Genomic DNA, 72,089 nt, shown 5'->3' with positions numbered 1-72,089 from the left:
ACCAGGCTACCATTAGTGGAAGGAAGACAACTATGCAAGAAGACAAATATTAACTACATAATGATGCAAAATTAAAGCAGTTCCTGAGAAAGCTATCAACAGTTGTTTCTTTCAAGTGAAGCTCTTGCTAAACAATCCTATCTTATAAGAGGATTGACTGACTAATGCTTCCCAAACTATCAGGGTCTCACAACAGAAGTCCCCCCTCCCATCTTTACATTAACTGATCTGAAAGGCACAGGAACTGTTGCATATTCATTCCTTTCCTTGTGATCAGAATATTGTGAGCAGCACAGTCAATGATTTGTCTTTTACAGATCTTACATTTATCTCTGTGGAAGAGAAGACTGGCATACTGTATTCCACTCCTCTGAAATGATTAATTTTCATATATACTTGCTTCAAAATATTTCAAACTAATAATAATAGAGCTGTCTGAATCCCAGGATGAACTATTATATGTTCCAGTTCTTTCACTGCTTAGCAAAGTCAATCCAGGAGGGAAACAATAGTTTAGCGAAATAACTAAAACCAGCTGCAGAGAATAGCATGCATGCATCACCCCTCAAATAAGGCCTCTTAAAATGAAATACAATGAAGGGTAGCCTGGAGCAATATTGTTGCTCTGAGTTGGAATGGAACTGGAAAGAAACATCTTGTAAATATTGTTTAGTCAAAAACTGAAGGTAAATGATTAGCCAACAACCATGATGGTACAGCAAACAAAAACTCAGGATGTTGAATAATAGGAAACATCTTTTAAAATCTTCTGCAAACTTCATCATTCCTCACAATTACCTGAAATTCTCACCTTGTTTGCAAAAAAAAAAAAACGTAAGAGAAGGAAGAATTGTTCAACATATGTATAATAAATAGAAACTATGCAATAAAATCTTTATGCAAGTGCGTCTTTATAAGAAATATAACGCTGAGTAATAATGCAACAAAACGTGGATTTTGAATACTCCTTTGAATCCTTTTAAATTAACAATCTCTTTGTTATAATTTATTGGATTACTTGCATCACCTTTTCCAAATATTAATTTGTGTATGGTGCAGAATTTCAACAAGCTGGCTTGGCCAGGCTTGATATCCAGTCAAGATATCGAACTGAAATAATCTAATATTGAAACATAAACTACTAACCAAACTCTAGAAATTCATGTCCAATATTTTATCAGAAGTCTTTCTTTAAAAATGCAAATCTAAATTAGTAGTTAACAGAGCTGATAACTAGTGCATTCTAGAATGGCATTTTGATTCAATTATTGCAAGATATTTGTCCATATTATTGTGATGGTAACAGTGGTGGGTTCCGGATCCCAGTACAACCAGTATGGGGCAACAGGGCCCAGTCTCCACCACATGAACATGCGCAGCATGCGTGCATGCGTCCTTACCTCCTGTGATGCTCCGCAACGCTCCAGCTGCTTGGTGGAGCATCGCCCAGGCATTGTTAATGACATGCACATGTGCGGAAGCGCCAAAGAGCTCAAATACAGGTAAGGAGCGTGGGTGGGCAGGTGGGGCCTCCGGAACACCATAGTGGAACCGTACCCGGTGCTCCCGGAATGCACCGGTACACCCGTACCGGGGCGTACTGGTTGCAACCCACCACTGGATGGTACATACTTTTTACAACATAACAATTTTTAAAATCACGAGTTTTAGAAACTTGCTTTTTAAAAAACCAATAGTGACAGCAGATTTAATGCATCCAACCCTCTACGCCACATGCCTAGATTAATGGAATTGTAATTAATGTAGAATACTGAATTCCTAGAGGCTTACTAACATTATAGTCTGTTACAGCAGAAACAGCATGGTCTTGTGGCACCTTAAATACTAACATATTTATTATAGCATAAGCTTCAGTCTATGAAAGCTTCTTTATAATAAATGTGTTAGTCTTTAAGATGCCACAAATTCAATTATTATTGAATTTCTAAGCTCCATCATCAAGCATTCTACTAAAATTTAAAACTGTCTGCGCCTTGATGGAGTTGCATCATATTTCCAGCCTACTCCAGCTGCCTGCAACAAATGCAGCTTAACATCTACAAAATAAATGTTCAAATATCAATAGTTTCCCTAGAAGACTGGCAATGCTGCATTTAATTAAACGTGAAAAAGGTCAGCCAGAAGAAAAAGGTGTGCACCTCTAGGAATGCATATTGTGGATTAGTTACCCTAACAGCTACTCAATCTAGTTTCAACCTGTTCCCTTAAGAGCCAGATCTATATTGTTCCCAACTTAAGATAATAATAGGTGATGCCCATGTTATTCATCACTTGGCAAAGCCATGTTCATACTCAAAGAGAGATTGTTCTGTTAACTTTACTGCTGCAAGATAAGCAGGCTTTAGTTGCTTTAGTTATGGGAGAACAAGGGAAAATACCCAAACAATGGAAAAGGATTTGGAGAGAATGTAACCTAGAGGTGTGTGAGTAACACAATATTTCCATACTGCCAAACACCTGGGCTCCTAAACACCATAAACTAGCCCTTCATCAGAAACTACTGCTGTTTCCCCCCCCCTCAGAAACAGACCCTAAAGGAGGATTTTTCTGTTAAGCTCTTCAGCCAACAAAGGCACTTTTACCTGACAGTGATCATATCACTGAATTTCTGGATTTCTTTTCAAAAGTCACGAAGTCATATATCTGCCAGGTTTGTAAATGATCCCTTGTCAAATGATGGATAAAAAGGTTTTTTTTTAATGTATTTATTTTTTTGCTTTTAGGAAAGGACTAGGAAAACTTGTTCAACTAAAATTATCTCTTCATTGAGTCTCAATAAAGTGCCTTACGTCCCTCCAAATCCTTCCCAGAAATAATAAAAGTCCATTAGTAAGCTATTTTTCCTAGCCCTTCTTCTACTTTCAATTACCCATCGTTTTTTTTACTGGACAAATACTGTACAATCAATTCAAGAGTCCTTCCAATGCCTTAAAACTGTACCTGTCTGTAATTGTGGTCTATATTAACTTCTCCCAGAATTTACTGTTACAATCATAATAATTATTAAAAATGTGAAAATTCATATTTATCAAAAGTAAACATTTTGATAGTAGATCAACACTTATCAAAATAAGAAATAGATGGCAATTTTGCTCCCTACCCAAATCAGATTCAATTCTAATTTCTTAGGCCTATAGGCCAGTGAAGACGCAAGGATTTTGAATATTGCCGAGAGCAGTTTTAAAATAATGACAAATAATCCTAGAACTTTTTCACATATATTTTAAATATTTGTAGAATTCTTTTTTTGCAAAGTTTTACTGTTAAAAGCAGTAAAATCCCTAGGCCAAAACTGTGAATTAATTTTAGCTAGTAGATTGAGATTCCACAATACCCTTTGAAATACACTGCAATTCCCAGACCCAAGTTTGGGAACTGCAGGAATATACTAAAACAAAAACAACAACACACAAAAAAATCCCCAGTTTCAAACATGCTATAGAAAAGGCTATGTCTGGCTATGTTTTCATGAAGCAACATTTCACCAGCCATCCTGAGCACTGAAAAGGGTTCACATAAAAAGGCTTTCTGATATATAGTTGGACATTAAATGATTAGGTCCTGTAAAAATAAGAACAATTTATGACTCGGAGATAAATTAGCAGGAAAATAGATATTAATAAGTAGATACCCTAATTTTGTCTTAGCTAGTTTCCAAGTCATTTTCAAATGCATCCCTATGTAGAATATGCAAGCAACAGACTAATATAGAAATCATCAGTATAATAGAAGAACAGTAGAATGCTATCATTTAGGACCCCAGAAGTAAACTTGAGTCCAGTAGGTCCCACAAGTAATGACTGGGGAGCACAAGCCAATCCAAACAGACTTTTCTAGTAAGCCTCCTATTTTTTCAACAATCTAGGCTGATTTTAAAGGTATCCCCCTTCATTCAATTATTGACTATAAAAAAGCATTCCAGGATTACATCACTGAGTTCACTGGCATAGTAGTTTACAGTAAGCTATGTTTCCCTGCCATTCTCGTCCAGTGATTTCATATAGATGAACCTTTCTTGGTCTGATGTCTTCAGTCTGATGGGTTGTAATTCCCATGATACTCCAGCTAGCTCAGCCCCTCTGTCTAGAAGACAAGGAACAGGACTATGTAAATTCTTTGGAAGAAGTGGTTTGGAACATGCTGCAGCATGTATGAAACACTTCTTCTGCAACTGTTATCAGAGTTACATCTTTTTCTAGGATCACATGGCCATCTTGGAAGCTGCTCACAGCTGTCTATGCATGAATGTGCATGCACAGCCACTTTTGTGATGGGGAAATAAAAAAACAAAGGAAGTGGCTGTGCATGCACATACATGCAAAGACAGCAGGGAGCTCTTTAAGGTATTTGTACATCCCTAATTAGCAATTCAAAAAAAGACCAAGTCAGCATTATTCCCTTTTACAATAAAAAAAATATATGTGTAACATATGAAAAGAATATGAATCACGTTGACTTTGTTCACTAACCAATTATCAGGAACATCAAATGATCAAAATCCGAACCAACCAAATCAAAAATACCCTCCACCATCATGAACAAAAGATAACAGTGGCGATAATAGAACAGCAGAGGACATGCAAATGAAAAGACTGTTAATTGCAACTAAAAATACCTGTTGTTGGGCTCAAGTAACATTTTTCAATAATCCTGGAGGTAAATTATCTCCTTTTACATAAAGACAAATGTGCGCGTGTGTGTGTGTGTGTATGTATGCATATATGTATATGTAGACAGATGCACATTTTTACAATGCATTGTAGCAATAGAAGTTTAAATGGGGCAGTTAGTTAGATTACTGTGGGCAGAGTTACCTTCTTTTAATCCCATAAAGTTATCCTTTTTGCCAGAAATATTAGGAACTTCACTCACTTCCCAGATCTGCAATTTTTCCCATTCAGATACTGCTAAGGTCACATCTTTTCCCGGCATCCATTTCTATTATCTCTCCAGTAAAGACTGTGCCAAATGATTTAATTGCACTGACTTCCAGCTATTCTATCAACTTCCTACTGAACGTAACCCATTTTCTGCTTCCTTGCATAGTGGCTGCTCTTGGACCAAGCCTCTTTTTCCCTGTTATTTATTCACCTCCTCCTACCTATTAGTAAAATCTTTGATCTCAGAAAGATTATCACGTCTTTCTCTCTAGTAGCAGAAAGTAAAGCACATAGTCTGCAAAACACAGAAGGAAAAATAAAATACTGCAATCCTGTTTACCTATAGCATTTATTTCAAGTATTGGAACTGTGACAGTGATAGATATCATAGAAGTTAACTTATTCTATTAATAGAAGTTACCTTGTTGTCTACATATAGTGAGATCCAGAGGGAGGGAGGGAGGGAGGGAGGGAGGGAGGGAAGGAAGGAAGGAAGGAAGGAAGGAAGGAAGGAAGGAAGGAAGGAAGGAAGGAAGGCCTGGGCACTATCATTCTGCATTTATTAGGTGAGAAAGCAGCTGCAACTCATCTCAGGAGTTTTTTTCTCCCCATGCAACATAGAACTTGGGGTTTATCTCATGCCTGAAGCAGTTACAGCAAGGTTAAGAATGTAACAAAACAATAACTCTAAATAAGAAACAGACTTTTCATCAAGAGGGGGGGGAAAGTGTCCCCAGAGACAAAGCAGTCAGGCTTTCTATCTAACCTTTTAAAATTGTTCCCACAAGTTAACTAAAAAGATCTGAATGTATTAAAACAAAGCAGAAAGATAGCAGCTCCTTAAGTAACTTAAAATATGTAACTTGTTTTTATATGATATATACTGTTAAATGATCGTTAGGAGGGAAAATGGCTGATGTGGCTTGGTTAGGGTAACTTTGGAGTAGCAATATACACTGGTATTAACTGATCTTTTATATAGAAGATTAAATGTTAATTATTGTACTGAAGTGGGTTGGGGGAAGTGTAGTATAAAAACTGGAGAATGTTCCCTAAAGTGAAATTTACCTGACTCAGAATTACTAACAGATTGCAGCACAAGAGGGGTGACAATTCTAAAATGCTGAGATTAGAGAGAAATCCTAAAGAATAGGAACCATTCTTCTGGCATTATGGAAGCAGCAAAATCATAACTAAAGCAGTTATTGTTCAACAATGCTATTTAAACCCCACTGAAGACTAAATTGAACAGTTTAACGATGAGCACAAATACAGCCTAAGGAAAAAGAAACCTGGAAAACTGCAGATTTTCTCCAACAATATCTTACCACAATTTTGCCAACTGAATTTATTTTGCATGCCACACATTCTCTTGAGAACACCATCGTTTTCTTGTAAATACAAGAGGATTCCATCAATTCAATTCTTTGAAGTAACTATATTTTCAGTATTAGAAAACTGCCAGAAATATTTTGTTTCCTAGCAATAAAAATGAATGATAATTTTCCAGTGTAAGAAATGTATGTGGCTTTCAATAAAGTTTATTTTCTGCTGCTTCAGGGGGGGTAGGACCTAAAAGAAATTTCATTAAAATATTAGAATGTTTTGAAAGTACAAATTCTTCAGCTGAGGAACAGACTGTGTCATTTATGCACTAAATCATAAAGTTTGACTTACAATGTTAAGTTAAAAACAAAATGATCGACTGGTTTAACATGAACACTAACCCAGGCTATATATATCCTATAGCATCACAAATTCAACTTCAGGAGCTTGGGAGTTAAAATCCGTCATAAACACTTACCTAGAAAAAAGTCTCTGAATTCATTCTTAACATTTTAAGAGCAAACATTCATTTTACGAACACATACTCTACACAGATTTTAAAACATTTACAATATAAAAACATTAATTTTCACCCACTCCAGCATGATTCAATGTAACATGACACAATTTTGGCTACATCATTTTTAATAACCATGGGGGGAACAGTACATCTTCATCTTAATACCTTATCAGTTAAGATTTACAATGATAAACCATATTATAGGAAACACTATAAGAATTACTTGGAATTTCACTTTTAAAAAAGAAGAAGAAAGGAAAATGTTCTTACGCGCCCAAGCCTACAGCAAGAAATTCTGTGGAACACAATTTTAGAACAATTAGATAATATATTGCATATACCAAATTCAAGAATTTAGAAAACAGTCCATATGCACTGTGGCACATTAGGACTTGTGGTCCTCTGGCTATCCACTTTATCTCTAAAAGGGACATCTTCAATCAAAAGAAATGATAAAGACAGATTCAGACAAAACAAGCCTGCTCCCACATAATTAACAATAATCCAGGTGTAAGACAATTTGAATAAAATGACTTCTAATGATCTCCATGTAAAAATAGCACAACTGCTATCAATTTATTGTAACAACCCCGCAGATGGTCTTCAAGAATCCATTCATCACTAATGCTACAAAGTTCAATCAGTTTAAATTGTTTTCATAAGCAAAAGAGTTCTTAATTTAACTAGGCAAATTTTTAGAATATGGTTAATCTTCTTATACAAACACTCAGGTAATGTTTGTTTTAAGATTATACCTGCTATGAAATGTCTGTGTATAATTAAATTTCCAAGTAGGGGACTTATGGCTTTCCAAGAAAACATTTCCTATCATTCGTAATCTGGCATGGGCTATGAAGTCCTACAAATCTAAAAGGCCCAGGATCACCATCAATCTAAATTTGAGGAAAAAGTATTTTCCTTTAAATAGCACAAGGAAAATGCACGTTTACTTCTTCTGAAAGTAGAATAAAACTTTATGCCATTACATCTATCTTTCAAATTTATGGATTAATCCAAAGGCAGTAAAGCCAAAAGACTGGTGATACTTGCTGAGGAAATTGATAAGATGTTCATGGACAACTCAAAGGAGAATAATAGATTCACATGATAAGGAAGCAGGCAGGGAATCCCTAATGGCCACAAAACACAATGAACTCCTGAGGGTTATGGCATCTGTAGAATTTGGAATTGGAGTTGGAACACTGGGGGGGCTGGCCTCTAGAGAATTCAATTTACTGTCTAACGCTTGGTCAATTTGCTTAATCACTTTTTAAAATGTCTGTGGGGACACACAATGTCAGCCCATTAACAGCTTTTAAATGGCTTAAGTCTCCTCTTAAATGAGAAAAGCAGAACAAACAAGAGATGGTTGCAGGATCTGTCTATGTCATAATTCTTTTATGTGTTTATTTTGCCAGTCAAAATTTAGAGTGATGCATTAAGTCACTGCTAAACTGTGCTCTCAATTACTCTCTCCCAAAGAAAAAGGAAAAACAAAAATACAATGATTAATTTCTCTTTGAACTATTAATATTACATTTTCCAGATGTTTACTGAGGATATCTTTGGCTTTATTTTGTCATTTGTATTAACAAAAAATGCTATAACCTGTAAGATCAGTAAACTATTATTTTTCTATTTTTAACATTTCCTTATGTAAATCAAAACAAATAAACCAAATGGTATTCAGAAATGTTATACAACCAAAATGTAGGCAAATATAAAGAAAAAGTCTGAACTCTTACATGCACTTAAAGGAGAAAAAACTGAACAACCTTTAACTTCTATGTAAAGGAAATTTCTTTGAAATTGTTAATCAATTTAGTTACCAGTTAAAAGCTTCTAAGGAAACTGCTATTCTCTATAACAAACTTGTGCTTCAGGCAGCAACTTAGACATCTGGATATTATATTCATTTTTAAATTAAAAATATTGAGACCAAGAATATGTTTTTTTAATTTATCAGTTGTTCACTTTAACCCCTATGTAAAATCTTTAACCACAGTTCAGATGGGCTAAAAGCTCATATAATTTGTATTTTCCCTTTCCACCATGAATTTTTCCTTCTATTCTGAGCGAAATTAATGGCATAGGATTAAATCTACACTACTATAGCTTTATTAGAAGCTAGTTTTAATCAGACATTATAAATCTGCTTAAAGAGTAGAGTTCATATTTTGATTAAAAAACAATGTTAGCTGCATTAACTCAGATAAAACAAGTGTTTCTCAATCTCAAGAGTAACATGTGCTGAAGTTGAGAAGCACTGGAATTATATTCTATGACCACAGCTATTAAAAAGAAAGAGGAAAGCCCATGCTGCACAGCTTCATATAATCCTAGACTGGAAGGTAAGTAAAAGGCCACCAAGTCCAATTCTCTGAACATTTCAGGATTCACTGTACCTTCTTCTTTACTTCCTCTTTTACCACTTTCAGTGTCAAGGGATTCACTGTACCATCCCTGATCAATGACTGCCCTTTTTTGAAAATCTCCAGGAAAGGGGAAACCCCTCCACATTTGGTAGCTCATTCTGTGATTAGCAGCTCTTGCCATCAAAAATCTTCCTAAAGTATAATCTATATCTATATCCTTGAAATTTCATCCTATTCCTTCTAGTCTCAACCACTGGATATTTAAAGACAGAGATCATGTCCCTACTCAACTTTATTTTTGCAACTTAAACATATCTAGTTCTTTTAACCATTCCACATAGGACTTATTGTGCCTAAGGAGCATATTTTATACTAGAACTGTAGTATAATAGCTTATCTTAGTTAAAGTCAACATATCTAAATCTCTATTAAAAGCAACTGCATGATAATATAGCCATTAATTCTGGAGAAAATTAGGATGGTATAGGAATGCCTGCAAAGTACAGCATAGTCATATTGTTTATTAGTCCCCAAGGACACATGGAAGCTCTTTTGAAAGAGCCTGGTAGAAAGTTTCGAGGTCACTATCTTGCCTATAGTGTCCGGATAAACCTTGGTATGCTTAACAAAAATCAAGGTTTTGAAGGATACACTTGACCTTAGGAAAACATCCAGACCATGACAAGTCAAACTATGATTAAAAGAGTAGGACAGGACAATGTATGTAACTACCCCAAGTTATTTGAGTGTCTTGTAAACATACTGTGTCCATATGTAACACTAAGTCATAATGGGATTTGTTTGCTTTGGCTTTAGCACAGGGCTACAAAACTCTGAACCAAGAAATGGCAACAAAAAAACATTTCAGTCATCTAGCCATTTTTATGGCCCTGATCTAGTAGTTTACTTTAAAGCCAGCAAAGTTGGCGTCTTTTTATAGTTTTCCCACATTTGCCATGGCTTAGTAAGTGATCAGTAAATCAGGGGGGTAATATCTTAGAATGATCTGGGAATGCTTCAAAATGTATAACAATGGTTATCAATAAACATTTATATTTAACATTTTTGGGGATGCTAATATCATTACTGATCTTATTGCCACCAAAATAGGATGATAATACAGTGTTTCCCATCTTAATTAATTGCCAGGTAATAAAAATGTCAGATAATAGTATATTGATATTTATTATGATTACATCGATTACCCAGACAGACTTTCCCAGATTCTTAGGAATCTACATATTTACTAAGCATTAAAGTCTGATGTAAGTTCTGCTGGGCAACTTTCACAATATACCTAATACAAAATGATACTTCTGGAAACCTGGAAGCAAAATATTATTACAACTAACTAGTATAGGCCCAGCAGCTAGTAGTCAAGGACATGCTGGCTCTGATACTAGAAATAAAATACAACTATCATGAATTGTAACTGCTAATACATTTTTTTCTCCATGACTGTTAATTTCAACAATTTAGGATCACTATCCTAGCCAATCGCTTGCCATAAACCGCTCTTAAGCAGACTTTCTCAATCCTGGCTTCCAAGTATTATTACATTATATTACAGTTCCATCAAGCACAGCCAGCAGAGTCAATAGACTGGACTTCATATACTGCAGATAATTCAGAGGTTTGTTGTAAGTAGTATACAAGTTTTATAAGGCTAGCAAACATTTAGGAGGTGAAACTACATCTCCAAATACACTCAACCAAAGTCTTATGTTAAAGGACAGTGTGAATAAGCAAAAGTATTCAGTAGGCTGCCCTTGAGGGTAAATTGAGCAGGCAGGACTTCAGAGCTAGGCTACCCAAACCTAGTAAAGAATCCTCTGTGCCACTACCTAATGGATATCTAGATTTTTTTGCAATCCTGATAGTTCTAACTAAGGTTCCAAGGAAAACAAGAATTATTTATTTGGTGGATTTACATGAGGGCCTATCTCACGTGCATGGCTCTGGATTGCTCACAATACTAAAAATATCTACAAAAATATAAAACCCATAGCAGTCAGGAAAAAAAAAATTGCAAAGCCACAATCCAACATTCAACGTAATTAAGAAACAGGCTCCTCCGCACTCTTGGGAATCCCAGACTCAAGCACAGAGCCTCCCCTCAGAGCCTTATGGAAGGCCAACAGGGACAGGAGCAATCTGATCTCTAGAGGGATTGTATTCCATAGGGCAGATGCCAGGACATAACAGACTTTCCCCCAAGCCAGAATTCTATTCAGAATATTTTTGTTCATTAAATATATTTTATTCCACTTTGCATTATAGAAAAACCTGGAGCATCTTTTCCAAAATAAACAGTTCACTGAAAATGCAAATAAACATGAGATAAACCTTAAATTTACTGAACAATTTTCAGTAGATCTGGACAACTTTTTGTTCTGAACCCTGGGGTATAGGCGGACCAAAAGGAGACAAAATTCTATGAAAACATTTATCTTCAATATATCCAATGTGGTGAAATATTTTCAGTGTTATAAATTATTACGCTGTAAATCTGGCAGAGAAGTGTAAAAGAGATTGCCTAATTTCAGACTCCTTATCTGAAAGGGTTCTATTTCTAACATTTCCAGCTTTAAAAGATTGACAGCTTATTATACTCAGATACTAAATGTAAAGCAACACCTTTCCAGTGGGGCTAAAGGGCATATAAAACCATTCCATCTAACTCGAATTCCCCTTCATAGAAGAAGAAAAAATTAATTATACATATTGCAAAACAAAGTACTTACTGTTCGAGCACCACTTGGAGACAAGGCTCCACTAGGAAGGTAAGGGTTTCCCAGCTCTGGGATCATCAAGAAAGGATAACTTGGATAAGGAGTCCCTTTAAAAAAACCTCCATCTTGCTGTCTTCTAATTACTATGGAAGAAGGAAGATATTAGCTATAAACATTCAGAGAGTAAAACCCCCTGATGAATGGCAAAACAACCAACTTAAGTTTGTATGAATTACAAAAGTTAGAATTCTAACTCCACAAATTATACAAGATCAGACTCAAGAAAAACTAGCTAGGATCACAAAGCAGAGAAAAATTAGCATTGAAGCAAAAAGTACTAAACAAGATGAAATTGTATTTATTCCATTTTGTTATCTAGTACTCATGCCTTGAAACAAATTTGAAACAACATAAATTATTGTACTTCTAATTAAAGCAATCAACCAATAAAAATCCATTTTTATCTAATAATTCAGTTATATTTATCCACAAAAAAATATCTATAACACCACAAGTTTCATTCAAATGCTTTAAGTCAAAATGTGACACCTGTTGTCCTTTTTCCTCCCATGCAAAACATCAAACTATAATTTGCTCAGATATAATTTACTCAATAAATCACATGAAAAGATTCACAAGTCAAAAATTTAAAAAATGGCTCATGATGTGGACCTTTCAGCAATGTAATACTTAATGTCCAGGATATCTTGGCCAATCTTCAGAGTTATGCAAATAACACTTAGAAAATGACAGATCTTCATTCTTTTAGGTCATAATGTTAACATAACATAATGTTATGTTAGATAAATGCAGGCTTGCTATGATAAATATGTATTGCAAAGTAATGACCTTTTATAAAAAGCTATTTTTTCCTCCCTGTGAGCCATTCATTAATACAAACTGCAGAGTTGCAAGCTTCCCAAAGTCTGTCTTTGGGACAAAAGTTGAGGAAACATATGCAGGTCTGTCACCTTTCATTCAGTGAGCTAGAGATTTATGCAATCATGTTTTAATGTCTGCACCCCCACCAAAGTACCACTGGATCATTTATCAAGATTAACTGCAGTCCAAAATTCTACACAAATAACAACAATAATTATAACTTTTACTTCACCTACTGTACTGTTAAGATGAAGAATAAGAGTTGTTACCCCCTCCCCCAAATGTGCAAAAAAGAAACTTAGGGAGGAATCCACCTAATATTAGGTTAATTTTACACTTAGCCCCACCAAGCAATTCTCCCTGAAGCAAGCAAGGCTTATTTCTGAGTAAACACTTTACATGTTTTAAACTTCACACAGCAATTCCTATATTTAGAAATAAACTGTATTAATTTGAATGTTTTAAATAAATTTATTCATAAAATTGATCCTTTGGAATGGATCATTAAGGAATTAGTATACTTTACTTTTTAAGTTATTTAAAAACTCACAAGTGGGTGAATTCTGACTTCTCCATTCAAAATTCTGTTGTGCATTTAAAAAAAAAATCGGGCTAAAGCCTACTACTGACTGAAATAATTCCCATCCAGGACAAGGGAAAATTCCCTTGTCAAGCAGCAATTCTATACATTCCTATGAACTTAAGGGAACAATTCTGCATAAACATGCACAGCATTAAACGATTCCTTCTCAGTGATCCTAAACGTCTTCATTCAGAAGTAAAATGGTGCCTCTTGTTCGAGAACACTGATAAATTTACATCCAAAAAGTATTACTTCTTAAAAGAGCCATAGGTCACCATAGGCTTTGTTTACTCAAAGTAAAAAGTAAATCTTGTAACTTCAACGAGCCATGGGGGGGTATCCTCAGCCCTACCAATTTTAACACTAAAGTCTAAGCACAATTGCTGCTAATATAAGAGCATATTTGTAGTTTGAAATGGGAACTCCTTGGTGCTCTCTGATCTTGCCTGTTTTTTTTTTTTTTGGAGACGTTTCATTACCCAAACTAGCTAACACCATCAGTGTTACTGATGTTGCCTAGTTTGAGTTATTGGCACTGATGACGGTCACTAGAACTCATGATGTCACCTAGTTTGGATAATGAAAGGGGTGCAAGAAAACAAGCAAGCTCAAGAGAGCCACTTCGCAGCATAGCTGCACCTCCATCTCCAAAGGCATCTGACTAAGGAGCAGAATCGCGCGCAGTCAAGAGCCCGTCAATCTGCGCGTTTCACTGCCACTCGGCTGCCACTTATACCCACATACCCAGGGGCAATTCCCATTCCAAAAAGGGTCTCTGTTCCGCAGCAAAAAAACCATTATCAGCCAGTCTTTTAGCCGGCTGGGATTACTTGGGGGGGAGAGTGGGGTTTCTACCGTGTGCGGAAGCAAGCAAGCCAAAGGGCAGGAGAGCCCCCCGCGCTCCAGCCAAAGCAGCGCCTTTTGCAAAGGCGGCCAACTTCACTGGGGAACCAGCCTCCCCCCCCCCCGCTTTCACTGCGCGGGGATTCCAAATCCGGATTAGGATTCCGCGCTGGGACCGACGGCCGAGGAAACCCGCACGGGGAGGGCAGAGGAAACCCTTTTCGGAAAAGGAAAATTTCCAGAGCTCCGACCGGCTCGGGATCAGGGCCCAAATTCGGGGAAGGCAATCCGGAGGGGAAGCAAGCTCCTCCTCGTCCCAGAAAACGACGGGAAGAGCACGGAGGAGAGAAGCGCAAGTCGTCGTCGTCGCCAGGCAGCCCGCCCCACTTCCACCGCCCGTCCCCCGTCCCCCCCCACCGCACTTCGCAGGACGGCTCCATGGCTCGCTACTACCTTCGGCTGCTGCAGAGTCCCGCGGCTTCTGGAAACTTTCCCGCGGCGGCTGAGGCGGCCTCTCCGACTGGGGGTGGTGGTGGGGGAGAAAGAGTAGGGTGAGGGGGGGGGGAGACACAAAGAAAGGGGGTTGAGACGACGCGGCCAAAAGCGCCCCCGGCGAATCTCGCCCCCCCCCATTTCCGCCCCCTCCCCGGCCGCCCCGCGCGGGCCTCTCGCCGCCGCCGCCCTCGCGCTTTTACCTCAGAGTCGGACCCGGAGGCGCTGCCGCCGCCGCCGCCGCGGTTCTCGGACTCGTGGACGAGCGAGGACTTGAGCTCGTCCAGGTCGCCATGAGCCGAGCCGCGCCCCCCGGCGCCCTTATCCTGCTCGTCGCCCTCGTCCTGGAAGGCGATGAGCTCGTCCGGGGCGCCCAGGTCGTCGCTGCTGCTGCCGCCGCCGGCTCCGCTGCTGCTACTGCCGCCACCGCCGCCCGCTCCTCCTCCTCCACCGGCGGCGGCGGCGGCGGCGGGCTGTAGCTGAGGCATGGTGCGGCGGGGTCCCGGTGCGGCGGGCGGCCGCTCCGCGCACCCCGCCTGCCTCAGCCCGGCCTCCCGCCTCAGCCCCGTCCCGCCGCCGCCGCTGCCGCCGCCCCGACAAAGTTTTGACACTCGCGGGAAGGGAGGCGGAGGCGCCGCGGAGCTTCCCCTCCTGCGGGCGTCGAGGGAGCGCGGAGAGGCGGGAAAAGGCCAGGCGGCGCCGGACCGGGGGAAAGGCTGGGCGGCGGCGGCGGAGGGAGCCCGGGTGGAAGTCGCTCGCTCCGGCGGCCGGAGGGGTCCCTTGCTCAGCCCACCCGGGGAGGGTCGAGAATGCGAGCGAGGGGCCGGGAAGGAGGAGGAGGCGGAGGAGGAGCTCCCGCTGCAAATTGACACCCCGGGCGAGCAGGAGGAGGGGAGGAGGAGGAACGCCCCCCCCGCCAGACCCCCCCCTTCCGCTCCTCATCCCCCTCCGCCCCCACCTTTTTCTCCCGGGACCCCCCAGCGCCGCGCCCCCTCCCCGCGCAGGGCGTCCCCTCCCGCTCCCCCCCCCGATGCGCGCACTTTTCCTTCTCTCTTCCCACTTTTTATTGTGATTTAAAAGCGGGGGCGGGGCGGGGTGGGAGGCCGTTCTGGAGCGGGTCTCACTCCCGGGCTCTGCCTTCCCTTTTTCTCTCCCCCCCCCCCTTTCCCTGGAAAGGAGAGGTGCAGAAACAAGGGATCGCTGGAAGCAAACAAGGGTGGGAGTGTGTGGGGCGGGGGGGGGGGAGAGGAAGAGAGGCGGACCTCGTTGCGAAGGCTCTCCTGGCCAAATAAAAAGCAAGGAATCCCGAAGGAGCCGCCTCTCGGCTTCCCCCCACCCGGATCCCTGATTGCTAAATCTTGGCGGGCGGGTTTGCATTTCAATAGATGGAATAAAGAGGGGATCTTTGCAGCCCGATCCTGTTGCAAGGTAACTTTGAGAAGTCAAGTGGGGCGGGGCGGCGTGGGGAGGTTGCAACCTAAGCGTGTTTCCTTCCGATCTGGAGAGTTTAAGTCCCGAGGAATTTGGAAAGGATTTGCTTTGGCGAGTGAGCGCGCTGAAGTTTGCATGGCGTGCCTGGTCTGAAAGGTCTTCTCCAGATACTCAGCGCCGCGTATGGAATAAGCTGCTTGACAGCCATGATGATAGGAGCGTTCAAAGCAAAATCCAGTTCAATTCAGCGGGAGCATAATTTGCCAAGCGCTGGGAATTGCAGCCATTACCCCGCTTTTTCTTTCTTCTTTTCTTTTGCAAAGCAGCTAAAACTCCCAAACACTTTGTTCAACAAGTTGCTAATGAGGCAACACAAGAGCAACGAGTGAAACGCGCACACAGGCACTCACCCTCTCACTTATACGTGGTATTTACATGCATGTTTCTGTTACAAATTTAATTTTAATGCCCTCAACAGATTTTTAAAACAATGCCCCGAACAATGTCTTGAAAGGCAAAGGAGGCCAGAGTTTGGCCAAGGGACACTGGTATGAGAATAGGAGTGACACTAATAAAGAATTGCATTTGAGGCTTGTGGTTTGTTTTGCTGCTTTCCATCTCAAACACTTTGGTGCCAGCTATTTTTCATTTATGGCATTTATTATCCAAATCTGACATATATCCCATATTCTGCGGATTACAAGAGCTGAAGACCTGTGTATATGGATGGCACTAAATTGGATGAGGCTTTGGTCTATGTGATGGAATGAAGCCATATAAAATAAATAAATTTGGCATCTTTCAAGGCCTGGCTATTACTATGGTATGTTAGCCTCTGGTTCCAGTTATTTCAGCCTGACATTTGCTTCCTCTGGTTATATTATCACAAAGTGTTGAGGGGAAAACACTTAAACACCACATGCAATGAAATTACCTACCTACAAACCTCTATAACCCAGCAACTGTTCCTTATCAGAGGATAACTATTATCAGATGACTAATTTTTATTATCACCTTTGATAAGGTGATAAGATAAAGATGGTTATTGTACAATAGAAATGAAAAGGAGATTAATTTTAAGCAGAAAAGCTATGACAAATGTAGACAAGATCAGGAAAGATAAGGGCATTATAATGATAAGGGAGAAATTCTGAAAAGCAATGGTCTTTCTAGTGTTGATGCACTCTATTTTTGGAAAAAATAAAAGAGAAAAAAAGTAAGATTCTTTTAGGATATAGATTGGGATGCAATTAGTCCTAAAGCAAAGAAAAGCTGACTGTTCTTCCTTGAAGTGCGGTTCAGTAAACAGATTTTGAGCATGTGGAATATACATAAGAAAAAAAAGATTATGTTTGGCAAGATTGAGAGAAGTAGAAAAGGGGGAAGAATACTGATAAGGTGGAAGAACAAGATCAAAAAGATTACTAGAGTACTTTGGGAATGATGTGAGTTGTTATTTATTTTTATTTTATTTAGGAGGTTTATATTGCTGCCTATTCACACATTATTAGTGTACAGCCTGGGCAAAATGTCAATACAGGAGTACAGGAGTAATTTCAAACGAATTTAGTAGCACCTGTCACTAACATCTGGATGAATGGCATCCACTCTTAAGTTTGCCCTAAGTTTGCACAATGGGATAAGTCTGAAATCTTGAAAAAAATGTGATATGCAGGGCACCAAAAATGGCTCTACAGTATGTGTACTCTCAGTATTTTACTTTGTTTTTGAGTGACATTTCAAAGTGAGGATGGCCAGCATAAAGAAAGCCAAAACAGAAATGAAAAATTGATTTAATTTAAAATATTGGTATTTTAAATTAAATATTAGTGGGTTGCATCCAATAGTGCAGGGCAATTCCAAATTGAGCTGGGTGGAGGTTGTGAACTGCATTCTTTAACATTTTCAGAACTCCTGGTATGTCAGACAGCATAAAGTTTCAAGTTTATTAGGATTTGTATGCCGCCCACTCCCATAGGGACTCTGGGCGGCTCACAACAGACAAGAAACATTTAAAATTTAAAAAATAGAAATAAAAAATAAAAATACAGTATTAAAATTCACATCACCCATTCCATCTAAGCGGGGCTGGATATCACTCAACAGCCCCAGGCCTGCCGGAACAGTCAAGTCTTGACAGCTTTACGGAAGGCCGGGAGAGTGGTAAGGGTCCGGATCTCTGCAGGTGGGTCGTTCCACAGGGCCGGCGCAGCAACAGAGAAGGCCCTTCCCCAGGGAGTCGCCAGCCGGCGTTGTCTGGTTGACGGCACCTGGAGGAGGCCCAACCTGTGCAATCTAGTTGGTCATTGGGAGGTAAGTGGCAGGAGGTGGTCTCTCAGATAAAATGCAAAGGGACCTTAAAATTAGTTATAACTTGAAGTTGTATAATTTTAGAGTCTGGTCCTTTATTCTCTGTACCAACCGCCCCCCAGTTTCACTAAACGTTTGTGTACATGGACTGTGGTTAATGGAAATTTCAGCCCAAATACATCAAGCAAATAACAGACACAGGGAAAGCCGTTGCACTCACTGCTCATTTCACAGGGATTCCCTGAGCGACTTCATAGAAAAAGGAGCCTCTTTTATGATCAGTGTTGTGTTAAATGAAATGTGTATATACTTAGTTCACCCAGATTGCCTTAGCAATATTTTAATACTTTGTCACAGGTTTACCTTGGTGTGTCAACAGGATGTTACATATTTACCTTCTTTTTGTTTTTAAACTTTTCACAGTCAGAATAGACTGAGGTACAGTACACCAATAAGATTTATTGGCATGTTTGCCAAGAATAAATTTCCAGCACAGTGTCCCAAGGAAAACTGTGAAACAGCCTTCTAACTGAAACAAATGAGAAGTTGCATGATATTCCCAACTACAGGTAGTCCTCGACTTATGACCACAATAAGGAACAGCATTTCGGTTGCTAAGCAAGCAGTTTTTAATTGAGCCGCCTCCAATTTTATGACCTTTTTTTGCCACAGTTGTTAGGTGAATCCAGCTTCCACCATTGACTTTGCTTGTTGGAAATTGGCCTGGAAAGTCGCACATAGCAATCACATCACCCTGGGGCTCTGCAGCAGGGCTGGTCTTAAGTCAGTTTTTTCAGTACCATTGTAACTTAAAACAGTTTCTAAATGAGAGTAGAGGATTACTTATATTTCATGCTGCAAAATAAAAGCTCTGGTGCCTGCAAAATCAAGCTGACTTGTTCTTACATGATGCCTTAATTAATCTCTTAAAATACTCTTAATTGAGCTGGAAAAAATTACTACCAAGTGTGATATATTGTGGCTTGTATGTACAAGATGTGACATGTTTTATCTTTGTTTTATCTTTTGGTAGGAGTCAGAGTGTGCAAACATCTACCCTGTATTTTTGCTCACCTAGTGGAAAGCCTTCGTGTTATGGATTCTTATTATTAACACAGGTGGGTCAAAAAAGTCAACACAATGAAAGAATAAAAGCAGGAGCTAACATAACATTATTAAGGAATAGGATTAACAATAGTAAAAAATCAGCAACTCACTCTTGTAAGAATTCAGAGGAAGATAGCTACTGATACAATCAAAGAGAGAGGGGCAGTTGAGAAATATGAAGAAAAATTAATTGCCATTACTATGGTTTATACTTTGTAAGATATAAGTTAAATATCAGTACTTATTTTGTACTGTTCAGCCTATGAGAGACAATACGGAAGAAAATTGAGAAAAATTAAGGCAGGGCAAATGAGAAGAATTTTTATTCTCATTTTAGAATTTGCACTGTAATGGTTAGCTTCATTCACACTGAGTTAAGCTCAGATTGAGCTTAACTCAATCTGATTGAATAAACCACAGATATCTAGGTTCAAGGGCACACTAAGCCATACACCACTGTTTGCAAACTATGAACAGGGTTCAGTTCAGGATTAGTTAGCCAATCCTGAATGAGCTCTTCGGTGATGTAACATAATACGTAAACTCAGGCTTTGCTACAATTCGATAACTGAGAGATCAGTGAATGTTACTTCTAAATAATTATATGTGGAATTAAGTATGTTTGGTTTAGCAGTGTATGAAGATGAGATGGTTTTTCATGAATATTTTTACTGTTTTTTATATGACATTGGAAACGCTATTCTAACCCAGGCAATTTTAGTGCTTTATAGATTTTAACATCATTATTGAATAAATAGGAGTGTAATTTTCCATCAGTAATAATAAGAGTATTTCAAAAGGCCTGCTCCCCGCTCCCTATCTCATTTGAGCCACATAGGCTACACCTATGTTCATTCAATCACCACAACACCCTAATGGAAAGATTCTGCTCTTGCGTGATGCCCTTTTAGCTTACAGATGTTCATACAACCCACAAAGCCATATTTTGCTTAACTGTAAAGGAATTGCAGACTATGAGAGTAATAAAGCATACTGACTGGGTTTGTGCCCTAAAATTCAAAGGGAACAAAACCTGGGTGGGATATGTGAATTCTACTGCACAATTCCCAGCCAGCCTGGCTAAATTCTTGTCTTTCTATGCCATCAATCAAGCAAAGCCTTGTAAATGGAATGTCATCCTTCTGAGGCACTCTAGAAGAGCTGGATGGGAATTTGAAGAATTTGTAGGCAGCAGACTCTGGAAGTTGAAGTCCAAGGTATAGAGAGGGGACTTGATTGAGTAAGCTTGCCATGTCTGTCTGTCTGTCTGTCCATCCATGCCTACAATGACTACCTAGTCATTCAGTTGCTAAGAGCTCAGCATGGATAGTAAGGCAAATATTTACTCTAGCTGTAAGCAGCTATCCCTGGATCAGGCTAGGAACAAAAGAGTTAACCACATCTGGAATATTGGTGTGGGATTAACTTCCCCCTGACACTTGCTTCTTGCAAACAAATGGTGCTGTGATTGTGCAGACCTTCATTAGAGGAACTTGATGTAATTACTCTCTTTTCTTTACTGGCCTTGCAGCTATCTCGGTTCTGTTTATGAACATTATCAGCATGCATGAATTTCTCTGTGATCTTTTCCATGAGCTTCATTTGCATATTGGGCAAATTGCAAAGGCATAATTTCTTAATCTGTCACTCCTGTATTGAGCTCGTTCCTACTTATTCAACTGTTTTGGAATGGGTATACGCTACCCATATTTAAAGAAGTGAGTTGTATCATTCCAACTCACTCTTTGCTTAAACATAGTTTATTCAATTTTTTATTCACTTTTGATGGGTTTCTACATCCCCTTAAACTAGCTAGGCTACTAGATCTGGGCTACAAAATAGGAACCACCATTGGATGGTGGAAAAGGGTTAAAGAGTTTTCTGTATCTCTTTGCTGCCATCTGGTGATTTAGATTTTTGTGCCCCATTTATTTATGGAAAGAGATATGGTGGGCAAGCTGTGATACCAGTTCTTTGGACATGGGGAGAAGAGCTCAATATTCATTCCATTTCCTGATTTTTCCCCCCTCCCAGTTATCCTTGCTGCACCTCAGGCCAGAGCACCGTTTCCAACTTGGCACTTTCCAAATGGATTGGCATTCCTAACTCCAGGGAATTCTGGGAGTATAATTGCCAGAGCGGAAGAGGATATCCAAGAGAAAGGGCCGTAGCAAGGTGAAGTGCACTGCATGTAACAAAGTGCAATACAAAAAGGAGGGTTCAGATCCAAATATACTTGTATTAGGATTCTAGACAAATTACAGTGACATAAATTAGTTCTCAACAACTTACTGACTTGAATGAGGTTTAGATAATAGTTTTGGAACTATGACCCTTTTTATTTGATATATAACAGTTACAGAAAACATGGGCCACATTTAATTAAGCTGTGCTGCAATTACATACCGTATATATGGCCTGGGGTTGTTGTTTTTTTAAAGCTTGAAAATAGGAAATCAAAGGAGAAATGAATATTGAACACCCTAGAGTAACCTTCCAACACTTGTACCCAGTGTGGTCAATGGCCTCACATGTTTGAAAAATGTAAAACTGATCTGTAGATTTTTTTTTTTAGCCACATATGTTTTTTAAAAACCTTGAACTAAATGCAATTCAGAATCATGAATAGGATCTTCATTTACCTCTACCAACATTACACCTCTGCAGAAAATATATATACCGTATTTTTCGGAGTATAAGACGCACCTGAGTATAAGACGCAGCAAAGTTTTGAAGGGGGGGGGGAGTTTTTGCATTCTGCAAACCCTCCCAAAATGGCCCATTTTCTGGTAAAATGGGCCCATTTCCCCCCCCAAAAAAAGGCATGAATAGCCTTTAGGGAGCTTGCAGAGTGCTCCTGGGGGGTGGGGGGACCAAAAATGAGCAAAAAACCGGCCCGTTTGTTGCTTTAAAAATGGAATGGATAGCCCTTAGGAAGCTTATAGAGTGTTCCTGCGGGTTGGGGGGGTAAAATTGAGCAGAAAATGAGCTGTTTTTTGCTCATTTCTGCCCTCCTCAGCCCCCAAGAGTACTCTATAAGCCTTCACAGGCTCTCCACGGCCATTTTGGTGAAGGAGCGGGGTTTCGGGAGCCAAAAAATGCTGTCTTCAGTGTATAAGACGCACCCAGATTTTCAGCCTCTTTTTGGAAGTGAAAAGGTACGTCTAATATGCCAAAAAATACGGTACGTACATACATACAACAATGTCACAGAACACATTTAACTGCTTACCCAGGTCATGGGATAGCATATTTTGGGGGGAAAGGAAATTCAGTTAAACGACTCAATTAATTCCATAATGGTTATTTTTAGTTCCAGTCTGAATACATTGGTTTGGAATTAATTCTCCCCTCATGCCCCTCCTTCCTGCACCTTCACCTTTTGACAAAATTCTGGAGAAGCTGCACAGAGGCTGCAGTACAATGATTTTTGTGTTCTATTTATAGTGCGCATGATTTGGGCCCAGCCTGATGAATACTGGGCAACTAGACAGTCCTCCACATAACAGGTTTCAACCCAAAGCATTATATCATAACATACATATAAATACTCCTCAATTTACAAGTTTATTCAGTGACCGTTCAAAGTTACAATGGCACTAAAAAAGTGACCTGACTGTTTTTCACACTTACGACCATTACAACATCCCATGGTCAGAGATTCAGATGCTTGGCAACTGGTTCATATATATGACGGTTGCAGTGTCCTGGAGTTATGTGATCTCCTTTTGCGACCTTCTGACAAGCAAAGTCAATGGGGAAGCCAGATTCAATACAATATAATACAATACGATACAATAGCAGAGCTGGAAGGGACCTTGGAGGTCTTCTAGTCCAACCACTGCCTAGGCAGGAAACCCTATACCCTTCCAGAGAAATGGCTATCCAACATCTTCTTAAAGACTTCCAGTGTTGGGGCATTCACAACTTCTGGAGGCAAGCTGTTCCACTGATTAATTGTTCTAACTTTCAGGAAATTTCTCCTCAGTTCTAAGTTGCATATCTCCTTGATTAGTTTCCACCCATTGCTTCTTGTTCTACCCTCAGGTGCCTTGGAGAATAGTTTGACTCCCTCTTCTTTGGGGCAACCCCTATTGGAACACTGCTATCATGTCTCCCCTAGTCCTTTCTATTAAACTAGACATGCCCAGTTCCTGCAACTGTTCTTCATATGGTTTAATCTCCAGTCCCCTAATCATCTTTATTCACTTAATAACCATGTTAACAAATGCAGTGATTCACTTAACCACTGTGGCAAGAAAAGTTGTAAAATGGGGCAAAATTCACTTAACAAATGTTTCAATTAGCAACAAAAATTTTGGTCTAAATTTTGGTCGTAACTTGAGGACTACCTGTACATGGTTGGGAACACCCCCCTCCCCCCAATAGTTATATTTTTCTCCATAACAACCTGTCCCTATCTCAAGGATCATTCAGATGAGAAATATAAGCTGGAATGGAGAAGATGGATTGATTATATTCAAAATAAATATGGGACTAAGAAACTCCAGCTAGCTTACGAGTGAATGAATACAAGTGAGGGATGATGCTAAAGTCTGTTAGTTTATTTTAGAACATGGTTGTTAAATGTTTATACCCTGTATTTGCTCTGGGAGGTTGGGGGGGGAGTGGGTTCGGGGGGGAGGTATATATTTGTAAACTTTTTTAAAACTTTTAATAAAAAAAAAACCCATCCCTAACCTGGCTTTCCAGCAGTGTACCCATCACTACTGCGTCCATTCACCTTGATGTCAGTTGTCTTCTTCTCTTTCCTTCCACCTTTCCCAGCATTAGATCCTTCTCCAGAGAGCTAGGTCATTACATAATGTGCCCAAAATAGGATAGGTTGAGTCTAGTCATTGGTGTGTTGAATGAGAACTCAGCTCATTTGTTTAGTGATCCATTTGCTTATTTTCCTGGACAGCCAGCCATCGAATTCTCAGGCGTTGTCTCCAACACTAAATTTAGTTGTCCTCCTTAAGGGTCATTTAAGTTTGAACCTGATTTAGGCTCAACATCCTTCAAACAGGATGATCTCCACTTCAAAACAGACCCAGCCATCTTTATATTTCTCAGCTTGCCACGTAGTGTGTGTGGGGGGAGGCTTGGAATGTCACATCCGACAATAACAGCAGATTGTCCTGTGGGAACCAAGGTCATCCCAACAGATGCTGGCCAGAGACTGGGAGGAGTTACCCCCGGAGATCCCAGAAAACCTAATTGGACAGTGTGACCTGTGACAAGGTGGGAGGGGCATATCTATTCTTTAATTATATGAATTTGCCTCCCTCCTCAGTAAGCTTTAACGGAGTGGATGGGTTCTTGGCAAAACATATGGGGGAATGTAAAGCGAGCATTGGCTAAAGCAACAGAGATTCAGAAAATACAGACAGACGAGGTGAGCGCCTCAGAAACCGCTCCACATTGGAGAGGAAGTGTATATGTCTACGAAGTATCTGAAATTAAAGTTGCCCAGCTGAAAGCTGGGTCCAAAGTTTATGGGTCCGTTCCTCATAAAAATGAAAATTATAAATCCAGCCACAGTAGAATTAAAACTGCCACGTCTCCTGGGGAAAGTGCATTTGGTGTTTCAATGTTGTCTGCTTAAGCCAGGCCAGAGCTGAGGCCAGTAGCAAGAATAGCTCCAATAGCTCCAAGTCCAATTGTAACGAAGAGGGGGAAACACTACAAGGTTAAGAGGGTTCTGGATTCTAGGCTGTACAAGGGGAAACTCCAGCACAGAGGTGGGTTCCTACCAGTTTGCACCAGTTCGGTTGAACCGGTTCGTCAAATCTACTGAACCTGTTAGAAGAGGTTCCACCAGTGGACCCGGAAAGCAGGCCATACCTACAGAAGAGGTTCCAATAATTTTTGAAACGCACCACTGACACACACACACACACACACACACACACAGAGAGAGAGAAAGAGAAAGAGAAAGAAAGGAAGAAGGAAAGAAATAAAAAAGAAAAAAGGAAAGAAAAAGTGAGAGAGATGAAAGAAAAAAAGGAAAAAGGGACAGAGAGACAAAAGGAAGGAAAGAGAGAGAGAGAACACATGGCCGGCAAGCCACTCCCACCAGGTCACATGGCCAGCAAGCCACTCCCACAAAGGAGGCCACACCCACAGAGTAGGTTCGACAAAATTTTGAAACTCACCACTGCTCCAGCACTAGTCCAGTGGAAGGGATACCTGATGTCAGAAGCTAGATGGGTAAAGCCAGAGGTTGTATTCTGGCAATTGTTACCGGTTCAGGAGAACTGTTAGCAGCGGCTGCAGGAGGCTCTGCCCATCCGCCCCAATGTAATGTGCAACCTTCTACGCGATGTGCATGCTTAACACACTCACATTTGCAAACCAGTAGCAAAGGTAAGTGAATCCCACCACTGGTAAAAGCACAGAATATGAAGGCAAACAGATTGATAAAGAAATTTCACAAGAAATACCCCCAGAAAACCGAAAGGCTCTCCCTAGGGAACCCGAGTTCCATTAATATGTGTATGTGCTTAATGTCTTCCAAGTGCTTTTCTCTTTCAGGGGGATCCGACTGTCAACTTTGAAAGTGACCCCTGTTGCCGCAGCCATCTTTATATTTCTCTGGGGAAGAGGCTTGGGATGTCACACCAGACAAATAACAGATCATCCCGTGGGAACCAAGGTCATCCCAGTTGGTGCTGGCCAAAGACTGGAAGGAGTTATCCAAGAGATGCCAGAACCCCTAATTGGATAGTGTGACCTGGGACAAGGAGGGAGGGGAATATCTATTCTTTAATTATACGAAAACCACAGGAATTATTTAGAGTTGGTTTTGCTTTCATAACTGCCAAAATGATGTACTCAATAAAACAATTCTTAAAGAGAGCTAACCTAATAGAAAAAGTGCAGAGAAGAGAAACCAGGATGATGATGGGACTGGAGGCTAAAACATACAATGAACAATTGCAGGAACTGGGCATGGCTAGTCTAGTGAAAAGAAGGACCAGGGGAAACATGATAGCAGTGTCCCAATATTTGAAGGGCTACACAGAGAGGAGGGGGTTAAGCTATTTTCCAAAAGCCCCTGAAGGCCAGAAAAGGAATAATGGAGAGAAATTGAGAACTAAGGAGAAATTTTCTAACAGTGAGAGCAATCAACCCATGGAACAGAAGTTGCCTTCAGAAGTTGTGGGAGCTTCATCACTGGAAGCTTTCAAGAAGACACTGGACTGCCATCTGTTAGAAATGGCGAAGGACCTATGGCATGTATTACTCCTCCGGCGCAAATGTGGTCTTTGCGTGCACGGGAGCGCCAGAAACTGAAAGCAGTTCCCTGGCGTGCAGGCGCGCACCGGGAAGCTGAGCTTCTGGTTTCTGGTGCGCGCATGTGCTTCGGCCAGCTGCTCTTCAGTTCGCCAACATGAGTGTAGGGTCTCCTGCTTGGGTGGTGGGTTGGACTAGATGACTTACAAATTCCCTTCCAACTCTTAATCTGTTAATCTGTCTGGCTTGGTTGAGTTTCTCAGTCAGAACCTTGACAGATGTCTTCTGTCCCCTGTAAAGCAGAACATGTCGCCTTCCTACTTGATAAACTTCATGTGGAAAAGAGAGTCCCTTCCAGTTGCTTGATAGAGTTCATATGGGAAGAGAGTCCTTTCTTGTTGTTAAGGAGATTTATGTGTTCTCTTCTTCCAACAAGTGCCGATTCCTGCACTGTCCTTGAACTCAGGAGAATGAGGCAGACAAGAATGCTAAATCCTAACTGTACAGAGCAAGGATTATAGGTCTAATAATTCCACGATTGCGACAGACATGGGAGTTTCCTTTGGGCCTGGAAGAATTCCTCAGAGAAAACAGCCTCAGAATCCCACTCCCAGTGTATCTGACTAGCTAAAAAAGAAGCTGTTTCATATCAGACCACAAACTCTCTTTGTTTTTCTAATTTAAGAACTGTGGGGAGGGAAGAACATTTTAGCACCTTTTTATCTCCCCGTTTTTTCATCTCCAAAAGCTGAATCCATGAAAGGAAGAAACAATAAAAGTTGTTGGAAGTGAATATCAGGAGCTATTCTTGATTGACAAATTGGGGGCTCAATGGAACTCATTAAATCTGACCTTGGGCCTGTTTTAGAAAATAGGAATATTAGAGCCTTGTTCTCATGCTGTTAAAATACTTTTGATTCCTCCATTGATCAACTGAATGTGCTTTTCTTCTCTTTTTCAGGCAGTAATGATTCAGTTTGGAGTCACAGATATTTTTCTAATGAACTTTAGCAGGAGGTCATCAGGAAAGGTAAGGAGCAATTCCTGTTAAGAGAGGACTGCAGAATCCAGTGGTAACTAGAGATGAAAATTTGTTCGTCTGCAAATACTATTTTTATACTTTATATTTCTTATACTTTTGTTCATTCATCTAGAATTGTGTGATCTTGAAAATGAGCAAGAAAAAAAATCAAGTATGATTTCAACATAATTTCAAATATCATTGTCTGGATAATGTCGTCATTGTCGTCACTTATAAAGCCCTTCATGGTATTGGACCTGGGTACTTGAGAGACCGCCTGCTGCCAATTACCTCCCAAAGACCCATTAGATCACACAGAGCAGGCCTCCTCCAGGTTCCGTCTACCAACCAATGTCATTTGGCTACTACCCGGGGGAGGGCCTTCTCTGTGGCGGCTCTGGCCCTTTGGAACGAACTCCCCGCAGAGATTCGGACCCTCACCTCTCTCCAGGCCTTCCAAAAAGCCGTTAAAACTTGGCTGTGTCGGCAGGCCTGGGGTCGATGAGTTCCCTTCCCCTCTCGAATCATGTGGCTGTTGGTTGTTTTTAAATGCCCTGTATTTTTGTAGTTTTTGTGTTTTTCCCTTCCCCTCCTTGGGTTTGTGCGCCGCCCTGAGTCCCGCAGGGAATAGGGCGGCATATAAATAAAATGAAACTCAAACTCAAAACTCTAAAGGGATGGTGATGATATCAGTTGCTCAAACATTTAATAGTTGGTAAAGTTATTCAGGCACAATTCTTAACAGAATTCCTAAACCCTTCTCTTCAATGTTACATATATACAAACACAAAGTGGGTTCAGAGTCTGCACTAAGAATATGATGGGGGGCCATCGTTGTAGCATAAATCACAAGTAGTTTACATATCATGCTAAGCAATAACAATTTATTTAATATTTATTTACACATAAAGATTGGGTTAATGCCACATGCAAAGCTGCAAACACTGTAAGTCCCATAATGACTTGATGTGTCAAGATCAACACACCATCAGAATTTGTTGAAGCTCATCTGTCATGTCAGTGGCCACTAATGAGGAATCATCAGAATAGTCATATAAGGTTTGTAGAGCCATACATTTTCCTTGCTTTATATTATCTAAGTTCCGATGAACTATATAACATAGGCACATTACAAAAAAGCCTTTGGTTATGTCAGTTTCTTATTCCCTGATGGGATTACAGCTCTCAGAATTCCAGGAATTGTTGGCTCAAAATATCTGGACGGCATCAGGTTGCAGGAACCTGTAATATTCTAAAGATTCCAGGGATATAAAATGAACTCAATATGTGCTGCTGTTTTCCACCATGCCCTAATGAGGAGGCCAGTGGCAAATTGCGTATCTTTCAAAGGTCTCAAAGTCAATACTTGGCATCTCTGTTTAAGGCATCCCAAATAATATGGCTGGCATGATCTGTCTGATAGCATATGAGGCTCTTGAAGCACTACCTATTAAGAAAGTATTGAATTGCTAACAAGTATCTCAAATCAAAAGACACAAGTCCTTAATAAAGTTAACTGGGTTATGGTGTAGTGATGAGGCTCTCCTGTTTTTGTTATTTCCATCTGGATCTTGCCTTTCTACCAAAAGACCGCCCCAGATGACTAACACCTTGCTCTTCTCCTTTCCCTGGTGCCAAGCTCCAGCATATATAGCACCATACAGGTTGTGTTCAGACATTGTACTAAGCTACACTTTTAATAAAGCCAAAGCCAAAACCTAACAAATCATTGTTTGGTATAACACAACCTCTGAGGCATCTTTTTATAGATGTTTTATAGATGCAACTGTTTGCAAAGTTGCTAAAACTATAATGCCTTCTAGAATAGGGTGGACATGTGATACCAAAACAAGACATTTGAATAAACTACACAAGCTAATGTATATGCCTAAAGGCAAAGCAAAAAACAAAGAGAAAATGTATAGAGTGAAGTATAGTAATATGGCAGTTTTTGATAATGGGGAAGATGAGCTGTGAGCCCACTGATATTTATTACTTGGTTCAGTTGATCCAATTTTCTGATCTTGCACATAGATTGAACCATTAAATAACAATTTAGGTTAGGGTGAGTATAGCATGTTAAATTAAAGTTCGGTTGGCTACTTTGTGGTTCAGACCGTTGTGTAAACATAGCCACCATAGCTTGGCTTGTTGTGCAGACAACACAACTGAGATACATAGTGGTCCACCTTCTGAAGTCATATCACACCATAGTCACGTGTGATATAGCTCCAAGGACTTGATTTAAAGTGAATTTCAAGGGCTCCCTTGGTCAACCTTCCTGCAAGTAACTTCTCAGGAATTCCACATTATGAGGCAGCAGAAAGCAGAGGTGCAAATCATGCCCTGGGCTGGACATATAACATGGTTACAGATGTTTACTTTATTTCTTAAAATATCCATATTCTTTTCTGGAACAAAACTGTGTTTATTTTTTAGTTTATAAAGCAGCAGAAACTATTCATGTAGTCACAATAGCAGTCTGACTTGATTTGAAATATAAAACAGGCTATAGAATAATATGACTAATAAACTATATCTTGTTTGTACTTTGATTTTATCAGGAAAGCCAAGAGAATTCTAAAAATGGACTGGTAACTGAGAAGGGGAAAATAAATTTTATTGTGGTTTTGGCTTAACGTGAATGAATCCAGCCATTGTGGCTTGTAAATTATTTTTAAGACCTAATGTAAACAGGCAAACCACAGTTAAGCAAACCATGGCTTAGCACATGTGAATTGTACCCTTGAAGACCTGATTAATGCGTCGTAAGTAATATAAATTAACAAATGTTCTTACAAAAGCTGGTGACACAAAAAGCATCAGCTAACCACTCTTATGGGAGAGTTTAATTGTTCCCCAGTCCTATAAAAAGGCAAAGCATTAGGAATGTGAATCTTTTCAAAACTCTTTTGTCAGCCAGAAGAATGTGTTTTAACAGCCTTTGGAGCAAATTTGTCTGCCATTTATGAGAAGCTGGAGACTTTCCCAAACAACAACCAAAAAACCCTTGGCCATTTGCAAACTTAAGACCAGATGGGCTCTCTCACTATCACACCATCTTAGCATCTCAAGTGAGCAAGGTGTAAATGATGCCTTGTATGGCAGGCATTGTGTTGGTCAGGAGGTCTATAATTACCCAGATAAGAAGTGGGGGTGGGTGGGATAGAAGCAAGTATCTTAGAGTTCTTGAAAATTACATCCATATTTCCATTCTTTCCAAGAGTGGGTTCAATGAACTGATGGAATTACAGAATCTTGAATTTGCCATCCCCTTTGCAGGTGGGCTTTGCATTCTGGGCATATAAATTCTAAGATCTAACCAAGGATGTTGGGTGTAGAATGCAACCTGTCTTCTCAGAATGCTTCTTACAAATATAACTGTAGGGTTATTTCAGATCTGGCATCTATAGTTGGAGAAAGATCCACATTATGTAATTTTAAAAATCATTGAGAACTAATAGAATTTTTTTTTAAAGTTCCTTATTTCCACAACTTTTCCAGCATGCCTAGGAAGCTGCCTAATACTACCAAGACCATTCTTTTAACCTGGGACATTACAAACCAGAATAAAATCCCAATTCCTTGGATGGAATTCCCAAGGAAACTTCTAAAACCTGCCTCTGTATTGTAATATGTAATGCAACAGATGGAATGCCAGGAGAATAAATATACGGTAACTACGTTCAGCTGATTCAATTTTAATTTGATTTAAATTAAAGTAATTTTACTTATTTTTTCCTGATTCCATCTTCTTCTTGAATCTGATCATGCCTATTTTGGAGAAATACATACCTCAGTGTACCATTCAAATACTGGCCTCAATTACCAGCAACAATTCTCCAACCTCTGATATAGATCTCTTAGGTTTCTCTTTCCCATTATTAACAGAAAAGGATAAGTGTTAGAGCAAAGTACATATTTGACATACAGAAAGTCCAGGTTCAATCTTCAGCTTAACAGCTTCAGGCATGGTTTGGAAAGATTCCAGACAATCATTTCTAATGGATATTTTTACATAATAAAATTAAGTCACATATCACATATTGTATGATGTAATATGGTTTGTTCATGAACCCTGCCAATGGTGATTTATTCACTACATCATAGTTAACCAAAACATAGTTTTAATGTGATATATGAGCCTAGCTAAATATCTCCTGCTTTCTTGCTCATTTCATACATTTGAAAGTTCCTATCTAGTCCTTCCAATTCTGAGCACTTGGCCCTTGTAATCAGTATAAACATGTACCATTTATACCAATACAATGAAAACTGCAGTTCACATTCTCAATCTTTTTTTGTCTTCTACTCTCTCTCTTTGCTCTTTTATGCTAGTGAACTGGTGGCTTTGGATCCGACTCCTGTTTTGTGAACTCTGTCCAGAGACCAACTAATTGCATTTCTAAATCAAGTGAACCGCTTTGGGCTAGAAATACTGTTGATCTATTTTCCTTAGTGGGTATTTCTCAAAGGGGAATTTATCTTTCTGCAGAGAGGATTCTCACAGCTGGACAACCTATTAGGAAGCTTGCAAGGCCTCTGCTAGCCCTGGAGAACTTTAAGAATTTGTTGCTTAGGAATAACAACATTGTCATGCATGTTCCCCAGTTGAATATGCAAGAATTTTTTCAAAGCCTATGACTACTCAAAATAGAGTCACTTAGAGATAGCTACGTACTGAAGGGTCTGTAAGAAAACGCCCAGTTTAATTTGTACCACAGACCCATTTCTAATAGAGGTAGTCCTTGAGTGTCTACCATAATGGAGCCTGCCCCTCGTGGTCGTAACTCATGATGGTCATAAGACACGCCCTCCATATGACTGGCCTGATTATATGACTTTTTGCAGTGCTTGTTAAATGAATGCTGTGGTCGTTAAATGAACTAATGGTTGGCTCTGGGCCGGTTTTGCCGAAAACCGGAAGGAAATGCCAGCCTTCAGCAAAAACATTATAAAATGTGGTCACATGACCACAGGATGCTGCAAACGGGGGGGGGGGCAGTTTGTCAGTTGTTGGAACTTTGAATCTGCATCCTGTCCTCGGGGGTTCCACCACAAAACTGCGGTAGACAAAAGCGCGGTCAACGAAAGCGCGTATGTGACGTCATCACAGCGCGACGAAAAAGATCAAAAAATGTAAAAATAAAGCGAAAACCTTACCCTAACCCCCCCAAACCTAACCCTAAACCTAACCCTAACCCTAACCCTAACCCTAAACCTAACCCTTAACCTAACGAAAAACCTAACGCTAACCCTTAACCTAACGCTAAACGTAACGCTAACGCTCTAAACCTAACCCTAACCCTAACCCTTAACCTAACCCTAACCCTTAACCTAACCCTTACCTTTATGTGAATCGGCTTGCTGTAATTTAATTTTTATTTCAATTTTTCGATCTTTTTCGTCGCGCTGCGATGACGTCACATACGCACTTTCGTTGACCGCGCTTTTGTGGAACGCGGTTTTGACGGGTCACGGTCCTCGGGAAGATCTGTTTTCACTTCAAATGGACACTAAGTGACCAGTCACATTTTGACTCCTATACTCCACATTATCTTCTCTTGTTTTCTCCGTTTAAGACGTATTCACACAGTACTGGAAACCTACCAGTTTATCAAGTAATTCTTCCCCCACTGAAGAACTCCAGGGATGATTCTGTAGGAGGAGGTAGTCATTTTATTATCTCCCTTTTATTGAAAAGCGATTGATCAAATCTCTTTTCAATAATAATGAGATTGTGAAATGATTTAGAGAGATTTAAATTTAAAGATTTAGAGGGAAACATACTATCCACCCACAATGAATGACCGTTCTCAGATTTATGTTTCATTAATTTATGTGTAAAGCAGAATTATCTGGATGGGAATTATTTTTATCTGCTTTTAACCCAACACCTTTTTTTTAATGAATTAAGTATTGTTTTGCCCACTATTGGTAAAGCTAAAACACTGTTGTGGGAATTATAGCATTGCAGTTAATCCAGGAAAAGTTAGGTAGATTTTCCGAAATGCAGAAGCTGATAGTGTTAAGAATGAGAGGATTAAATGAATGTTTACAGTCAAGGTTATTCCCTCTAGCCTATGGAAATGCTTGTGTTTTGGTTCAAAATTGAATGCAAAGGTGAAATTACAAGGATAAGGTATTGTTAGCCTGCTGATATTTGAAAGTTTTTAGTACTAATACCCACCTTCGGTTCCTGGTGCCAGAGAATACCATCTCAAAATGCAAACCTTTTAAATGGAGACTCCAGGATGTGCTGTTGTCAGGATCTGAAGTAGCAAAGTAATGTGCAGTTCAAAATTTAATTCTTCAACCAGCTGTGCTTTCAGATCATGCTAATTTCTGGAACTAGAAATTTACTACTGTTTATCATTTTGCAGTGGCAGTAGAAAGCGGGTCAGGCTGCAGTCCATTTTACACTTTGCACTATGATTTGCTTAACAGCAGTTTATTAAATAAACCACAGTGGGATCCACTGAGGAACAAATTGTGGTTTGCAGACCACAATGGCTGGGTTCACAAGTCCTAACCCCAAGCCAAGCCAAGCCAAGCACGTGACTGCTTAGCATGTTACCAAGAGCGCAATTTTTCCTGTAGTTGAGAAGGAAAGAACAGGACGAATGCATCAGCAAGGCAACACAACAAAATATTTCATACCACTAACATAGCACTCACCAAAGGTAAGAACATCACGTTAAGCCACAAATTTGAAATCCAGTTGGTGAGGTTCATGCATTGCTCCAACACATAAATCAGCCTTTACAAACAGCAAGTGTCTTAACCTAAGCACCACTCAGTGGCTTAACACAATGTAAACTATGGTCCCAAATCATTCTTCCCATGCTCCATTCTTTCCTTAAGAGGCCATCCTTTTACTTAGAATAGGCTCTGGAGGGGGAGTGTGTGTGTGTGTGTGTTTGTGTGTTGATTTCTTGCAAGAGGGTTGCATCTTTGCAGCTGTGGCTTATGGGAGGCCAGTGCATCTGGCTCAGCCCATCACTATGATGGAAATCGTGTCGAAGTCAGAGGATTCTGCCTTCTGTGACCCTGGTCCAAACAATTTGGCTGGCCCCTCTCTGTCTGAGTTGGACTTTGTCCTTTTTCCTCCCACTTATAATTTGCTGGCTGAAAGAATCTTTTTTTAAACTAGAAAACATGGTAGGTAACCTCAATTCTGACAGTGGTCACTCCAAGGTTCTTGGCTTCACCACAATGACTAAAGTAAATACTGTCTTGCTACTCTTAAATCTGTGCTATTTTCACTTTGGCGGGGGAAAAGCAAGAGGAGCAATTGTGCCACCTTGTGGAGACTCAGACACCTGAAGTTGCTAGTGAATGCAGAGAGGAGCATAGAGCATCTTCCCTATTATCTACTGCAACAGGCATCCCCAAATCTCGGTCCATGGACCGGCACCGGGCCACAGCATGCCAGCAATTGGGCCAGGCAAACAAGAGAAGCCCCATCCACAGGATGCAGGCAGCGTGCACCCCCTCCAGACTGGAAAAATCTATCGGGTCCCTGGTGCCCAAAACGTTGAGTGCCACTATATTAGAGGCACAACCAGAGCCATTTTAGTACTAATAATAATGTCTCCTAAATAAGGAAACAACATTCTGTTTAACCAAAAATAGTTAGAAAAGCTCTGTTAATTCTTAAGAGTTTGCGTGTGCTGTTTTCTCCTCTATGTAGGAAGATGGGAGATAGGCCACTGAAATAGAAACAAAAGCATGTCCTGCTTGATTGGGTGACGATAATTAATGCTTATAACCCTAATGCTAGATTTGCCCATTGGGGGAGTGTTTCTCAACCGCAGCAACTTGCATGGATTTCAACTCCCAGAATTTCCAGGCCAATATGCATTTGGATCCCTTACTCTTTTTACCTAGGAAAGGCATTTGGGATTTTCAGGCATCATATGTGATTTAGCCACACATCACAATGCAGGCCACAATGCAGGGTAATTTGACAAAATGTTTCTACAGATAGTCCTCAACTTGCAACCACAAATGGGGCCAGAATTTCCATTGCGAAATAGGACAGCTGTTAAGTGAGTTGCCTCTGTGTTTACAACCTTCTTTATCATAGCAATCAAGTGACTTACTGCAGTGAATCCAGTGTTAAGTGAATTGACTTTGCTTGTTGGAAACCAGATGGGGGTCACAAATAGCGACTATGGGATGTAGCCACTGTTGTAAATACACGTCTGTTGCCAAGTGCCTGAATTTTGATCATGTGACCTTGGGGGGGAGGGGTGCTGCAACAGTCATAAATGTGAGGACTAATTGTAAGTAACTTTTTTCAGTGCCTTAGAGTGGTCATTAAATGAAAGGTTGTAAATTGAGGATTACTCGTATAGTTGGGCACCAGAAACTCCCAAGTTGAGTGCCTTAACATCTCTTTGCTCCCATCTAAACATAGTTTTGAGGCCTGGAAGCTACTGTATAGCCATAGACTCAAATTAAAGCAGCAAACAAGAATATGTACTTTTTTAAAAAAAATCATTACAATTATTCCACAAAGCAGAAATGACTTTTCCCCATTTATTTATTTATTATCTGAGCAGCACATATAATCATTCAGTTAGTACAGGGAACAAAAACCAGCAGCAGTTTTGACAGCTTACACAGTCTATTATGGCATTAACAAATTGTTTACCTAAAATGTCTCAAGACTTTATCCTGCTGGAGAGAAAATGCTGGATCCAGTTCTTCCTTGCCTTGCAAGCTTTGAAATATTATTTTCGAAGGAGTATTTTAAAAATAAAGTATTTGAAAAGCACAAAAAAATGGCATGAATGTGGTTTTGCACTTAAATCAGCCCATCCAAGGTTATTAGATAAATATTATTTACCAGCTCGCACTTTGGTTTAAGTCTTGACTCACTTGACCAAGATTTATTAAGCAACCTCAATATTCACAGGCGTAAAATAAAATCTTTGTACTGCAAATAATCGGAGGATCCACGAATTGAAAGCAAAGATGTTTACTGTCCCTTTGCTGCCATCACTCGGTGCTCAGTTTTTTCTGATGCCCAGATATGGGAAATAAACCCATGTTTACCCACTGCAATGTTTTGGTTTATGTGCAGGCAAAGCCCAATCAGAGTGTACAGGTAGTCCTGGAGCCCAACATTTCTGAGACAGCTAAGTGAGTTTTGTCTCATTCTATGGCCTTTCCACGGTTGTTAAGTGATTCACTGCAATTATTAAATTAGTAACACGGTTGTTAAGTGAATCTGGCTTCCCAGTTGATTTTACTGGTCAGAAAGGGACAAAGGGTAAATCACACGGCCCTGGGACCCTGCAACCGACATCATGAATATGAGTCAGTTGCCAAGTACGTGAATTTGGATCCCGTGGCCATAGGGACGCTGGTGAAAAACGGTCATGTCACCCTGTTTTATTTTTTTTCACCGCAGTTGCAACTTTGGACGATCGCTAAATGAATCGTGGCAAGCCGAGCATTAGCGAGATCGCATTCCGCCGCCGTCTATGAATGAACCCAACCTTACCTGCCCGCGAAAGCAACCGGCGCGCTCCCCTTCCCTCCCAAGCTTCGGCCCCAGGCAGCCACGCGCGCTCTCGTGGCCGGGCCCGGGTGGCTGCGCGCGAGCCCTCCCCGGCGAAGGCGCAGCCACGAGGGTCCGCGGCGTCTCGGGCGCGCCCCCCGCCCTCCTAGCTGCAGCGTAGTCGCAGCAGGAGCGCCAGGCCGGGCGGAGCCGGAAGCCGCCGGCCGAGCCTGCCCCACTGCGCGGCGGTGCGCAAAGGAGGGCGCGACGGCGGTGTGGCTCCTTCATGGCGCTCAACCTGAGCCGGAATGGGCCGGCGCTGCAGGAGGCCTATGGCCGGGTGGTGGCCTCCGGGAGCCGCACGGACTGGTGAGGGGCTGCGGGGCTGGCGGGCTCCGAGCGCAACTTGGGGTGGCGATGCAGGGCTCGCTTGGAAAGGTCCGGCGGCGGGCTTGGCGCGGGGGAGAGTGCGGGGCAGAGAAAGGGGCGGCTGGGGAAGGGGGAGAAGCGGGGATGCCGCGAGGTCTTAAGCTCCCCTGGAGGGAGAGCGGGGCGACGGCCGGGGAGTGGGGAGGCTCCCCGGGAAAAAGCCGCCCCCCGCGCGCGCCCTGGGGGAGTCGGGTGCGCCCTGCTGTCTCCAGGCTCCCTCCCTTTCCTTCCCCCCGCGAAAGCTGAGCATGGACTGGGGTTGGAGTAATGAGGAAGCGGCCGAGCCGTGGTGGCGCAACGAGAGCGGGAGAAGTTGGTGGGGCAGGAAGGTTGGGCATGGGGCAACTCGGGGGAGTGGTGGCAGGCGACGTTTGGGAAATGACGCTTGGCATCCCTCACTTGGACAGGAGTTTGCCCCAACGTTGCCCCCTTTTTCAGCTGTTCTCAATAAGAAACCCCAACGCTCTCTTGGCTTCAATAGAACTGAGCCGTGTGAGATTTAGTCGGCCGGGAGCCAGGCCGGTTGACTTGCACATTGGGTAAACCAGCTATCCTGGTTCAATCATTACATGGTTTGCTTGAGAGGCAAAGCACCTTGTGGGAGGAATAACAATGTTAATCTGCGTTCAGTTTATTATGTGAACTCAGTCGCCTTGTGTAAGGAGGGGGGGGGCATTACTTGCACTTTTAAGGAGTGCCATAGATTGGTTGGAGGTACCAAGATCAAGCCAGCAGGCCATTATGATAATGGAAACACTGGCATAGCTGGCCTTACTGACTTTTGCACACACACGCAAAAAAACAATTTATGACTTGACTGTTTTGATGATGAGACAGGTTAAATTGTAAAAAAGACGAGAAATGTGTTGTAGAGAAAAAAATTATAATTGTACTTACATACAGTAATTGCTGCAAAAATCGGAAGCCACTTGTTTGTATCTATTTCCTTTCTGTTTTCCTTCCTCCTTCCTCCTTGCTTGCTTCCGCTTTTAGCTTTCTCTGCTATTTCTCCCCCCCCCCCTTACCTTAACACTAGTTATTATCTTCCTTTTAAAAATGCTTAATAAAGTTATATATAGAAAGGATAGGCCCAGCAATCTGATTGGGGAAAAAAGTGAAGATTTAGGAGTTGTATTCAGTGGAAAGAGGCTGGATGGAGCTTACAACTGTAGTAAAATTGGTAATTAAATGTATAGAGAGGTAATCCCATTAGATCATTTTAAGAATAACTGTTAATCTCTGTAAGACTGTAAACACACCCCTGTCATTGTTTTAAAGATAGAAGCCCGGCATTAAAAAGAAAGAAAGAAAGTTTAAAAAATTAGAGAAAAACCACAGCAGTTTGAATAAACCACAATCAAACCTAGGTTTCATGTGATGTAAGAATCCAATCAATGAAGCATCAGGTCAATAATGTTCTGAATCTGGAAGGTTATCCTCAGTCTCCAGTGAGTAAAAAATAACAATCATTTTGCTTTGTTGCTTCCAGGGCTCTGTTTACATATGAGGGTAACAGCAATGACCTCAGGGTGGCAGGGACTGGAGGTGAGTGAATTTTGCAAGCAAGCATTCTTTAATAGAAGCAAACTTTTTTTGTGGCCTGAAAAGTTTGCTTCTGGGTTTTGGTTGAATGTCTCTCAAGAAGTCTGTATTCTAGATTTTGTCTGTCCTTAGGTTCCAAAGCAGAGACTGCTTGATTATGGCTTTTTTCATCCAAATGCAACTGATTCCATGGCTTTTGCAGGCCATGACTTCTGTAGCATTTCCCTAGAGAGCCTGGTTCTTTGGTGTCACACATTCATTTGTCTATGGAGATTCTCAGCCATCCAGGTCATGGTTGTCCCATCCAGAGGCAACTGGACTGTCTGGTTGTTTTTTCTTTGAAGATGTTTCTCTTCTCATCCAAAAAGCTTCTTCAGCTCTCGAGACACATTCATTTATTTCTGCAGTGGAAAGGAAGCAATATGTTATTGGATTTGGATTTATTACATTTATATGCTGCCCTTTTCCTCGAAGGGGACTCAGGGAAGGGGGTACAGACAGGGGGATAAAAAGACGAACATAACAATACGAAATTTAAAAAACACACAACAACCATACCATTCGAGGAGGGGGGCAAAAGCTCTTTAGCCCCAGGCCTGTCGGAACAGCCAGGTTTTAAGGGCTTTGCGGAAGGCCTGGAGGGTGGTGAGGGTTCGAATCTCCACGGGGAGCTCGTTCCAGAGGGTCGGAGCAGCCACAGAGAAGGCCCTCCTCCGAGTAGTCGCCATTCGGCATTGGACGGCGGATGGAATTCAGAGGAGGCCTAATCTGTGGGATCTAATTGGTCTATTGGATGTTATACTTTAAACATGCTACAAATCTGTGTGGAAGTTCATAGGTGACCTGAACATTTTTTTAATGGGATTTACTTTAAAAAAAATATTTTTTTTAAAAAAAAAACTGCAAGGGAAAATGTTAATTAGCAGCCCAAATGTCAGTTTGTACGTTAAAGAGCTGCTTATGGCAGTTTTAGCAACCTGAACTGCTTATTAAATGTACTTGTTTTGGCATGCCGCCGTTAAGACATTTTTAGTGGATGGAATGACTGTAGCCTGTTCCCTTTACAAAAATATATTCTTGCCTTTGATTAGTCATTGTGCTCTTGTCACCATAATTGCAAGGAATGGGAAAATCTGAAAATGTGCAAAGCCTACGTTTTTCTGATTGGTTTTTTTTTTTTTATGTTCCTCAATATATGCCAATAAGCATAAGTGTGGAGTCTTACACTTTGGCATAAATTGCACACAAGGAAGTGCAACAGGTTAGTTATGATGTCTGAATTGGCTACCGAACTAGAATCAGAAACCATGAATTTGCACATTTATGGCCTGTCACTTAGCAACAATATGAAGTTAACACCGGATCTCCTGGAGATACTTACAACATAGTTCCTAAGTTCTGATGGCTGCCCACCTCCCACCCAGTGCACATGACTGCATTTAAGGTGCTCAGCCTCTGGCCTGCATTTATGGACATTTGCAACATCACCGCTTCACATGACCGTGCTTTACATCATTTTTTTTGTTGAAAAACTGCATTTATTTCCTGTTTTTAGCAAAAACCATCCCATAACAAACAATTGGTTCACTTATAAGTATAATCTTTATTGTCATTGTACCTAAATACAACGAAATTGGTTGAATGACCCTGCATTCGCTTATCAGTTGCTGCAAAAACAGCAATAAAATCGGATCGGTACCCTGGACGACCCGTTTTGTGACTGACATGCTGGGCAAGCTCAATTACAGACGTAAACTGAGGCCTGGCTCTGTCAGGGCTTCAAAGTGATTTGATGGATTGTCTGAACTGGGGGGAAAAAAACGTATGACTTGCTAAAGAAACCTCCAGGTGTTTCATGGTGGCAGGTGGAATGCAGGGTAGAAAGATTACAAGTTAGGAGGTGTTTTGTTTTGTTTTTTGATTGCCTTCTAATTTGCAGAACTCACCATTTTGTATCGCCAAAGGTCAAATCTGGAGGAAGTTCAAATTCAGTTTTTAAAATGGTTACCTTTGAGCCAGCTAAGCAACATCCCTTTTAGTCTCCGTTTTTTTTAAAAAAAGAAAACACTGTATGAAGCCACAAGGACAGAAATTATACCCTATAAGCTACATAGTACCATAAAGATCCTTTTTACGGGATTTTTATTTGTAAAAATGCAATAAGAAAGGAGAACTCCTGCAAATAAGATCTCATCTAGAAACTCCTTCAGCAAATTTTTTTTTTTTGTAAAAAAGGGAAGTAGCTGACATAGCTCAGTATTTGGTGGTTTTTCAGTGGAAAAATTTAACACTGAAGAAGAATTAAAAACTCCACAGTTGCCTTTTTTTTTGGTTTCACATTAGGGATGGCTACTTTTTGAGAGAACTAAAATAGGTGACTGAATGATGATGGCAATAAAGAAAAAGAGAAGTGGTAATTGTAACGTGGAGGCAGAATAGGATGGTTTAAGGGAAGGAACATCAAAGATGAAGAGGCTGTGTGGGCAGGGAGTGAGCCTTCAAATGAGGAAGTGATTCACTGCCTGCTGTTTTAAGATTGCGGCTCAGTAGAAACATCCTTATATATATTCTGAATCTTCAAATTTATTGATCTCAGAACTATAATGACGAAGTTCTATTACTTAATGGGTTTCCAAAGTATTTTTGGCACAGTAAATGTTGTCTTATGCCTTACTAAGTAGAATTTTTAGATGGATATTGAGCATCACAGTTTATCAGCCCAGCGGAAACTCAAGGCAGACAGTATTTGTCCTCTATAACAGTCTAGCCTAGAGGTAGTCTAGGCTTATCACCATTGGTTTAACAGCCATTAAAGTTACGACAGCACTTGTAACTTTAAAAAAAGTAACATAGGATCAATTCAGAAGGTCCAGCTCTTCCCAACCCCATGGACCACAGTACGCCAGACTTAGCTGTCCTCCACTGTCTCCCGGAGTTTACCCAAATTCCTGTTCATTGCGTCGATGATGCCATCTAGCCATCTCATCCTTTGATGCCCCCTTCTCCTTTTGCCTTCAAGGTTTCCCAACAGCAAGGTATTTTCCAATAAGTCCTCTCTTCTCATTAGGTGGCCAAAGTTATTTGAGCTTCAGCTGCAGGATCTGTCCTTCCAATGAACAGTCAGGGTTGATTTCCTTTAGGATAGTATCACTTAGGATAACATATGAACCAGGCCAGAGTGTTTTTATCTGTAAGCAAGATTGAACATCTATCCCTTCTGATATTGGCTGACTGGTGTTTAAGTATCACCTAGAATTTCTGGAGTTCTTTGCTGGAAATCTAGATCAACATATTCTGTACATTGTTTATAGGTGATTCTTAATGTGAATTTGCTTTAACAAGCTCCCATTTCTCTTCTCAAATAATGATACATAGATGGTGGTCTGGAGGAGATGGTGGAGGAACTCAATAGTGGAAAAGTAATGTATGCATTCTGCCGAGTGAAAGACCCCAATTCTGGTTTGCCGAAATATGTGCTCATTAACTGGGTATGTACAATGTAATTCCATTCAATCATAAAAGTTAGAAATTATTTCTAAAAATGTTGGCCGCCTTGTTATATAAAAAGTAAACAAATTTCAAAGTAAACTGACAGTGTCTGAACATTCAGGATATAAAAACAGGTTGGAAACACATATAAGCCATGATTAATAAACAGTACTTTGGTTCACATATCATGGTAAGCCAAAACCATGGAAATCGCATTATGGCTTAGTGTAATGTTGGGCTTAAGATGAAGCAAATTATATTTTAGGCTGCACTGAACATAATGCCTAGAATGTTTATGCCATTTAACCGCCCCCCCCCCTCCCCAGAACTTAATTCTCTCAGGAAAGCTGCATCAAATCAAGTATTTTAATGTTTGCACTCATTGCACACATTCCTAAATATCTTTTAAAAGATAAACATGCATTTCACACTGCCAAGTAAAAGCTCTAAAGCTTCCCTAAATCCGGGACTGGATTATTTGGGGAAAAATAAACATTTGATAAACTGGCCAAAAAGAAAATGTGCTACTAAAATATAGGGCAGAAGTTGTCAGACTCTGGATCAGTCTCAGCAGGGGAAACGTTCAGCATCATTAACCTCAAAGTTTCCTTGGAGACGGATAGCATCAAAATCCCAGGAAATAAACGGAGCAGGCAATAATTAAGAATGAAATACTTAAGGCAGTCCTTGACTTACAACAGACAGTTTAGTGACCATTTGAACTTCCAACAGCCCTAAAAAAAAGTGAATTATGACCGTTTTTCACACTTACGATCATTGTGGCAACCCCACGGCCAGGTGAACAAAATTCAGATGCTTGGCAACTGACTCATATTTATGACGGTTACAGTGTCCCGGGGTCATGTGATCACCTTTTGCAACCTTCTGACAAGCAATGGGGAAGCCAGATTCACTTAAGAACCGGGCTACTTATTAAAACAACTGCAGTGATTCACTTAACAACTGTGGCAAGAAAAGCCGTAAACTGGAGCAAAATTCACTTAATTGTCTCGCTAAGCAACAGACGTTTTGAACTCAATTGTGCTTGTAAGTCAAGGACTATCTGTAGCAAAGGTGACTTACACTTAAGATATCTTTTGTCCTCCTTAAATGACAGAATCTGTAAGCCTGTGGCACATGAATCATTAATAGTCATACAAACCTTCACACATCACAAGATAGGTTATCCAGTGTGCAAAGTGAAGCCTGAGAAAGCGAATGTTGCAATAAATGAGTTGATCTCTGTAATATGGCAGAAGCATTGATTCGGTTTTGCAGCAAGAGATTCAGTACATGAAGACAAAGTTAAAGCAATGTGGGTGTTTAGTTGAAGGCTGAAATGAGTAGGCCTCTTTTGGAACAGACTTCTCAATATATTGAGTATACTTTAGTTGTGTGGAATGACAACTGTCCTTCCTTCCTAGCCATTGACTGGAAATTTGAGGAGTTGTAAACCAACCTTTCCGAAGAGCAAAAAGTTGGGAAAGGTTTCTGCAATATGAGTTGAATCAGACCAAACCAGCCTTTATTGCAGTCATTAACCAGTATGTCCAACTCGAAGGCATTTTAGTTTTCTCCCGGAATAGCAATAGCAATTGCACTTAGGCTTGTATACTGCTTCACTCTACTTTACAGGCCTCCTTAAGCAATTTACAGAGTCATCATATTGCCCCTAACACTCTCAGTCCTCATTTTACCCACTTCGGAAGGATGGAAGGATGAGTCAACCTTGAGCTGGTCAGGATCGAACTCCTGGCAGTTGGCAGAATTGGCCTGCAAATGCTGCATTCTAGCCACTCTGTCCCATGGCTCGTGGGAATGGATTAATGAAAGTTATGTTTCTCAATCTTGGCAATTTGAAGATGTGGGGGACTTCAGCTCCCAGAATTCTCCCACCAGTCAGGCTGACTGGGGAATTCTGGGAGTTTGTGTCTCTCCCCGCCCCCCAATCTTCAAGATGTCACAGTTGAGAAACACATGCGTTAAAAATATTCCAGGGGTGATTTGTGCGTTTCACAATTTATGCAATATGGAACAAGGAGTACTTTCTTCCAGAGCTAGGCCTAGGTGGCGCAGTGGTTAAATGCAGCAATGCAGGCTACTTCAGCTGACTGCAGTTCGGCTGCAGTTCGGCTGTTCAAATCTCACCGGCTCAGGGTTGACTCAGCCTTCCATCCTTCCGAGGTGGGGTAAAATGAGGACCCGGATTGTTGTTGGGGGCAATATGCTGACTCTGTAAACTGCTTAGAGAGGGCTGAAAGCCCTATGAAGCGGTATATAAGTCTAACTGCTATTGCTATTGCTATATTTGTAATATTACACACCATCTTCTGATTCAAACAGTAGATTTTGAAAATGTACAAAGTACGCAGCAAAAATTGTGTGTTCTGGAGGGGGGAAAGGAGTATTTTGTTCATGGGAGTGTCGTTTTCATGATCTTTCATGTTCTGTTTTTAAAAGCAGCAATCTTTTTATAGAATCTGGAATACTGTTTTCCTCCCATTTTTCCCTAACCTAAATTTAGAAAGCAAAACTTGGCTGTGTCTTACAAGCGCTTAGCTGAATAAACTCTTACTACGAGAGTTGTGGAATGGTAATCCTTCAGGAATGGCCTTTCCTTCTCTGTCACCACTTGTATGAAGGATGATATGAGTCTCCTGGTTTAAATTCTGTCCCTGTTTTCTTTTGGCAGTTTGGTGAAGGCGTAAATGACGTAAGAAAAGGAGCCTGCGCCAACCACGTCAGTTCAGTGGTCAACTTTTTGAAGGTATTATCTGAGTTTTATTCTCTCTTAGCCTTTTGCAGTGGAGTATCCTCCCATATACACAGCTCTGCAGGTTTTTTGTGAGTAAAAAAAGACGGCATTGAAAGTACACGCGCCCAAACACTCCTTCGATAATATAGGTAGTCCTTGACTTACGACCACGCTTGAGCCCAAAACTTCTGTTGTTAAGTGCGATATTTGTGCAGCGATTTTTGCATCATTTTACGGCTTTTCTTGCCACAGCTGTTAAGTGAATAACTGCAGTTGATAGCTTAGTAACACAGTTATTAAGTGAATCTGGCTTCCCCATTGCTTGTCAGAAGGTCGCAAAAGGTGATCACATGACCCCGGGACCCTGCAACCGTCATAAATATGAACCAGTTTCCAAGCATCTGAATTTTGATCACATGATCATGGGGATACTACAAAAGCCGTAAATATGAAAAATTATTTATTTATTTATTTATTAAACACATTTATATGCCACCCAATCCCAAAGGACTCCGGGCGGCTCACAAAAAGAAAGAGAAAAAACACATAACGAAAAAAGAAACAGTTTAAAAACAGCAACACCTCATATATTCATTCTAATCGGGGCTGGACCTCAACAGTGAGGTCAACAGCCCCAGGCCTGCCGGAACAGCCAAGTTTTTACACCTTTCCTGAAGGCCATGAGAGTGGGTATGGTCCGGATCTCCGGGGGTAGCTGGTTCCAGAGAGTCAGAGCAGCTACAGAGAAGGCTCTCCTCCAAGGGCCAGCCAGCCAACACTGTCTGGCTGACGGCATCTGAAGGAGGCCCAATCTATGGGATCTTACTGGCCGCTGGGAGGTATGTGGCAGCAGGCGGTCTCGAAGGTACTCTGGCCCTAAGTCATGTAGGGCTTTAAAAGTGATAACCAACACCTTGAATTGTGTCCGGAGACCAATTGGTAGCAAGTGCAGCTCACGGAGGACAGGTGTAACGTGGGTGTACCTCGGTACACCCAATATCGCTCGCGCAGCCGCATTCTGAACTAAAAAATAAAAAAACTGAAAAATAGTCATGTTGCTTTGTTCAATGCCGTTGTAACTTTGAACAGTCACTAAATGAATTGTTCTAAGTCAAGGACGATCTGTAGTACCCTGATAAACAGAAAGTTTTAAGACAACTAGTTAAAAGTTTGGGGTTTTTTTGATACCCTGGGATGGAGGGCAAAAAGTTGTGTAATTGTAGACTCCTAGTTCTATGCTATCCTTTTATTTAAAATAAGATCCTTGGAAGAAACGTTTCGTCCACCAAACATTACTACTTTTGAAATTATACCTGTACATCATGTCTCCCCTGCATTTCTCAGCCAATATTCCCCAATATTTCTGCAAAATAAGATTTCTGCCTCAGGACAGATTCCAGGTGACAGATCTGTTTCCATCACATAGATAGATAGACAGATGTTGACTAGCTACCCATGAAACTATATAGATAGTCCTCAACTTAACTTCCATTCGTTTAGCGTCTGCTTGAAGTTGCAATGATGCTGGAAAAAGGGACTTAAAACTGGTTCCTGCATTTACGACTGTCTCAATGTCCCTGAGGTCTGGTGGTTATGATTCAGGTGCTGGGAACTCTTAATTATTTACGACAATTGCAATCGTAAAATATAAATACGGTCCTATGATGCCTCACTTAATGACCACACTACTTAGTGATCAATTTTTGGGGGCCCGTTGTGGTCATAAGCCAGGAATAGTTATACTTGCACATCATATCAAGACCTAGTTTGTTTGCCTATTGCTTAATGAAGAAACAAAAGGGTCTGGCTTGGGCCTAGTGTGCCCCATGATTATATCAGGCAATCAGAAGCAGGAAATCATGCACTTCCTTTCTTCCAGGGTGCTCATGTGACAATAAATGCTCGGGCTGATGAAGATGTGGAGCCAGAGACCATTATAGAGAAGGTGGCCAAAGCTTCGGGGGCAAACTATAACTTCCATAAAGAAGGAAGCAAGTTCCAGGATGCCGGACCACAAGCTCCTGTGGTAAGAACTTCTATGGCCAATTATCCCCGTTTTGACCTCCTTTGGAATTCATTAGACTTCTTCCCCATCCAGCTTCCGTTTCTGTAGACCAGCCGTGTATAGCCTTGTCTTTATAGGTCATCAAAAGCTTTTGTATGATAGAATAGCACCTCAGGGCAGTGGTGGGCTTCAAAAATTGTTCGAACCTACTCTGTGGGTGTGGCCTCCTTTGTGGGAGTGGCTTGCTGCCCATGTGACCGGATGGGAGTGGCTTGCCGCCCATGTGACCGGATATGAAGATGCCGATGACACTTGTCAGAACCACCTTAAATTACTTCACACACAGCGCTGGCATGCAGAAGAATATGATGTAAACTTGTTTTTTAAAAGGCATCTTTGGTTTGCGTTAAAACAACTTCAACACACGCAATGTTCTGATTGCACCACAAACGCAGTAGTCATCCTCACCTTTCACAGAGGCACTGAGTTTTATAAATATGAGCATGATAGTGTAGAATAATCATATCCAAGGACCAGTGGTGGGTTTCAAAAATTTTGGAACCTCTTCTGTAGGTGTGGCCTGCTTTCTGGGTCCACTGGTGGAACCTCTTCTAACCGGTTCAGTAGATTTGATGAACTGGTTCTACCGAATAGGTGCGAACTGTTAGGAACCCACCTCTGCCTCAGGGTCTCCAGATTCCATGGCACATGTGACCCAGAGGATCACAGGCCATAACAAGGGTGAAATGCCACAACTTCAATGTTATAACCTGGTTGAGGTTTTAGGAGATTATCCAATCTGAATGACATGCGGGATTTTGAGCTGGAACACCTGTAATATTGCAGTTTGGGGATCCTGATCATTCAAAAAAAAAATGTCTTGTTTTCTTTGGATGCCTGCATAAAACACTGCATCTACAGTAATTTTGTGGATACAAGTGGTCTCCAACCACTGGTTGGAGTTGTTGTTTTAGATTATTTTAACCAATAAATGGGATGCTGAATTGCACCAGCCTCTAACCTTAGCTTTCTTTTCAGGATGCCCCTGAGTTGCCCAAAGTCCCCATTGGCATTTTAGGAAAATGTGGGTGGCATTGCAGCCTGATTACGGGGAGGGGGGGGGAGGAAGACTATACTTGATTACATTGCTTCCTGGTAAAAAGATTCTTTAAAAATTCCCATGGCTGACATTTTGGGAATAATCACCAACACGGCCGCCTCCGGTGGCAGTCGTTTTCCGAGACCACAGATTGAATTTTATCAACCCCAGTAGTTTTCTGCCGCTGCATCATAAGTAGTGAAAATAATAGGCTTGCCAAACTTCCATTGAAGTTCCATTGCAATTCAGGTTCTTAATCCACAAGGCGAAGTAAGGTTGTGGAAGTGGCTTAATGCTCTCCAAGCCGGTTCCACCACAAAACCGCATTCGACTAAACCGCGCTCGACTAAACCGCGTAGCTGACGTCATCAACAGGGTGACAATAGCGCGGAGACAGAAGCACGCTGTAAACACTAAACCTAAAATTAACCCCTAAACCTAACCCCCCTAAACCTAATCCTAAACCTAACCCTAAACCTAACCGTTAACGTAACCCTAACCCTAAACCTAACCCTTACCTTAAGTTGAATCGGCTTGCTTTCAAAGCGCTATTTAAAGCGCCCTTCTTTCTCCGCTCTGGCTGTTGTCGCCCTGTTGATGACGTCAGCGACGCGCTTTAATCGGGTGCGGCTTAGTCGAGCGCGGTTTTGACAGGTCACGCTCCAAGCCTTCAATGGGTTGAGAAGAAGAAATACGTTGTTAACATTTACCTAATTCAATGTCTGAGGGTTCCAAAAGGTGAAGTCTATTAACAGCTTGCTGTCACCTTAACTAATAATTAAGCACAGTTAGGACATGAATGAATTTAATTCTGTACATTGAATTAAGCAGTGACATAATGAATTTTAAATTTCATATTAACTAAACCCTTTTTAATATACTGGCATTTTAGTCTTTAGCTCCTGTGTCGCTTTTTGTCTTATTGCCTTTTACGGAGCTTTGTGCTTTTATTTCCTTTGTTAAAACGTTTTAACAAATAAATTAATAATGAAGTATAGTTAAGCCCAGGAATTTCTGAAGCAGTGTGATTCTTTTTTTGCAATAGGGCTCCGTTTACCAGAAAACAAATGCTATGTCTGAGATTAAAAGGGTCGGCAAAGATAACTTTTGGGCCAAAGCAGAGGTATGTATTTCACTCAATCCATTTCATGTTGTGGCTGAAATATCAGTTGGGGGTTTGAGTTAGCTGGTGGGAGATTTACAACCGCCTTAACATTTATAGGACTACGTTTTAGGTCAGTGAAAGCAATTGGTGGATGTTCATCTTGGATTAAGGCAGGATTTTTAAAAGGTGGATTAAGTGGCTGGAAGTGGCATTGTGCACACATTGTAGCAGAGATGGGCAACTTTGACAACTTTACAATCTGTGGACTTCAAATCCCAGAATGCTGGTCTTGAGCAGAAAAATTTCAAGGCTTAGAGCTATTTGAAAGTTCCATTTTAATAGGAAGGATAAACTGTCTTCCAATAGATGTATCAAGTTCTCCATTTGTTTATTTAGTATATGGCATATCATGCATGCTCTCTCTCTCTCTCTCTCTCTCTCTCTCTCTCTCTCTCTCTCTCTCTCCCTCCCTCCCTCCCTCCCTCCCTCCCTCCCTCCCTCCCTATCTATCTGTCTGTGTGTCTGTGTCTGTGTGTTTTCTTGATTTTCACGGGTGTAGATATGTGTAGGTATTCATGTTGTGGGGGTGTTTCTCTATTTCGATAGCTTCCATAACAGTTCCACAATATGAATAAATGTGACGATACCTCCCGCCTACCAGACATCTGGAAACCATCCCTAGTCAACAAAGGAGCCCCACCCACCACCCAGGCCGTTACAAAACAACAACGGACACACAGCCAGCACCAATCTACCAATCATAATACAGCCGCACAACCAATCATTCCACTTACTGAAACAAAGCCAGCACTCCACACACACCCCACCAAGATTTATAGAAAGTCGGCAGCTCCGATTACACTTTAAGCCCAAAACCCAGCCTGAAGATGGCGAGCAAGACCTCGCTGAAACGTTGCCAAGACAATCTGAATCTTACACAGGAAAAGACCTAAATACAACAAGACCAGCATGTGTGCGTATACGCGCGCGCGCACACACACACACACATATATACATATATACATACATATATTAACATTCCACATAGATTAATCAAACACAATTTAATGTAAGTGTTTAAAAGAGCTACATTCAAAAACCAGTGTCTATGCCATCTAACCATTGAAGCACAGCATCGTTTATAATTTTAAAAAATAGATAGTGGACCAGTATATGCCCTCAGCTTATGGCTGGTCACAATGTGATCTAGATTTTGATGTGGCGCCCCGCAGTCACTAAGGGGAGGATGCCAGACACTGTTTATACAGGGAGATCTGACGTGTGAGGTGCAAATCCTATTCATTGGGATTGTCCATTGTCCTATTGTCCATTGCTGGCATGGCACCTTTTTTGTGGGGTCAGTTATATGTCTTCTCATGTTCTCTAGTTCTCTCCATAAGTTCCTGTTTTGAAATACGTTTGTTCTTTCAGAAAGATGAGGAAAATCGCCGGCTTGAAGAAAAGAGGAAAGCAGAGGAAGCGCGTCAACATTTGGAAAAGGAGAGTCGGGATCGGGACTTGAAAGAAGCATCTTTACGGGAGCGAAAATATAAGGAGCGCGCCCAGGAAATTGATGCTCAGAGGTAAGTAGAACTGGTTTTCCTGATGGTCTTAATTCTTAATTTAATTTTTTATTTAAATTTCATATTTATCCCAGAGAAATAAAGTTGCCTTTGGACCTTGGTATATAGGCACTGTGTTTTCCCTAAAATAAGACCCGGTCTTATTTTCTTTTGACACACGCACACACATCCAAATGGCTAGGGCTTATTTTTAGGGGTGTCTTAATTTTTTTAGGTACAGGAGGAGGCGAGCACAGTTACCGCATGGCTGCTCGGCCCCTTAATCGCGGCCCACGGATCAGCAGGGCCAGGATTTCTGTGTCTCCAAGCATCTAGAGATGTTTCCGGTGCAATCTTGCTCTGCCCCATGGCGCCTCACAGCCGAGGGCCCCACTGTTCCGCAGCTCACCTTGTGGCTCTGAAGCAGGCAGCAACCACAATGTCAGCGTTCCAAATATCATGCAGAATTAAATCAGAGTCAAAGGCAAAACTATCCTTAAAATTCCAATTTAATAAGACAGGCATGTTGGCATCGTGCTATGGAATCCCAATTCTGGAAGTTACATCAGAATCCCACCCAGTTAAAAGTTTATGATCTTGTCCCCACACCCACAATCCATCACATGGGCCAATCTTCTTCTTCCACGCTAGCACCTACGCCCGACTGCTTCCGATCAGGTGCAAAGGTGCAGAGACAAAAGATGACCTTGAGCTTCTAGAAAGGATTTTTTTATTTTGAAAACAACACATTCTACCCCTTGCTATTCCCCCCCCCCTTAATGAGAGTGTGGCAGGCCAAAGATTCTTAAAGGAACCACTGCAGGCCTGACACACGGTTTGTGCTCCACCAGGCCTGGAGCTCGGGACTTGCTCGGGGTGCTGCTATGATGAGGCTCTCGGCAGCCCCCCTGGGCTGCTTCTGCCTGGTATGAGGCAACTTGGCTCAGATCTATGAACTCCGGAGCACTTCTCCTGCCACCGGCCTGCCAGGACCCCCTTAACCAGCGTCACGCTGCCCTGACCAAGCTCCATAGTGGCTCTGCAGCAGGACAGAGGAGGGAGTGGGAGATCGCCCCTTCTTCCTTTGCACCCCAAAACCCCAGCTTCCCTGTCTGCCAAGCCCCCAGCCTGCACCCCTCTCACTAGAGCAAGACATGCAACTCACTCTTACCCGTGGAGGCCACCCAGTGCAATGCTCTGCCGCAGCTTTGGAGCAAACCTCCGCCTTCCCTGAGCCACATGGTGAACTGCAAAGGAGAGGAGCTACCTGTACAACAAGACTGAATTGTTGGGGAGCCCTCTTTTCACGTGTCTGCTTGCAATTTTTATATCTGTATTTGCAGTGTTTGTATAGGTGTATTTTGCAATCACATAATCCAGGCCGTTGTTTTTATTTTTTTTAAGGGTTGATTTAGAAAATATTATGAAACAATAGAATGAATTCCAAGAGCCATCAGCCATATGTTTGGGGCCCACGTGTGGTCATTGATTGTCAGTCATAGAATTATTGGGTTGTTGTGAAATTAAAACGAAATCCACAAGTGTGGAACTGAGCTCCTAGCTGAGTGTGGAATTTGTTAACTTTAGTTAAGCCCGTATTTCTGCGTTTTTGAAGATTCTTGAGAATCAAACAAGACAGTTCAGTTGAGTGATGTTAACTCTTCCTTTTAGAGTTAACTTTCAATAAAAAAAATATAGAAAGATTTTGACAGTTTATTGGCTATATTTATAAATTCTAGGATGCTATATTACAGATAAGGAGAGCCGGTTTGGTGCAGTGGTCAAGGCATCAGGCTAGAAACCGGAAGACTATGAGTGGGTGACCTTGGGCCAGTCACTTCTCTTAGCTCTGGGAAGCAGGCAATGAATGTCAAGCCAGTTCTGAGAAACTTTGCTAAGAAAACTGCATGGTCTGCTCCAAACATTTTCCAGGAATCAAAAACAGGAAGGCTTCCCCTGCCTTAAAAGACTATAGAGATATACCGTATTTTTCGGAGTATAAGACGCACCAGAGTATAAGACGCACCAAGGTTTTGAAAAGGCAATTTTTTAAAAAAGTAGGTAGGTAGATAGAGGGATAGAGAGGGAGAGAAAGAGAGAGAAATACAGTAGGTAGGTAGGGAGAGAGAGTAGGTAGGTAGGTAGGTAGGTAGGTAGGGGGAGAGAGAGAGAGAGAGAAATACAGTAGGTAGGAAGAGAGAGATGGTAGGTAGGTAGGTAGGTAGGTAGGTAGGTAGGTAGGTAGGTAGGTAGGTAGGTAGGTAGAGGGATAGAGAGAGGGAGAAATACAGTAGGTAGGGAGAGATAGATAATAGGTAGGTAGGGAGAGAGAGGGAGAGAGAGAGAGAGTGAAATACAGTAAGGTAGGGAGAGAGAGAGTAGGTAGTTTTCAGGTGTATTTATCCATGTGATGAAGAAGGAAATCACTGACAACCTGCAGCACCTAAGACTTGTTTCTGCTGGCACACTACTTGACCAATGTAATTCTCATCAATCACTCTAACTAAAGAGCTTTCCGAAAGGGGGGGAGGGGAGTTTTTGCACTCTGCAAACCTCCCAAAATGACCCGTTAAGGCATGAATAGCCGGGGGGGGGGTTGCAGAGTGCTCGGGGGGGGGGGGGGGGGGGGGGCAAAAATGAGCAAAAAAAAATGGCCCATTTTTTTTCAAAAAAATTGCATGCATAGCCTTATGAAGGCTTATAGAGTGCTGCTGGGGCGGGGGGGGGGCAAAAACGGCCCATTCTTTGCTCATTTCTGCCCTCCCCATCCCCCAGGAGCTCTCTGAAAGCCTCCATAAGGGTATGCACTGCCATTTTGTGAAGGGACGGGACCGGGAGGCAAAAAATGCTGTATTCGATGTATAAGACACACCTGGATTTTCAGTCTGTTTTTGAGGGAAAAAAGGTCCGTCTTATCCTCCGAAAAATACGGTATTTTTAAATTTTCTGAATTAAAAGAAGAACATTTTGAAATTTATAATGAAAATGGAGCTGCAGCATATTTTTCATAGTGGCATCAGCCAAAATTGTCCTTGAGGGCTCTGCTGTGCTAAATGGTAAATCTCTTGGAATAGAATTCTATAAATATTCCACAGCAACAGGAAAAAAAAACTGCTTGCTTCCAATAAAGTTCTTGCAGTATTATAGTTCTGATATCACAGGTTTAGTTCTGTTCCTCCCTTTTGGGTAATGGGGATGGGTACAAACTTGTATGTATTTTTTTGTTGCGAATAGACCATCAGATTAAATTAGAAGTATGAAGAAGGATACAGTTAAGTTTAGAAATTTAAGATCTGAATGGCATAATTTTTGTTAAACCACAGCTCTTGATTTTTTTTTTTTTTTAAATGTGCAGGAAATTCCAGCAACAACAGGAAACCAACTCAAGAGAACAAGAAAAACAACAATGGGTGAGGTTGGAAATGGTCGCATTTTTTTCTCTCTGTTTTTAACAAGAGATTTCTGAAGATGGAATTGCTTATGAAGATGACATAAGATAGCGAAGAATTCCTTAGGCAAGTTCTGAGATCTTTTAGCGCCGTCATGAAGACACAAATGCTGTTTCTGCCGTTAATTTGCGCCAAATTTAAAATATAGTATGTAGGAGTGGAATTCTGGCCATCAGTTGCTTAGTTTTGATCAGTTGAATAACTTGAGTCATTGGTCCATAGGAAGAGCTGTTCCTTAACATTCTTCAACAAAGCCAAGATTTCAGTCGATGAAAATATTTGTATTGAATATTGATATTCAGAATTGAACTGTGGCGTCTTTGGTGCTGTTTGAGCTTGGTGGTTTTTTTGCAGACATATCATTAGCCCACTAGGTAACATCATCAGTGAAAGCCAAGAGTCTTTATTTCCCCTCACCTTGGTGCCATCATCTCTAGTTGACCTCACCATAAGTGTAAGGGGTCATCTTTTGTTACAGAAGGAGCAAGAAGAAGTTCGCAACAAGAAAGGTTTCCCACGGAGGAGTGAGTCTGTGGAGAAAGCTCAGGTACACGGGATAAAATTCCTTGCCAACCTGTCCTCATTCTTCACAGTCTATTGGCATGCAGTATTCTCTGTATCACTTCTATCTCCTTCATCTCTTGGTGCCTATGAGATCAAAGCAGGGATAACTGGTGACTTTCTGGATAACAACTGCAACTCAAGAATCCCACTGCATTCTCTGCGCATGCAATGCACTGCATGCATCATAATGAGCATTGCATGTTTTAATACGGACACTCTTGTAGCTGGCAGGTATGAACAGTCCAGTCAGAATTTAACCCAGAAGGATCTTCCTGTATCTGCTTCACCTCTTCCTGCCATAGGGAGGTTGAATACTTATATAGATACATAAATCCTTCCATCCTTGTTTCTCTCTTGATTTTGGTACATCTGAAGGCAATCTCTACTCATACACAGTTTTCCAGTAACTAAGAAAGTACCGGACTGATCTTCCTGCTGATAAGAAAACCTCTCCCTTCTAATGATAACTTTAAATATTGATTGCGATTGTTCACTGTTTTCGGGGTTCATTTTCTTCTACTGTCTGCTCAATCTTGCATTTTTTCCCCCCCTTAAGAACCTTGTCATTCGTTGTTTTGTAATATTTTGGATCATGGTCACAAAAAAGTCATCCTCGTTTCCTGGGCTATACTCATCGCTTGTCATCTCTTTCAATTAAGTTTTTGCCTGCTTTTGAAAACAAAGGCAAGATAATAAATTTGTCAGATTTTTTTTGTAACTGAAGCCTTGCCCCATTCCTGTGTCCAAGATGTGATTAAAATCATGGCTGCAACTGAGTTACTGTGCTTCTCACTTTCTGCCATTGTAAATACACCACCAAAATTAGCAGCCCACGTTTTTTTATTACCGGCTTTTTGTTGAAAAATGACCTAGAAATGGATTTGTGATCCCTTTGCCAGCAGTATTGGTTTCTGTGTACAAGTTGGGAAAGGAACAAGTTCGCTTCCTCTACTCTCTGTAGAAAAATCCAGGAAGTTGTCAGGAAGTAAGATAGTCATAATTGTGAAAAATGGCCATAAGTCACTTTTTTTCAGTGCCGTTGTAACTTGGAACGGTCAGGAAATGAACTGTTTTAAGTCAAGAATTACCTGTACAGATAGTCCTCATTTAACAAACATTTGTTTAGTAACTGCTCGAAGTTAGGATTGCACTGAAAGAAATGACTTGTCACCCATTCCTTGCCTTTAACAACCGTTGCAGTTTCCCCACAATCTCATAATCACAATCTGAGTGTTGGTCACAGTCTCGCACTTAACCCTTGCAACATCCTGCAGCCATGTGTTGCCATTTGCGTCATTCCCACTAGCTTCGATAAGCAAAGCCATCAAGAGGTCAGAGGTCACATGGCATCTCACTTAATGACCAGAGGTGATTCACTTAATGACAGTGGGCAGAAAGGTGATCAGCTGTTTTATGTGATGCTTCACTTAATTATCCACCCTGCTTAACAATGAATTTTCTGGTCCCTGTTGTCATAATTGAGGATGACCTGTATATACCTCATTGCTAAAAACTTCCCAACTAGCTGTCTTACCGGGATTCCTGGCTCTATGTGGCTAATGCTAGGGATTCTTGGAAATTTATCTGGTTTCATCTGCTTTTCAATCACTTCAATGATCCGAGGTGGCGCAGTGGTTAGGGTGCAGTACTGCAGGCCACTTCAGCTGACTGTGATCTGCAGTTCAGTGGTTCAAATCTCACTGGCTCAAGGTCGACTCAGCCTTCCATCCTTCCGAGGTGGGTGAAATGAGGACCCAGACTGTGGGGGCAAGTTGCTGACTCAATTTGCTAAAAAAAATCTGTAAACCGCTTAGAGAGGATGGATAGCCCTATGAAGCGGTATATAAGTAATAAATAAATAAATAAATTTCATGGTTGCTAGCCAACCAATAGTTTACAGGTGACCGGTTGAAGAAGGTTTTGCTAGTCTATGACTCTTGAGCTGAATTTCCCTAAGGACTTTTGTCCATCCTGTTCTCTATTCACAATGTCATAAAATAGATTCCCCCCCCCCCCCCCTCAGTTGATGGCAGTACTTTCTTGGCTATTTCCTTTACCTTTTTATGGAATCTTGATTTAGACTCATCCATTTGCATGTGGGATTCTTGGTAACTTGACTCTGTTCTCCTTCCTGTTCTACTATGGGTCTCCCATAAGGGTATGGCCAATTCCCTGGGGGGATTTAATTTTAGAAATATGGTTGCTTTCTTCTTGACTTTGCACTGCTTGAGAAGAATACCTTCTCACTAACTCCATTCTGCGTCTCTTGGTTTGTGAGGATCTTCCTCCTCCTGACTAGTTGTTTGTAATTCCTTGATCCTTCTGAATCTTTTCCATAGTGGAAGACTAGTGCTGTCCACAGGGTCCTTCCTTCATCCTTTCACGCAGTATTTCTCATATGTAGTGAAGGCAATATGCAAAAAAGTGCATTGTACAATGAGTTCATGTGGTATCCTCAAGCAAGCCTTGATATCCCACTTAAATCTATTTTTATAATGAACAAGTGATACTTTGACCCAAAGCCTTCATGTCTTTTGCAGTATATAGAGAGGTAGGTATCCATATGCAACGTATCCATTGACCATTGGGATGCTTGCTTTATGTCTATGCAGATTCTCAGTAATTCTGGTCTGCATTGTCCCAACGGTGCTTTATTTAGAGGCAACTGGACTTTCTTTGTTTTTCGTTGGAAGACATTTCGCTTCTCATCTAAGAAGCTTCTTTTTGAGTTCAGAACTGAAGAAGCTTTCTTGAATGAGAAGCAAATCATCTTCAAGGAAAAACAAAAGGCAGTCCAGTTGCCTCTAAATAAAGCACCTTTCGGGTGCTTGTTTTATCTTTGGAATAATTGAGGATCATGGTCTTGGATTTTAGTGAAAGGATGTGGATGTTTATTATTTTTCTGCAATACTTCCCATCTATCCCCAATCAATCCGCTGAAAGGTGAAAGCTCTTGATTGAATGTTACAGACTGTAATCTCCCATACTAGTCCTGCTTTGGCTGGTAGGTAGATACTTTTTAACTTCCCAGTTTAGGACAGAGATAGAGACAGGTCCAAAGGAGTCCCTGCAGATTTTACTCTGCTAGTCATTTCTGACTATAGGGGCTGGTGCTCATCTCATTTTCAGGGCCATTGAGTCACGAGTGTGTGATGACATTTCCACGTTGCCAGCATGGCCTCATGGAGCACTGTTGTCTTCCCACCAAAGTGGTACTTATTTATCTACTCGCATTTGCAGGCTTTCGATCTGCTAGGTTAGGAGGAGCCGGGGTGAGGACCGGAGCTCACCGTCACATGGTGCTCAGGTCTCAAACCTGCGCTGCTGGCTCTCCAAGCGATAAGACCAGCGTCTTAACCGCTGAGCCACTGCCCTGCCCTGGTGTGAATACCTACAACAAATAAAACCTTTTTGATGGATGCCGGCATCCTGAGCTTTTCCTGCTGAATGATTTATTGATTATCCCAAATCCTCTCTTAATCCGCCTTCAGCATGGTCGGGGGCTATTCTCGGTAGGGATTGTACAATTTGTTCCTGTGTCGCCCAACACATCTGGCAGCGTTGGATTGAGGAAAGGATTTTGTTGGTTATTAGTAAGATTTTTTTTTCTTTTGTTACATTTAGTAAGATAGCAGGCAGCCAAAGGCAGCACTTTCCCCCTTGCATGCTAAGGCTGGGCATTGGTGGTGTCTGCTCTTCCCTCTCCCTTTCCAAGCTTCTCGTATTTCGTCAGGATTCAGTTACCCTTTTGGTTGTTTTTTTTAGGAAGCCGCATCACTAGTAGCTCAACGATCAGTGAATCCTCGCGAGATCTTCAAACAGAAGGAGAGGTCCATGTCTACAGAGGGAGCAGCCACCATCAGCTCCCAGCCAGGTATTATGTGGAGCACTCCTAGACTGGGAGGAAGGCACAGGGAAAGGGGAACTGCTTGCTTCCTCCAGGGATGAGAATTTCAGAAGGTGACCTTGGCAACATTTTCTTTATCCTCCACCAAACACATCGTGAAAATTTTAAATCTTGCATCATAATATAACCATCATCAGAACTTGATTGATGCAGGCTAATGCAGTTCAAAAACTTATGCATGGCATGTATGGTTTAATTTGATTACAGGTAGTCCATGACTCACAATAGTACATTTAGTGACCGTTCGAAGTTCCAGCAGCACTGAAAATAGTGAGTTATGACCATTTTTCACACTTATAACCATTGCAGCATCCCAGTGGTCACGTGATTTACATTCTGATGCTTGACAACTGACTCATATTTATGACGATTGCGGTGTTCAGGGGTCAATTTGTGACAACCTGACAAAATCAATGGAGAACCCAGATTCATTTAACAACCATGTTACTAATTTAACTACTGCAGTGATTCACTGAACAAATGTGGCAAGAAAAGTCGTAAAATGGAACAAATTCACTTAATAATTTTTTCACTTAACAACATAAATTTTGGGCTCAATTGTCATCATAAGTTGAGGACTACCAGTACAGATAGTCTTGACTTATAACCACAATTGAGCCCACCGCTCAATTGCTAAGGGAGACAATCAAGTGAGTTTTGCCTCATTTTACGACCTTTCTTGCCATAGTTGTTAAATGAATCACTGCAGTAAGTAACCCAGTTCTTAAAGTGAATCTGGCTTCCCCATTGACTTTGCTTGTCGGGAGTTCGCAAAAGGTGACCACGTGACCCCAGGACACTGCAACCGTCATAAATATGAGTCAGTTGCCAGGTGTCCAAATTTTGATTGTGTGACCATGGGGATGCTGCAACGGTTGTAAGTGTGGAAAGCAGGCATAAATAACTTTTTTTTTCCAGACACTTCAAAGTTATAACTTTGAACAGTCACTAAACCAGGAGTGCCAAACTCAAGGCCCAGGGACCAGATCTGAGGTACTTAGATCTGGCCTACGGGGCCATCCTGGAAACAGCGAAGGACTGACCTGCAGTGCTTCTGCCAGAAAAAAACAGGCCCCGGTGCTCCATTTTTGGCTGCCACAGCCTCTTGCAACCCTCTGCCAGTGAAAATGGAACTCTGGAGGGGCGTGTGCGGCCCTCTTGACCTCCATTTTCACTGCCAGAGGGTTGCAGGGAAGCTGTGGCAGCCGAAAACGGAGCTCTGGAGCCTATTTTCGTTGGCAGAGTGCAAAGGCCACCTCAGGCGCCCCTGACAGGAGTGATGTCAAGCTGGCCACGCCCCCCGCCCCCAAGCACACACACCTCCAAGGTCAAAAACAACCCTGATGCGGCCCTCAATGAAATTGAGTTTGACACCCCTGCACTAAACTAATGTTAAGTTGTGGGTTTCCTGTAGTTCCGTGCACAAATCACAAACACTGTTATCCTTCTGAAAAAAATGGATAGAACTTGGCAGTAGCTGAGCCGCTGAGCCAAGGACTCCTTGCTGTATAAGAGACATGGGCCCTTTGTGTTCTGGACTGACTTGGCTCCTTTCCTAGGCAAGTTACGGAGCCCTTTCCTTCAAGAGAGAAACCAGGTGGAGAGTCCTGCCTCCCCTCTCCCACCTGCTACGCAAGATGTTCCTCCTCCTGTTGTTCGTTCGTCTGCTCATGACACACCTCCAGTTTTTCCTGTTCCCGAACTTGGTAAAAGCATTATATGAGAGCCTGTGATTTCTGTTCCTTGTTTTCATTACCTTTTTTTAAACAGCAAGAGGTGTTTTTTTTTTAATAGCCAATGGTAGTTCTGACTTTTTTTCCCTGGCATCCCAGTTGGAAGATACACCGGAAGTTTATTTGATTTATTTACTTGTTTTAGAAACCTATAAGGCCTCCCAACTCTACAAAGAACTCGTGAGTGGCGTACAGTAAAAAATAAATTGTGCAGTACATTTAACACTGTTAAATTAACACAACAACCCACTTGCCAAGGGCCAGACCAAAAGGAGCCATTAGAAGACCACCAGTCACGAGGTCCACCATCCTTCTAACCCAAGGCCTGGTCAGCCGCCTCCTTATTCCAGAAAGTAAAGACTCTTGAAACTTAGCATTTCAAAGGGGACCTTTTATTGAACAGGAGTGATAGCATGGTGCAATCAAAGCAGGCTCTGAGGACCCTCAGGCCATACAATTAGAATAAAAGGAATTAGAAACCCCTCTGAACAATCCAGTGTGGATTCAGCCAATCCGCAGGTTGTGAAGATGTTATTGTGGCCGCTCTGAGAAAGTGATAAGGGAACTTTCTCAGGGTCATCGTTTGCCGGGCTTTCAAGCAATGCAACCCACATGGCCTCCCCTCCCCTTACATTCCCCAAAAGATGAGCAAAATACCCGAGTTCCTAGGCACCAGGCTAAAGGTTATAAATCAATGGTTACAGGATGCAGGACAAATAGGAGAGAGCAATAAAGTATAAGCATATATATGTCACCGTTCCAAGTATCATGTAGAATTAAATCAGAGTCCAAGGCAAAACGATCCTTAAAGTTCCAATTTAATAAATCAGACATCTTAGCACATCTGTGAAAATCCCATTTCTGGAAATTACATCAGAATCCCACCCAGTTAAAAGTTCATGATCTTGTCCCCACACCCACAATCCATCACATGGTCCAATCTTCTTCTTTCACGCTGGCACCCACACCCAACTGCTTCCGGTCATATGCAGAGGTGCGGAGACAAAAGATGACCTTGGCTTCTAGAAAAGAATGACAACAATACATTCCACAATCCTACTCCTTTCTATTCCCCCCCTCCCAACTACTACACCAATGAAACAGCATAATGAAATAAGAGAAAGTGTGGCAGGCCAAAGAGCCTAACAGGAATATAATTGCAGGCCTGACAGGATACACAATATAATAAAGATGTATAATAAATCACATACACCCCTCCCCTGAAGAATGGCAGATTCACAGATCTGACACAAGCCATGTTTCCAGAGCTCGTTTGAACACGTTCAGTTGTAGGGGATGAAACCTATCCTGCGGGGAAAAGGTGTCCCAGAACAGGGGTTTTGACAGGACAGAATGTTCTCCTAAAAGTAGCCTTGACCAAGCCATGATTTCCCCAGAGAGTTTAAAATTCTGCCATTTTGTGTCCAGGTTCATGCCTGGAAACTTTCACCCCCTTCCCTGAAAGCGTGCGAGAGAAACAGGTTTTAGAAAAATGGAAGACTTTTATGTTACTTTATGTTACGTTAGCAGCATAGATAAAGATCTTGTTTTATCATTTTCTTTTTTCTTTGAGTATAGAACAGCTTTCTCCCAATGTGAAAAAGCTGAATTTGACTACGAAAGCTGCTCCAGTCCAACATTTTCCAAGCTATTTGCTTCATTACTGTTGTTTCACTGAAGAAGAATTTTTGCTTGGGACAGCTTCCCTGTACTCTTTATACCTCTTGCATACGTTACATGCCTTTCTTTTAATACAAGGAGGTTGTATTAAAGGTTATGGGTGCATTCTCATGACCAAACTCTCCCCAGTCCTGCTCTCAGAAGGTCTTTACCAAGCCTTTGTTTAACCAAATCTGTGCCTCATTCTTCATTAGCTAGATTTGTTAACAGCTGTTCTTTTCATCCTCGTGTCAAAATGAACCTTCCCTGGATTTACTTCTTATTTTGTTGTGTTGAGAAGATGTGAAATGTGCAGCTTCATTCATCCATCTCAGTGATCTCTCTTTTCTTCAAAGGCTTGAGAAGTCTGTTGTTGCCCCAACAAGATCTCTCTCTGTTCCATTTCTCCTTGTATTGTATAGTGTGTGTGTGTGTGTGTGTGTGTGTGTGTGTGTGTGTTTTGTTTCCGTCATGTGGCCCCTGCTACAATCTTTTTTTCTTGCTGCATTGGAAAAGCTTGCAGGAAGGGGATACAAATGAGAACCCATAAGTTTGCACTGTGTGTAAGAAGGTTAATGTGTTGGTGTAGTGGTTAAGATGCTGTCGGAAGGGGAAACTTGAATTGTAATTCTGCCTTAAGCATGAAAACTGGCTGGGTGACTTTGGGCCTGTCACTCTCTTTCAGCCGAATTCACCTTACAGAGTTGTTGTGGGGAAAATAGGAGGAGGAAGGTGTGTTATAGATAAGTTGGCTGCCTTGAGTTACTTGTAAAAAGAATGAAGGGAGGATAAAAATCAAAGTGAGACAGACTAAGACAAGCTGTATTGAAAGCAAGAGATACTGGGGGGGAAGCTATTAAATCAAGGAAGAAATGACCCTGGAACATGAGTCTTGATTGCTCAACATTGAGGATTGAAATTGAGAATGCTTCTTTCAGGTAATTCTGCCAGGGAGGAGAACCACAAGGCAGGAGCTGCAACCTTCCAACCAGAAGCAGAACAGGAGGTGGTGTATGAGGAACCCCCAAACCAGCATGTTATCTATGATGAGCCCCCGGAGGTTAGTTTTTGCTAGCAAAAGATCAATACAAATTGGATTTTTCTTGACTGCATCAGCAAGCTAACGTTATGTCCTGTACTGTTTTTTTCAATCAAAATATCGATAAGAAAAAATACTTTATATTTGCCATTTCCCTAATTTCTCCAGCATGCTTTCTTATGTAAATGTAATTAGGGAACCCTACATTAATATAAGGACAATATCAGTTTTTTAATAAATATAACTCTCTCTCACCCCAACTCACCTTAACATTCATGTCTTTGCTGCACTGTTTGTTATCTTCCTATGATGTTCATGGGGAAAGTAATGAAATGTGAGAGTGAAGGTTCGTTCTCCGAGCTCGTGGGTTGGTTTCCAAATGATTCCTTACCAGGCAAGGTAAAGAAATGTATGTGCTCATGTTCTGTTCAAAACTTCTTCCATGGATTTTTGCCTTGGAAGAAGATGTAGATCAAGTCCAGTGAGCTAGTGATATCTGGATTGCAGATCTTACCCAAAAAATCCTTCAAAAATGAATGATAAACGTCTTTTAAATCATTCACTTCAGAATTGAAGCAGTGTTTCTATAAATTATATTTTTTATAAAGTACTCTTATCTTTTTGGTTTTGTACACTTGCATCAGAACATGCATGGAGATTTGTTAGTACAACTTTCTCTTTGACTATGTCACACCTTCCAAATGTGTGGCTTTCAACCAGGAGTGGGCTCCTGCCAGTTCTAACCTCTTCTATAGAAGAGGTTCCACAAATCTACAGTGCCGTTTAGAACCGGTTCCAGCTCCCTCCCTCCCCCTGCCCGTCCGCACATCATCAAGATGAAGAGCGAGAGGAGGAATTCTGGGAGTTGAAGTCCACAAGTCTTAAAGCTGTCAAGTTTGAACACCCCTGGGTTTTTTTTCCAAAAAGGTTAGTGGTACAAGGGTCTTGTAACTTGACAGCTTTAAGACTTGTGTGCTTCAAATGCCAGTTTCTGAGCCAACATTTTGGTTGCTAAGCAAGGGCGTTGTTAAGTGAATTTCATCACATTTTACAAGTTCACCACGCCCACCTGGTCACATGGCTGGCAAGCCACTCCCACCCGGTCACATGGCTGGCAAGCCACTCCCACAAAGCAGGCCACACCTATAGAAGGGGTTCTAAAGAAATTTTAAACCCACCACTGCTTTCAACTCTCAAAATTCTCAACCTTAGTTATTGCCTCTTGGGCAGTTCTGGGAGTTGAGTTTCACACATTGGGAGCAGGCCAAGATTGGGAAGAGATGTTTTAGTGAATGAATTGTGATCAAAAGATTGATGACCTCGGATTCAGTATATCATTCTTTGTCTCGCTAACTCTTCTTTGTTTTGGGAACAGCCTGAAGAAGCTAACTATGATTATAGTGATGCCTACCAAGAAAACCTTAACACAGAAGGAAAAGGAATATGTGCCCGTGCTCTGTATGATTACCAGGCTGGTATGTTTGATATGTTTTGCTTTCATAACTTCCTCATATTAGGGACAGGTATTTTTTTTCCCCTTATGTTTAAAAAGGGCGTGATCCAGAAATTAGGAAGTCAGAAAACCACATTTTAGAGCTTAAATTAAGCTTACTGAAATAAAAAGATGTCTTCTTCTCACCCTTAGTAGTAGCAATACAAAATTGAAGCTCGTTCTTTACAGAGTTAAGAATGGACTCTCGGGCTGCTTGAATATGTAAAGTATATAGGTAGAAGTTGTGTTTTTAGGCACAAGCATGGAGTACAACTTTCAAAGCCTGGGCAATTTTTTTTGCTGAGTGATGACTGGCAGAATAGCAATAGCAATAGTTAGACTTATATACCACTTCATAGGGCTTTCAGCCCTCTCTAAGCGGTTTACAGAGTCAGCATATTGCCCCCAACAACAATCCGGGTCCTCGTTTTACCCACCTCGGAAGGATGGAAGGCTGAGTCAACCTTGAGCCTGGTGGGATTTGAACAGCCGAACTGCTGAACTGCAGTCAGCTGAAGTAGCCTGCAGTGCTGCATTTAACCACTGCTCCACCTCGGCTCTACCAATGAATGAATGCATCAAATGTTTCATTCCCTCATATTTAATCCTAGTTCATTTTTTTTACCATGGCTCTGCAGGCTGCTTCTGTGGGTTGAATGTAGCCCCAGCCTGCCACTCAACAGCCTGATGCTATCTTCCGCTTAGAAGAAGGTTGGTCAGCTCCGATTTAAAGGCTGAAATGATAATACAGGATGTTGTGAGTCTCCAGAAAGGAGGACTAATAATCCACAGTGAAAGAATAAGCAGCATTAGAAAAGAAGGGGTTAAATGATTAAGTACTTTAATTTGGCATAAGGCAACTCAGATTACTACAGGTGTTGTTTAAATAAAATGGAAACAGGCTGAGGTTAGAGAAGAATTTCTTGACCGTGGCACTTCTAGGAACTCTGCAACTTTGGACTGCATTGTGGGAGTTGGACTCCATATATCTTAAAGTTGCCAAGATTGAGAAACCATGGGTTACACATAGCCCTCAATTTATGATCATAGTTGGAACTAGAACTTCCATCACTAAGCAATGCAGTCGTTAAGTGAGTCATGCCTGATTTTATGATCTTTTGCCATAGTTGTTAAGTGAATCATGCCATTGTTAAATAAATCCATCTTCTCCCATTGACCTTGCTCGTTGGGAGCTCCTTTGGAAGGTCACAAAGGGCAGTCACACGACTCCAAGACACTTTAGTTGTTATAAATACATACTAGTTGCCAAGTGCTCAAATTTTGATCACATGACTGCAGGAAAGCTGCGACAGTTGTAAGTATGAGAGCCAGTCATAAGTCACTTTTTCCAGCACTGTCATGATGTCAAATGATCAGTGTGATTCTGATCTTGTAATCCAGCATCCTCCAATTTTTGGGCACCAGGGACCGGTTCTGGGGAGAGAGGTTTTCCCATGGACCGGAAAGGCTGCGGTGTCATGTGCTACCTGCATCCCATGGATGGGGCTTCCCTTGTTTGCGCACCCTGGTTTCTGCCATACTGCGGACCGGTAGGGGTTGATGACTCCTATAGTAGTCTAGTGGACCAGTTACTTTTATATATACTGTATGTATGTATGTGTATATGTGTGTGTTTGTGTGTGTATGGCTTAGTGGCTAATACAACTGCCTGATATGTAATACAGCCCAGGTTCGATTCCCAGTAAGGGTATGGCTAGCTGATGAGAGCTAAATAGCTTGAAATAGATCTATACTAGTCTCCCTTTATTTATTTATCAGCACAAATGTAACAAAGGAAACATAAAAAAATGGCTTGGATGGCTCCTAGGGTGAGTCGAAAGACAGAAAAGGGAAGCAGTATGCTCCCTCCCATATTTGGGCATACTAGGAGTTGTGACATAATACATTATCTATCTATCTATCTATCTATCTATCTATCTATCTATCTATCTATCTATCTATCTATCTATCTATCTATTCTTTTAAAAAATAACATAGATTGTTTTGTTTCCCATCTTTTTTTAGCTGACGACACAGAGATCTCTTTTGACCCTGAAAACATTATCACAAACATTGAGATGATTGACGAGGGCTGGTGGCGAGGTTACGGGCCCGATGGTCACTTTGGGATGTTTCCGGCCAACTACGTGGAACTTATTGAATAAGGAATGCTCGCCCAGGGTGGGGACGAGCACAAGTAATGTCTGAAAGACCAACTTTCCTCAAAACCACTTCTTGGAGATGAAGCTGTGCTATGATTTTTCTTTTAAGAGAGGGGGGGGCATTGCTTCGTGTCCCCATTGCTGGCAAAACTCTCTAATCGGCTTGGTGAAGCGGATCCTTTTATGTTCATTTTCCTTAACAGGCATTTTCAGATAGAGATGGACATCAGTTTTTTTGAGGGGGGGGGCGGACACAAAATTATTCCGTTTGTTCAGAGAGGGAGGAAGATCATGTAGTGGGAAACGCACTGGACAAAACCACTCTCTGCAGGCATACATGGACCATGGTACTCTTGAATATCGACCTGGGCTCTTTTGAAGAAAGGGAAGCTATGATCAGACCTTTTCAATTTGCCCATTGTAACTTTTCCAAGATAGCACAAGAGAAGAGAAATCTTAAGAAATGCCTACATTAGTATTACCTTTGATTGAGGCTGCAGCCCACCACCCACTTACTCCAGAGTGCTGCTTTGGGGAAAATGGATTGTTTATAGCTGCTTTTGAAGGACGGCCTGTTTGGAATTGCTCCAAGGGAAAAACTGCTTGAAAGAGTAGAATTACCCATGCTTTCTGCAGGCTTCCTTTGTGAAGCTTCATTCCATTTCAGTGGAGCAATTCTTTAGGGAAGAGGGTGCCCTCAGACCTCTCCCCCACTTAACATGCAAGCTGATTGGGGTTGGAGCATTTGTAGAAACTCTTATCCTTGCAATAAGGCAAAAGGCTGCCTCCATAGGTCTCGTGGCAGAAGAGATCCAGCTATCAACTCAATAGCTAATGAGACAATTGACCCCAGATCAAGGCTTATCTCTCAGCTGGTGGTAGGTGCACACAGCTTTAAATATTATGCTTGTGTGTGTAGGTGTGAGGTTTGCTTAATGGAACTCTGGTTTATCCAATTACCCTTTCTGGAATTTAGGAGTGGGAGGACGAAAGTACATTAAATTTGGCTGTGGTAAAATTGGAATTCATTTCTTCCTCTGCCTTTTTTGTGGGTGTTTTGTTTTAAACTAGAATATAAAATCTGGCAGCTGAATACACAACAATAGTACCAATTCCAAAACTGGATATTTGATACCTTCAGGCCCAATCTTTTCCCACAACTTCTCTTTACAGTATAGAGGCATAATGTTTAACCTCCAAAGGGCAATGTTTTATGTTTCTCTTGTTTCGTTGGCTCAAGGTAGTTTGAACAGGCTTGTCAAACTTTTCATAACTCTACCCAGGCAGATCAAAGAATTTATAAGTTGGGAGAGACCAATACATTTAAACCCATTCCCTGGTCAGTGTAGAAATCTAACAGGTAACCATCTCGCCCCTCTTTTAAAACCTGAAGTGATAGCAAGGCCATAACTCCCATTGCTTAATCGTCTTTATGCAACATGTAGAATCCTTGATTATTCCAATTACTTTTCACATGTTCAAAATTGTCCTTTTTCCAGCCTTTGGCTCTGCCTGAAGATTTATGATGGGGTAAAAAAACTAGTAGATTGTGACAAAATGAACAGGAATTAAAATGACACACTAAGCCCGTGAATTGGATTTTTATTTTTTATTTTTATTAGTTTTGGGAAATAGTTTACTCGCTATAACTATGAAGTTATAGCGAGTAGTCTCAATGTTTGCAGAGAAATTTGAGAAAAATAGCTCCAAGTGCCAGGAAAAAAAGAAATATTAGAAAACAGTTTTTCTCCTGTGTGGATCTTGTAAGCAGACAGCTGTTATTTTCAACATCTCCACAGCCACTGGATGCAGAAATAAGATGCTGAGAATTCTAATTCATGCAAAACGTTAGGAAGCCTAAAATATTGGAATGTATTTACCTTCTAAATGGCAAACTTAAGAGAAATCACAGATTTAAACAACTGTTTTGTAAAATGTATCTTTTGGTACATAATCCATAACATCAATCTGACATTCTCCTTCTTTTCATCATGCATCTTGTGATGAAGTGAATTGCTAGCTCCTTATCAACAAAATTGTTTGCCGTGAAGTAGATCTGTAAATCTGGTCACCTGTTTTATAGTTTTATCTTCTTTACATCACATTGATTTACTAATCACTCTTCAGAAAGATTCAGAATTAAAACAGCACTCAAGAGAACATTGTCTTTAAAGGGTAGCAAAACATCATAATTGAATAAATGGGGGGTGTTTGGGCACTCCAGTGCTTTGCACCTCCTTAGATTTTGTCTAAGCATAAGTTTGCCTTCCATTATTTTGATGATGGAAATTACAGCTCAGTAAGATCTAAAGGACTACAAATTCTCCATTTCTTAATATATCCTAAAAAGCAATGTATGTAACCAGTATGGTAATGAAATGGTTTCCTTAGGTGTCAATCAATACCCATTTGTCTTGCAGCCTCAATATAAATGATACTGATAACCAGAGACACCAGTATATGCAGTCCTCAACGTACAACCACAATTGAGTCCAAAATATTAGTAAGTGAGACAGCTGTTAAGTGAATTTTGCCCCATTTTACATCCTTTCTTGCCATGATTGTTAAGTGAATCACTGCAGTTGTTAAGTCAGTAACACAGTGGTTAGGGTGCAGTACTGCAGGCCACTTCAGCTGACTCTTATCTGCAGTTCAGCGGTTCTAATCTCACCGGCTCAAGGTTGACTCAGCCTTCCAGCCTTCCGAGGTGGATGAAATGAGGACCCAGACTGTGGGGGCAATATGCTGACTCTGTAAACCGCTTAGAGAGGGCTGAAAGCCCTATGAAGCAGTATATGTCTAACTGCTATTGCTAAGTACATCTGCCTTCCCCATTGCTTGTAAGAAGGCTGCAAAAGGTGATCACATGACCCCAGGACACTGTAACCGTCATAAATAAGAACCATTTGCCAAGCATCTGGATTTTGATCATGTGACTGGGGATGCTGCAACAGTCATGTGAAAAACAGTCATAAGTCACTTGTTTCAGTGTCGTAACTGAAGACTAAATGAACTGCTGTAAGTCAAGGAATATCTGTACCCTTTCAATATGAGGGGAGGAAATCCTCACATGCCAATTGCTCCTACAGCTAGTCCTCAGCTTACAGCAGTTCATTTAGTGACCGAAGTTACAACAGCACTGAAAAACGTGACTGATCACTGTTGCAGCATCCCCACGCTCATGTGATCAAAGTTCAGGTGCTTGGCAACTGACTCATGTTTATGATGGTTGCAGTGTCCCAGGATCATGCAATCACCTTTGGGACTTTCCAACAAGCAATGGGGAAGCCAGATGTACTTAACAACCGTGTTACTCATTTAACAACTACAGTGATTCGCTGTATGTGAAATGTGGCAAGAAAAGTCATGAAATGGGGCAAAAATCATCCAATTTCTCACTTAGCAACATAAATTATTGGCTCAATTGTGGTCGTAAGTCGAGGACTCCCTGTGCTGTTTTCTGAAGACCTGAGATTGTGTGATCTCCCAACGCCGTAAGTTACATCTGCGGCAGCTTCTGCTATGGGAAGAGGTTGTGTTTCCTGCTGCACTGTTAAGATTTGTCAAGCCTTTCAATGGATCTCTTGGTTGGAAATGATGGATGTGAAGTGGGGTGGCAGTTGTGTCGCCTAATTGAGTTAACTAGGTCAGGGAGACAGGAGTGTGGGGGGGGAGACGCAGAGGGACAGGACAAGGGAGACAGATGGTTAATCAAATCCAGGGCAGACCTCAATTTCATTTCCATTTGTCTCCGATCCTCCCCGGAGACCCACTGCCATCAGCAAAGAAGTCATTATTGTAGTGTTCTTTACAGCTTGGGAAACGCATCATGATGTTTCTTTGCATCAAAAGGTTGTTTAATGCTACTTGAAAGATGCAGAAAGAGGTGGTTCCTGGCACTTGCACTCCCTCAAGAAAGAAAAAAAGAAAATCTTCCCTTTTTCTAAAGTCCCTAGATTAGGGTATGTCTATCTGTGATCCACACAGCCCTTGAGCTCCGCAAGAATTGAGAAAGTTAACTCAAACATCTTAGCACATCTGTGTAATCCCAATTCTAAAGAGGTTCCTGGGATTCCACCCAGTTAAAAGTTCATGATCTTGTCCCCACACCCACAAATCCATCATATGGTCCAATCTTCTTCCACGCTGTCATCTCTACCCAGCTGCTTCCAGTCAGGTGTAAAAGTGCGGCAGTGATGGGTTTCAAAAATTTTTGGAACCTCTTCTGTAGGTGTGGCCTGCTTTCCGGGTCCACTGGTGGAACCTCTTCTAACCGGTTCGGTAGATTTGACGAACCGGTTCTACCGAATAGGTGCGAACTGGTAGGAACCCACCTCTGAAGTACGGAGACAAAAGATGACCTTGGTCTTCTAGAAAAGAATGACAACAACACATTCCACAATCCTACTCCTTTCTATTCCCCCCTCCTATCAACTATACTAATGAAACAGCATAATGAAATAAGAGAAAGTGTGGCAGGCCAAAATTCTAAAAAGAATATAATTGCAGACCTGACACCCTGCTTGATTTGTCTCTGGAGGGTCTCACTCAAGGGTGGGTTTCAGGCGGTTTGCAGCGGTCCCCGCGAACCGGTTGGTCGGCAAACCCGGAAGTAACTTCCGGGAACGCCGAAGGATCCACCTGCCCGCCCGCGTTTCTTACCCGGTTTTGACGAGTGCTGCGCTTCCACGCATGCACAGAACGCATACAGCGCCTGCGCGATCCTCCAAGAGCAGCTGGAGCATCGCACAGGCGCTAGTACGCATGCGTGCACTGCGCGCGTGCACGAGGACGACGCCGGCCCCGTTCCAACCGAACCGGTTGG

General features: G+C 41.5%; 2 protein-coding genes and 1 long non-coding RNA gene across 5 annotated transcripts in view; 2 read left to right on the top strand and 1 right to left on the bottom strand.

Moving 5' to 3' along the window:
* The window catches only part of TCF7L1 (transcription factor 7 like 1), a 53,831-nt gene extending 38,286 nt beyond the window's left edge, over positions 1-15,545 (bottom strand). The window contains exons 1-3 of the mRNA XM_032229281.1: positions 14,858-15,545; positions 14,616-14,682; positions 11,867-11,997 (exon numbers count right to left, since the gene is read on the bottom strand). Coding sequence (XP_032085172.1) covers positions 11,867-11,997; positions 14,616-14,682; positions 14,858-15,142 — 483 coding nt within the window. The 5' untranslated portion in view covers positions 15,143-15,545. The remainder of the gene's footprint in view (positions 1-11,866; positions 11,998-14,615; positions 14,683-14,857) is intronic.
* Positions 15,546-15,761: 216 nt separating this feature from the next.
* Positions 15,762-27,806, top strand: LOC116516475. Of its 2 annotated transcripts, XR_004256360.1 has the most exons (4): positions 15,762-16,082; positions 19,429-19,513; positions 21,537-21,677; positions 27,703-27,806. It is a non-coding gene; the product is annotated as an uncharacterized LOC116516475 (long non-coding RNA). The 2 variants fall into 2 exon arrangements; XR_004256359.1 differs by lacking the exon at positions 27,703-27,806 and having other exon boundaries at positions 21,537-22,228.
* A 9,578-nt stretch (positions 27,807-37,384) lies between these two features.
* Positions 37,385-68,553, top strand: DBNL (drebrin like). 2 transcript variants are annotated; one of them, XM_032229247.1, is made up of 14 exons: positions 37,385-37,642; positions 39,192-39,247; positions 42,620-42,732; positions 45,426-45,500; positions 47,368-47,514; positions 49,638-49,715; positions 51,129-51,280; positions 54,615-54,669; positions 55,187-55,255; positions 59,038-59,146; positions 60,739-60,885; positions 63,510-63,631; positions 64,986-65,085; positions 67,128-68,553. In XM_032229247.1, the coding sequence occupies exons 1-14, from the start codon at positions 37,560-37,562 to the stop codon at positions 67,265-67,267; spliced, it is 1,446 nt and encodes a 481-aa protein (XP_032085138.1). In that variant the 5' UTR covers positions 37,385-37,559; the 3' UTR covers positions 67,268-68,553. The 2 variants fall into 2 exon arrangements, with proteins under 2 accessions (XP_032085138.1, XP_032085139.1); XM_032229248.1 differs by lacking the exon at positions 55,187-55,255 and having other exon boundaries at positions 37,387-37,642.
* The last annotated feature ends 3,536 nt before the right edge of the window (positions 68,554-72,089 follow it).

Source organism: Thamnophis elegans, chromosome 13, assembly GCF_009769535.1.
Source record: "Thamnophis elegans isolate rThaEle1 chromosome 13, rThaEle1.pri, whole genome shotgun sequence".
Taxonomy (NCBI): Eukaryota; Metazoa; Chordata; class Lepidosauria; order Squamata; family Colubridae; genus Thamnophis; species Thamnophis elegans.
This window is presented reverse-complemented; position numbering and strand designations above follow the sequence as displayed.

What these genes read in the sequence shown, in the direction of transcription:
- DBNL (XM_032229247.1), top strand. Translation starts at nt 37,560, where the DNA reads ATGGCGCTCAACCTGAGCCGGAATGGGCCGGCGCTGCAGGAGGCCTAT. An exon ending in CAGGGTGGCAGGGACTGGAG is followed by an intron (nt 39,248 to 42,619) that starts GTGAGTGAATTT and finishes AATGATACATAG; the next exon opens with ATGGTGGTCTGGAGGAGATG. An exon ending in CAGGAAATTGATGCTCAGAG is followed by an intron (nt 51,281 to 54,614) that starts GTAAGTAGAACT and finishes TTAAATGTGCAG; the next exon opens with GAAATTCCAGCAACAACAGG.